This window comes from Lynx canadensis, chromosome D1 (assembly GCF_007474595.2).
Source record: "Lynx canadensis isolate LIC74 chromosome D1, mLynCan4.pri.v2, whole genome shotgun sequence".
Lineage (NCBI taxonomy): Eukaryota > Metazoa > Chordata > Mammalia > Carnivora > Felidae > Lynx > Lynx canadensis.
The window spans coordinates 64,909,457-64,981,162 of NC_044312.2; the positions used below are offsets into that span (position 1 = coordinate 64,909,457).

The 71,706-nt window shown below is 42.2% G+C and overlaps 4 protein-coding genes and 1 pseudogene across 4 annotated transcripts; 2 read left to right on the plus strand and 3 right to left on the minus strand.

The window, feature by feature from the left end:
* Positions 1-4,899: 4,899 nt before the first annotated feature.
* On the minus strand, positions 4,900-5,859 carry LOC115526175 (olfactory receptor 10A3-like). The gene has a single exon (XM_030333655.1). The coding sequence runs from the start codon at positions 5,842-5,844 to the stop codon at positions 4,900-4,902; it is 945 nt and encodes a 314-aa protein (XP_030189515.1). The 5' UTR covers positions 5,845-5,859.
* A 12,445-nt stretch (positions 5,860-18,304) lies between these two features.
* On the minus strand, positions 18,305-19,249 carry LOC115526135 (olfactory receptor 10A3). Its single transcript, XM_030333619.1, has one exon. The coding sequence runs from the start codon at positions 19,247-19,249 to the stop codon at positions 18,305-18,307; it is 945 nt and encodes a 314-aa protein (XP_030189479.1).
* A 14,133-nt stretch (positions 19,250-33,382) lies between these two features.
* Positions 33,383-36,943, minus strand: NLRP10 (NLR family pyrin domain containing 10). Its single transcript, XM_030331834.1, has 2 exons — positions 36,661-36,943; positions 33,383-35,019 (listed from the first exon to the last, which is right to left on the minus strand). Exons 1-2 carry the CDS (start codon positions 36,941-36,943, stop codon positions 33,383-33,385), a joined length of 1,920 nt encoding a protein of 639 aa, XP_030187694.1.
* Positions 36,944-45,360: 8,417 nt separating this feature from the next.
* LOC115524990 lies at positions 45,361-45,797 on the plus strand (annotated as a pseudogene).
* An 8,716-nt stretch (positions 45,798-54,513) lies between these two features.
* On the plus strand, positions 54,514-62,456 carry EIF3F (eukaryotic translation initiation factor 3 subunit F). The gene is made up of 8 exons (XM_030331835.1): positions 54,514-54,941; positions 58,182-58,252; positions 58,724-58,803; positions 59,208-59,345; positions 60,511-60,602; positions 61,270-61,406; positions 61,542-61,655; positions 62,230-62,456. Exons 1-8 carry the CDS (start codon positions 54,542-54,544, stop codon positions 62,305-62,307), a joined length of 1,110 nt encoding a protein of 369 aa, XP_030187695.1. The 5' UTR covers positions 54,514-54,541; the 3' UTR covers positions 62,308-62,456.
* The last annotated feature ends 9,250 nt before the right edge of the window (positions 62,457-71,706 follow it).

The following is a 71,706-nucleotide window of genomic DNA, read 5'->3' on the forward strand; positions in this document are numbered from 1 at the left end:
TCAGTGTTATTATAGAAAGATATGGGTTTAGAGTCATTGTGATGTCCATAAGTTTCATGCTTGTAGCGATGTCTCTGGTACTTTGTCTCACAGGATCCCCCTTAGGATCTCTTGTAGGGCTGGTTTAGTGGTGACGAATTCCTTCAGTTTTTATTTGTTTGGGAAGACCTTTATCTCCCCTTCTATTCTAAATGACAGACTTGCTGGATAAAGGATTCTCGGCTGCATATTTTTTCTGTTCATCACATTGAAGATCTCCTGCCATTCCTTTCTGGCCTGCCAAGTTTCAGTAGAGAGATCGGTCACGTGTCTTATAGGTCTCCCTTTATATGTTAGAGCACGTTTATCCCTAGCTGCTTTCAGAATTTTCTCTTTATCCTTGTGTTTTGCCAGTTTCACTATGATATGTCGTGCAGAAGATCGATTCAAGTTACGTCCGAAGGGAGCTCTCTGTGCCTCTTGGATTTCAATGCCTTTTTCCTTCCCCAGTTCAGGGAAGTTCTCAGCTATGATTTCTTCAAGTACCCCTTCAGCACCTTTCCCTTTCTCTTCCTCCTCTGGAATACCAATTACATGTAGATTATTTCTCTTTAGTGCATCACTTAGTTCTCTAATTTTCCCCTCATACTCCTGGATTTTTTTAATCTTTTTCTCAGCTTCTTCTTTTTCCATAATTTTATCTTCTAGTTCACCTAATCTCTCCTCTGCCTCTTCAATCCGAGCTGTAGTTGTCTCCATTTTATTTTGCAGTTCATTGATAGCATTTTTTAGCTCCTCCTGGCTGTTCCTTAGTCCCTTGATCTCTGTAGCAATAGATTCTCTGCTGTCCTCTATACTGTTTTCAAGCCCAGCGATTAATTTTATGACTATTATTCTAAATTCACTCTCTGTTATATTATTTAAATCCTTTTTGATCAGCTGTTGTTATTTCCTGGAGATTCTTTTGAGGGGAATTCTTCCATTTGGTCATGTTGGATAGTCCCTGGAGTGGTGCGGACCTGCAGGGCACTTCCCCTGTGCTGTGGTGTATAACTGGAGTTGGTGGGCGGGGCCGCAGTCAGACCTGATGTCTGCTCCCAGCCCACCGCTGGGGCCACAGTCAGACTGGTGTGTGCCTTCTCTTCCCCTCTCCTAGGGGTGGGATTCACTGTGGGGTGGCGTGGCCTGTCTGGGCTACTTGCACATTGCCAGGCTTCTGGTGCTGGGGATCTGGCGTGTTAGCTGGGGTGGATCGGCAAGGTGCACCGGGGCGGGCAGGGCAGGCTCAGCTCGCTTTTCCTTTGGAGATCCGATTTGGGAGGGGCCCTGCAGCAGTGGGAGGGAGTCAGACCTGCCACCAGAGGGATGGATCCGCAGAAGCACAGCTTTGGGTGTTTGCACGGTGCAAGCAAGTTCCCTGACAAGAACCAGTTCCCTTTGGGATTTTGGCTGGGGATGGGCGAGGGAGATGGCGCTGGTAAGCGCCTTTGTTCCCGGCCAAGCTGAGCTCTGTCATCAAGGGCTCAACAACTCTCCCTCCCGTTGTCCTCCAGCCCTCCCACTCTCCGAGTAGATCCTTTAACTTATAACCTTCCAGATGTTAAGTCCTGCTTGCTGTTGGAACACACTCCGTCCAGCCCCTCCGCTTTTGCAAGCCAGACTCGGGGGCTCTGCTTGGCCGGTGGGCTGCTCTGGCTCCTTCCTGCCAGTCCATGTAGCGTGCACCTCCTCGCCGCCCTTCCTACCCTCTTCCATGGGCCTCTCATCTGCGCTTGGCTCCGGAGACTCTGTTCTGCTCATCTTCTGGCGATTTTCTGGGTTATTTAGGCAGGTGTGGGTGGAATCTAAGTGACCCACAGGACACGGTGAGCTCAGCGTCCTCCTCCGCTGCCATCTTCTCCGGAAGCCAATACTAGCTATTTTTAAAATGCAAGTTTGATTTTGTTTCTCCCCCTGTAACATCTTTCAGTGACTCTTCCATACCTTTCAACACCGAGTTCAAACTCCTTTGTTTAGCTCATGAAGTCATTTATAGTCAGAATCCGTTTTCTTTCATGCCTCAAGTATTCTGTGCCGCTGTCACATAACTCCACTCAAGATCTTAAAATCTATCATGCTTTTTAAGACCAGCTTTTCTCTATATGTAGAATCTTCTTTCTTGTTTTTTGCCGTATAACTAACTCTTAATAGTCTTTACAAATTATGACCAAAATCATCTCCTCCAGGAAGCCTTCCCTGACTCTTAGTCTTAAGAGTCTTATCCAGTGAAGTCTCACAGCACGAATGTTAGCCACAATTATGACATCACCACACAGTGGGGTTAAGTTTATTTGTTTGCTTCAATCACTCAAAGTAATCTAGAAGTTGTGCCTAATATCTAGCACAGCAACTGGCACATGGTAGGTACCCAATAATCAATTTTGAATTTATGAATGGATATTGAAATGAGATTGCAGACGTAACCCACTTGTGTGAATATATAATGTGTGGGATGTGAGATCATGATTATGGTGATGGTGAAGATGGTGGTGGTGATGGCGGTGGTCATGGCAGCGGTGGCAAAAGAGATAGGAAAAGGAGAGAAGAACTGGGATGTCCCTCAGCCCTTCTGCTCCTAAGCCTAACAAAAAGATACATCTATACCTGTAAGGACATGAAACCTGCCACTGCATTTGTCCAAATTCTTTGATCCCAGAGCTGATGTGATTGATTCTCTTACTTTCTATGAGTTCATCAGAGATGGTATTAGTGAATCCTGAACAGTTTAGCTCCCTAAGCTTTCAGCAGTGAGGTTGTAACAATTATATGCTTGAGCCACTAGATGGCACTGAGACTTTATTCTATCTTTGGGCGTAGTTCACTAAATCCCTCCTGGAGCTTTCATCCATGTAAGGCTTGAAGGAACCATCCTGAAGCATCTTTCCAGATCCACTTCCTTTACTCCTGATACCCTTCCTGTAGTCTCCTAAAATCAGCTCCTTGGTCCCTGGAACCCCTACAGCTGCACAGTTCTGTCTTCCTCTCTCTGTGATCCATGCAACACTTTATTCATTTGTATATATCTCTTCCTCAGGTAGAAACATTTCAGTATCAGGCCTGAGACACACTGAATTCCTACTTCTTCTCTTTTGGATTCTTTCCACGGAACTTCAAACATTCTGGAGTCTCCCCACCTTGAGAAGACCCTCCTTGAATCATGTATCCCTCTCTAGGTATTGCCCTGTACCCATCTTCCCCTAATTCAGAACCTCTGTTCTGAGCTTGACCTATATATCCCAACTATCTACTTGACTTTGACTTCACACTGGTATCTAAACTTTACTCATCCAAACTTGGATTTCATCCCCAAAACTCTTCCTTTCCAGTGTTCCCCATCTCAGCAAATGGAAACTCCATCCACTCTCTGCTCCAACTAGAAATATGTGTTCATTCTTCACCTCTCTCTTCTACCCACACCCATTCCCCATACAATCCATTACCAAGTCCTGGCCATTTGACTTCTTAAGTATGGGTAGAACCATCCACACTGCTCCAATTCACTGCCACCACCTCAGCCCAAGCACATCACTCTCACTTGGGTTATAACAATTGCCTTCCCTGCCTATTTCCACTCTGGAACTGCTTCCATCAATTATAAGCCAGAAAGACATTTTAAAAGTATGAACATATCCATGTCACTGCTTTGCTTAACAACTCACAGCCCACCTGTCATTGGTAGGTAAGTTCAGAGTTCTTGCACTGACAAGATTTTATTTGGTCTGGCTTCTGCCCACCTCTTCATATCATCCCTCCCTCACTCTACAGTCTCCTTCCTTTACTGGAATGACATCAAGTTCCTTCCCATCCAAACCTTCAAACCCATCCTTCTTGGACGACTCCATCCCCTTCCCCCTCACCCTGGAGTTGAGCCTGGATAACTCCTACCTGCCTATAAGGCTCAGTTTCAATGCTGCTTTCTCAGGGAGGCCTTCCTGGTCTTTCCAGTGACCCTGCTCTCCCTGCACACCCTCCAGGTAAGATAAGGTCTTCCTGTGATGATCTCAGGGTGTATTGTGCAGTTTCTGTTTAATAGTTATCACAACTATCACAACTATAGTTATATTTTAGTGTGTGTATTTAATATTTGCCTCACATTAGATTATCTCACTAATCTTTGTGATCTCAGGACCTGACACAGTCCTTGGTTCATATAAGTCATTCAACAAATGTTGTCAAGTAAATAAATGACCTTCAGAAGCAATCCCATGCTGCTTTCTAGTCACACAGTAAATGAATACATTCTAAGACAACCTGAAGAAAGCAAGATGTGGTCTATAACTTCTATAGGTCCCAGAATGGAGGGAGTGTGATCTCCCTTCGTAAGGAACTGCACTTTTCAACTCCTACATGGCAAAGATCTTCTCTCCAGAGAATAAAAGACCATCTCTTTATTTGTCGTTTTCTTGGAGCTCAATCCAGTCAGTAGGACAGAATGGGTTTTCAAAGCAAAAATGAATTACATTTTTAAAAAGTGATTAGGTGATATTTATAAAAGTTTGCAAATTTATAGCTGTTTTGGCCCATCAAATCCACATTGTAAAACCTACTGTGCAGGAATTAAAAGCACAATATTTATATTTGTATAAAACTAGTTTCTTTATTTAACATACTTCAAGGGACAAAAAACTAACAAACACTAGTATGGCCACCAATAAACAAATTTAAAGAAATGTTTACACCCAATATTAACAAATATTATACATCTATGAAAAAGAATAAAACATTATATATGACGATAGCCCTAATATATTATCAAATATGTAGAAATTAAGAGGTAAAGCATAGTCAATACCAAGAAATGCAAACTGTTGCCACCATTTGTTATTTTTAAACAGAGTTTAGTCGGGCAGCGACCAAATAGCGCATAGCTTCTCAGCACAGTCAGAATATATGTGAATCCACCTTTCTTCGCCACAATTTCATCAAAGCTCTTTTCATCTCACTGTTTCTCAAGCTGTAGATCAGTGGATTCAACAGAGGTGTAAGAAGTGAGTAGGACAATGACATCACCTTCTTGGTTTCTGGGGAATAGCCAGATTTGGGTTGTAAATAAGTCATACTTGCTGTGCCATAGAAGAGGGTCACAGATGTGAGATGGGAGGCACAGGTGGAAAAGGCCTTTTGCCTCCCAGTGGCCGATGGCATCTTCAGGATGGCAAAGAGAATCCGAACATAAGACAAGAGGATCAACACGAAAGGAACCATGATAATCAAAACAGTGCCAGTGAACGCATAGATTTCAAACAGAAAGGTGTCTGCGCATGCAAGTTCTAGCACTGCTGGGGTTTCACAAGAGATGTGATTGATTTCATTGGGGCCACAGAAGGGAAAACTGAAAACCCATGTGGTCTGCACAGTACCTAACATAAAACCTAAGAGCCATGAAATTATAAGTAATTTCATGAAAACCCTTTTGTTCATAATCATTGGGTAGCTCAGAGGATGGCAGATTGCAGCAAATCGGTCATAAGCCATCGCCCCCAGGAGAAAACATTCAGTCCCACCAAAAAAAAGAATAAAATACATCTGTGCAAAACATTCTGCAAAAGTAATTAACGTTTTTTCAGTGGAGAGGACCACCAGCATTTCAGGCATAATGACTGCACTGAAACTCACATCCACCACAGACAGGTTCTGCAGGAACAGGTACATGGGAACGTGGAGGCTCTGTTCCAGGGAGATGGTGACTATAATGATGGCATTTCCCATCAGAGTCCCTAGGTAAACAACCAAGAAAACCCCAAAGAGCTGCTCTTGGAGTTCAGGAAAGTTAGAAAAGCCCAAGAGGATGAATTCAACCACAGAGCTTTGATTTTGCCTTTTCATTTCAGTGGTGGAGAGTATATTATTTTGATGGACATTGCATAAAAATTATGAAGTCATGGTCCAAAAGCTAAGAATCTGTGTCTGAAATTCACCCCAGATACTCTTGACAGAAGACATAAAAAGGAACACATCCTGACTAAATTCAGTTTGGCAATTTTGGAAATGGCCAATTACTTGGATTAATAAGCTTTTAAAATAAAAAGGAGGAAGTGAAGAGTACTGGCTCACAAGTCTTGTCTGAAAAGCAAAACATAATATCAAAATGTTTTTGCAACGTAATATAATTTGATTTTAAACATAGCCTTAAAACAAACATAGATATTTTATAACCGAGGTTCCATTCCCATCACATTGCTATCACTATCACCTCTTGTTCTCAATTTTATATAAATAGGTATTTTTAAAACTACAAAAAATAAAGTATTAAAAAGTATACAAAGGGGAAAGTTACACAACAAATTTTAAAACAGCCTAATGAATCAGTGTTATAGCACAGTTGATTAACATTTATTATAAATATTCATCATGTTCAAAATACCTGTATGAAACTTGGTTAAATATGAAAACTCTGCAGGAACCTACAAATGGGTTTCTAGTTAGATGTATCTATCTTAGATGATCTGTAAATAGGGTGTATTGCCTTCAGGCTTATTGATTTTTGTAAAGGCTGTCATGGCCAATTACATTGAGATTGGCCTACATGGGAAATTTTAAGGGCCAGTTCTCTATGGCTAATCCTTGTGACCATGATAGTGAAGAATCATCCAATTTTGATCATTCTAAATCTGTGATTTGAACATTTACTCTCTGTCTCTCTCTGTCTTTCCTCTCTCTCCTTTTATCCTTCTCACGAGTTAATGTAATCATTAATTATTCAACAAACACTGATTGAGCACCTACCGTTTTCTAGGTTAGGAATCTCAAGGATACAATGGATTCCTCGTCTCAATAGAGAGCTGGAAACGCTATATAAAATAGCATTCCACTGTTACGTCGGTACTCCAATATTATGTCTTGTTCTGTGTTTCTCCATTATCATTATCTCCATTTCTCCATTATCATTACCAGCAGACATTGTATCTATATATTAATGGGGCAGATATGATTTACATGTATACACAAGTATAAATTACATATTTATAATATTTATAGATTATACATGTGTAAAATCTAACTCCATCTCTAAAATCTAAACTCCAGGAATACAAAACTTTGGTTTTTTTCTATGCTATTTTCCCAATGTCTACAACAGCCCATACCCAATAAATGATACTAAACCAACATTTTATGAATAATGGAATTAAAAAATGAGGAAATCCAATATATATGTAAGGAATCCAATGTTGAAAAGAGTGAAACCAAAAACAACACAGTTAGGAAGCAGAGGTAAAAACAAGGGGGCTATTAGACATTTCTGTGAGGGATCCAACTCTTCTGAATGGAGAAAGGGGGTGAACAACTACAACCATAGCATGTCACCAGTAGAAGGTACAGTAGGTAGAAGAAGGAAGGCATAAGGAGGAGGGAGGACTCATTCAAGTCAAGAGTATTGGATGACATCCTAGCATTACAATGGAGGCCTACTGGCCTTTGTGTGATGTTTTGAAAACCAGGAGATATACACTGTGGGAGATGAAGAACCCAGGAGAACAGAAGGATGCAGCAAGCTAAAGACATTTCATGGAGTCTTGAGAAAAGACCAGTAGGATATTAAGAGTAGGATATTCGTGGAAAGCAAGTTGATTTATTTATGAATTTGGCAATATCATTCATTAAAATCACATGTCCATATTAACTATGCTGATTATAGTTTGCATTTTGAAAAGTCACCAGAAATTAGTAAAATATGGTCACAGGATCAAACACTTAAAACCCATTTCTAATGAGAAAAACAGTAATGTGTATTAAGGTCCAAATATTTAAAGTGGTAGGTTTTGAAAATTGGAAAACTTAAAGCATAATGTAAATAAAATAGAAAAACTTTGTAGGACTGATTGTAAGCATCTGATGAGGGCAAAAAATGTTCACAACTGGTAACAGACCACTGACTACAGTGGCTGCACCTTTTCTCTGTAACTTAGAGACCCTGATGCTGTCTTGGAGAATTCCTGAAAAGAAATATTTAGCCAGAGCACTGCCTAAATAGGCTTCAAACTTTCAGATGAAAAGGTAGGAGTTGCACTTATTTACCAAGTTCCCTTCCAGTTGCAAAATTCTAACATCTGATGATTAGTGTGTGCAAAGTCTTTATACCCCTAATTATTGCCCAAACTTTTCTCTGCAAAGAGGGAAAGAGAAATCAACCAGCTACAAAACCAAGGAGTCCATGGAGTCAAATGTGTCAGCTCTGTCTAGTGACCCCTGAGCACAGAGACATCACTTCAACAGCATCTCCAATGATCCGCTGGAGAGGAAGTATACATGGGAAACCCACAAACACATACACACAGCCGGATCCTCCCTTTCTTACCTACTGACTCTGTCTCTTTAAATTTCTAAATACTTTATCTGAAGTTTAAACTCCACTCAAAAGCCACCTTCTGAATACAGTTCAGTGCTTCAGGGCACTGATTCTAGAACTATATATGACATTGAATCATATGCCCTGTAGAATCCTTCCCTGGAGAACTTGGAATCACTTCATAAACACTTTCTCATATTTTGGCATGATGACTAAAGAGGCTGGACCTTGGCCCCACAGGTGAGAAACCTCAAGAGCACACACCTGGAGAACCACTCCTTTCTAGTCATAGCGCTTGTGTCACACATGCTCTGTTTCTTGATGTCAGTGGCGATAATACAGGTGATATGCGGTTTGGGAGAGGTCAAGATGTAGAGTCAGGATTTGTGCACTTCCTACATGTAGATTAGATGTCAATGAAATGTGTACAAGTATGTCAGATACATGCAAAAAGAGATAAAAAGGAAGTAATATTAATGTCAAACTATAATTTTATAGCCAATAGTACTAAATAGAAGAACAACCAAAATGTAGAGAAATTAACACACCATCCTCAAAGATTGGCAGACAAAATAGACCATACAGACATAAAAATGAGAAGGTTATAATTTAACAGATGGCAATGAGAGAGTAAATATAAGAGAGAAACAACATTTTTTATGTTGCTAACTTTGTTTTCCTCCCAAAATATGTATATGATATTTACAAAGAGTCATCATATACCTGTCAGAATGAAAATATAAATAAATACAAAATAGTTGGCATTTGTACACATGACATACTCATACACCAAAACAGCAGAACAACAGCCAAATGTAGAAAAGAAAACTAAAGCCTTGGAAATTTCAAAACACCCTGAAAGTATCTCTTTAGCTAACAGGATGTTGGAAATGAAATTCAGGCCACTAAGATAGCATTTGCAAATGAACTTATCACATTTTCATTCATCGGTGTGTCCAGAACTATACTCCTGGTCTTCCCCTAAACCTGCTCCACACTCAGCATTCCTCATCTCAGGGAACGGCAGCTCAAAGCTTCTAGTTCCACAGGCTGAAAATCAAGGAGTCATTTGTCCTCCAAACCCATGTCAACGCCATAACCTATCTGTGGCTCTGTCTTCAAAACACAGCATATCCATTGTGAGCATTTTCTCTTACTTTGAGCTAATACCCTGGTCCAAGCTACTTTTGCCTCTCAATCGGATAAGAGCCATGGCCTTTCAACTTCTCCTTCCTGCCTTGCCTCTGCTCAAAACCCTCCAACAGCACTCTGTCCCCTTTGGTTAGAAGCCAAACCCATGGATTAACGATCTCCTCCCCCATTATTCTGTGAGCCAGCTCCATTGCATCCCCTTGTCCCCTCTCACTCAGCCATTCTAGACTGCTTGCTGGTCCTCGATTCCAACAGCTATGTTCTCATCTCATAGCTATTGCCTTTGCTTTGCCCTGCACACGGACTCTGACTCACCAAAAGACTAACTCCCTTATGCCTCTTTGCTCCAGGGACAGCTTCTCCAGGACATCTTCCTAAGTCAACATATGCAACAATCAACTCCAGCCCCACCCTACTGTCCTGATTCATTTTTCTCCACAGCATTCCTCAGCACAGATACATCTACATCAGAAGGACACGGGAAGGTTAAGAACAAAAAGTTGGAGAAAGATCTTCCAAAATGCTAACCAAGAGAAATTTAGATAACTACATCATTATCAGAGCGAGAAACATTACTAGGGATGAAGAGAGTCACACTTCGTAACGAGAAAATGTTCAACCCCCCAAGAAGATAGAACAATTCTAAATCTGTGATAAACAATAATATGGCTGCAAACATAACAAGCAAATATGGACAGATACACAAGGGAACCTAAAGCACTATCACTCATAGCAGGAGACTGCAGCATGCCTCTTTACGTAATTGATAGAAGAAATAAATAAAAATCCATAAGGACAAAGAAAATATTCACCATACAACTTACTCTAGCACACATAGAGAACTGGGTATCCAACACTGGGAAGAAAGCACATCGTCTTCAATCACATGCAGGACATGTTCAAATACCTGACAATAAACTGGGCCACAAAGAAATTATCCACAACTGTTAAAGGATTTGCACCATACAGGATGTTGTGCGACCACAATGCTATTGCCAGGGCGTCTATAATTGAACATAACTGGGAAATAGCAACCTGTTTAAACTTGAGGATTACTTTTGTAAATAACATCTGAAACACAATGAATAGGCAAGAAAATTAGAAAGTATTCTGCAGAAAATAATAGTGAAGCACAGAAGGCATCCACTGCACAAAAGTAGGCATGAAAAATGATGAATTAAGTGTGCACTTCCAGGTGTTAGATAAAAACAACAAAACATAGGAAAGAGATAGTGAAGATCATTCATGAAGAAGCATCTCTTAGTGAAATGGAAAGTCAGCACACATAGAGAGAGGATCAAAAAAGCCAAGCCAAACACAGTTCAAAGTCCAGTAAATCATAAACCTGTGGTTGGATTAATAAAAGATAGAAAAGAAATATAACCATCATCAGAAACTTTAAAACTGGGCATCACCACTGAACGTGCACACATTATGAAAAATATTGTGCCATATATTTGAAGGTTAGATCCTACGAATGCTCAGAGATATAGAACTTACCAAATTGCAACTAGAACAGAAAATTTACGTCCAAAAACTATTCAAGATATGAAATTGGTAATTAAAACCTTACAGAACAGGAAACCCCATGCTTAATAAATGTGTTCATAAATGTTACCAAACATTGAAGGAAGAAATAAACTCAATCCTCCATAAATCTATCAGAAAATTAAAAAGCGGGTAAAGTTCCCAACTACTTTTGGAGGTAGCATAACTGCAATATCAAAACAGAACAAGGACAGTGCACAACTGGAAAATTTGCAGGCGAATCTTCATAAGTGTGGATACAGAAATCCTAAAAGAGAATTAGTGGAATGTATATTAAAAAGGTAATACATTGTGACCAAGTTCATTTAGTCCCAGAAATGCAAAGTTGGTTAAATATAGGAAAACCAATCAACTAATTCACCACATTAATGGATAAATGGAGAAAAGTCTCCTAATCATTATGATTGATACAGAAAAGTTATTGAAAAACTGAACATTTTTCTCCACATCCTCTCCAACACTTACTATATCTTACCTTTTTGATACTAACCATTCTCACAGTTGTGAGATGATATCTCATTGTGGTTTTCATTTGCATTTCCCTAATGATGAGTGATGTTGAGCATCTTTTCATGTGTCTGTTGGCCATCTGTACATCTTCTTTGGAAAAATGTCTATGTCTTCTGCCCATTTTTAATTGGATTCTTATTATTTTTTTGGTGTTGAGTGAGTTGTATACGTTCTTTAAATATTTTATATACTAACCGTTTATTGGATATGTCATTTGCAAATATCTTCTCGCATTTAGTAGGTTGCCTTTTAGTTTTGTTGATTGTTGGCTGTGCAGACACTTGTTATTTTTATATAGTTCCAATAGTTTATTTTTGCTTTTGTTTCCCTTGCCTCAGGAGACATATCTAGACAAATGTTGCTACAGCCAATGTCAGAGTAATTACTGCCTGTGTTCTCTTGTAAAATTTTTAAGGTTTCAGGGCTCACATTTAGGTCTTTAATCCATTTTCAGTTTACTTTTTTGAATGGTGTAAAAAGTGGTCCAATTTGATTCTTTTGCATGTAGCTGACCAGTTTTCCCAACACCATTTGAAGAAACTGTCTTTTCCTTATTGCATACTTTTTGCCTCCTTTGTAAAAAATTGATTGACCATATAATCATGGGTTTATTTCTGGGTTCTCTACTCTGTTCAATGGATCTGTGTATCTGTTTTCATGCCAATACCATACTCTTTTGTTTACTACAACTTTGTGGTATATCTTGAAATCTGGGATTGTGATGCCCCAGCTTTTTTCCTCTTTTTAAGATTGCTTTGTCGGGGCGCCTGGGTGGCGCAGTCGGTTAAGCGTCCGACTTCAGCCAGGTCACGATCTCGCGGTCCGTGAGTTCGAGCCCCGCGTCGGGCTCTGGGCTGATGGCTCAGAGCCTGGAGCCTGTTTCCGATTCTGTGTCTCCCTCTCTCTCTGCCCCTCCCCCGTTCATGCTCTGTCTCTCTCTGTCCCAAAAATAAATTAAAAACGTTGAAAAAAAATTAAAAAAAAAAAAAGATTGCTTTGTCTATTTGGGGTCTTTTGTGGTTTCTAATTTTAGGGATTAATTATTAAAATTAGTCCCTAATTTTAGGAATCCTAATTTTAGGATTATTTGTTCTAGTTCTGTGAAAAATGCTGCTGGTATTTTTGTAGGCATTGCATTAAATGTGTAGACTGCTTTGGGTAGTATAGACCTTTTAACAATATTTGTTCTTCCAATCCATGAGCATAGAACGTCTTTCCATTTCTTTGTGTCCTCTTCCATTTCTTTCATCAGTGTTTTATAGTTTTCAGAGTGCAGGCCTTTCGTCTCCTTGGTTAACTTTATTCCTAAGCATTTAATCATTTTTGGTGCAATTGTAAATGGGATTGTTTTCTTAGTTTCTCTTTCTACTACTTCACTACTAGTGCATAAGAATGTAACAGATTTCTGTATTTTGGTTTTGTATCCTGCAACCTTACTGTATTTATTTATCAGTTCTAGTAGTAGATCTAAAAGACTAGTGAAGAAATCATTCAAGGGGCTCCTGTGTGGTTCAGTCAGTTAAGCATCTGACTTTGGCTCAGGTCATGATCTCACAGTTTGTGAGTTTGAGCCCCACTTTGGGATCTGTACTGACAGCTCAGAGCCTGGAGCCTGCTTCAGATTCTGTATCTCCCTCTCTCTCTGCCCCTCCCCCTCCCCCCTCTCTCTTCTCCCTTCTCTCTCTCTCTGTCAAAAATAAATAAACACTTAAAAATTTCAAAAAAATCATTCAAGGAGCACCTGGGTGGCTCAGTTGGTTAAGTGTCAGACTTTTTTTTTTTTTAATGTTTATTTACTCTTGAGAGAGAGAGAGGGACAGAGGCGCAAGAGGGGAAGGGCAGAGAGAGGGGGAGACACAGAATCTGAAGCAGGCTCCGAGCTGTCAGCACAGAGCCCAACATGGGGCTCGAACTCATGGACTGTGAGATCATGACCCGAGCTAAAGTCGGACACTCAACTGACTGAGCCACCCAGGTGGCCAAGTGTCAGACTCTTGATCTCAGCTCATGTTTGCTCTCAGTGTCATGAGTTCCTGGTTCCGTGCTGTCAGTGAAGCCTGAAAGGAAAGAAAGAACGAAAGAAAGAACGAAAGAACGAACGAACGAACGAACGAAAGAAAGAAAGAAAGGGAGAGAGAGAGAGAGAGAGAGGGAGGGAGGAAGGAAGGAAGAGAAAGAAAAGAGAAAGGGGGGGGGAGAGAAGAGAAGAGAGAAAAATCATTCAACGAACAGAGATGTGAATAGTATCTAGCTCATATAGTTGTTGTGAGTATTCAATGAGAGAAGAGTATCCGGCATTTGACACAATGCCTGACACACAAGACCTTCAGCTTGCGATCCTTTTGTTGTTGTCTTCTGTAACTACTATTACTGTTATTGTAGCTGATCCTCACAGTATCTCAAATGGTATTATTACTATCCTCATGCTTTTATGATGAAGAAGCTAATGTTCAGAAAGGAGAAGTAACTGGCAAAACATGGAAGATGGCAGAGCCAGTGTTTGAGACCAGGGTTTTGTTTTTGTTTTTTTTTAACGTTTATTTATTTTTGAGACAGAGAGAGACAGAGCATGAACGGGGGAGGGTCAGAGAGAGGGAGACACAGAATCTGAAACAGGCTCCAGGCTCTGAGCTGTCAGCACAGAGCCCGACGCGGGGCTTGAACTCACTGACCGCGAGATCATGACCTGAGCCAAAGTCGGCTGCTTAACCGACTGAGCCCCCCAGGCGCCCCCCAGGGTTTTTTTTTAACTCTTGCCGTGTGTTCCTGGTGTTTCCTCTTAAACCACGCTATCCCTTCAATCATATTCACACATACGTAATTAGCAAAGATGAGAAATGTATACTTAATCTATGTTTGTGTTTTCTAGCTCATTAAACATTCTATATCCTTCAAACATGCTTTTTACAAGCATATAACAGCGGTATAGGTTCTTTTGTTTTATCTGCTTTTGTTGCCAGCCAAATCCATAGTAAGTAATATCTATTTCCACATGGTTTTGCCTTGGTATATCGCTGGAAATTTATACTTTCCCTCTTGCAATTTAAACTATACATCAAACGTTTAGACACATTGCAGCGGATATGGAAATGTGCTGCTCAGATCCCTCTCCAAGAATAGACTCACAGCCCAGGTGAATGCAGAGGTGGTGATTGACTGATACTTGCCCCTTCATGGTCAAACTCAGCTTCCAAGCCAAACCACACTCTTCTGGGAAAGGCCCCTGGTCAACAACTGAGCATGGGTCTTATTAATTCTGACCCACGCAGGATGCCTCTAATGGACAATCCAGAGCTCCCTGTTGGGTGTGCAGAAGACTTTTCCAGTCCTGGTTGGCAGCCAAAGGGCTTATCCGGCACAATCTTGTTTCAGCCCTTTATCTTTCCCAGGTACTTTCCTTCCCTGGGGAGACCCCACCTCAGTGTCTGCTTGTCAGAGAACCCAACCAGCGCAGATGGTACTTAAAGAGTCAGTGAAAGCAGACAGTAAAATAAGGTTTGGAGACTGGCTCTTTACCACCTGGCTGGACTATAGATCCCATCCTTTCTGTTATGTGGAGTGTAGACATCTCCCAGCACAACAGGAAATTCAGTGATAAAAACTTTCAGAAATGATAACTTGGAATTATATAACTATGGAGGGAAATGTACTGGCTGGTGCAATGATTGAGGCACTGAAATGTAGGAGGGGATGGGAGATAATACATCAAAAGACAACAGAATTTTATAGTTGTTATAAAATTTCTTTGACCCCCACAGGTAGATTACAAAAAAGCTGAGTGTGGTGAACAAACCATTGAAAACTAAGTGGGAGAGCTTTAGGGAAGGCGGGCAGGTGGAACTCTTCAGAGGTCATCAAGATGGCCTGATCAGTTTGAATGAAAAAGCACACATCAGATTTTATGCTATGAAGATGAACTTCTTTGAGTTGTTGTCTTGCACTTTATCTTGCTAAGCTAAGGACATCTCTACATCCCCACCATGTGTCACTTTACAAACATTTCTGTTTAGCTTAGAAACTGGGTGCAAGTTCCTACTAGGAATAAAAAAAAAAAATCCCACTCTGCTGCATAAAAGAAAATTTAGATAAAAGGCCATGAAGAAAGGACAGGGTTTTCAGAGGGAGAAAAAAATTAAGGACAGTTGGGACATGGGAGAAGTAAGGAAGGCCACCATAAGGAAAGGGAGGTCTGCAGGAAGATTAAGAATTAGTTGAAAAGTGGAGTGAGAAACGTATCAGATGGAGACAAAGGCATGTTTCGACAATTTCAGCTCAGAGTGGGATCGTGACACCAAAAAATGGAAAGCAGACCTTGCACCAGGAATGTAGGTGAGTGAATGAGTGTGGAAAAGGCAGAGTGCAGCATGAATGAGTAGAAAGCATAGGCAGAAAGTACCTGGGTGGCTCAACTGGTTAAGTGGCTGACTCCTGATATCTGCTCAGGTCATGATCCCACAGTTTGTGAGATTGAATCCTGTGTCAGGCTCTGTGCTGACAGCTCAGGGCCTGCTTAGGATTCTCTCTCTGCATGCCCCCTGCTTGTGCTGTCTCTGTCTCTCAGTCTCTCTGTCTCTCTCTCAAAATAAATTAATAAACTTTAAAAAAAGAAAAAAGAAAGAAAGCATAGGCAGGCCCAGTTAAGCTGGGCTCCACACACCACACTAAAGGCTTTTTTATCCTGAATACATAGAAACACATTGAAACGTTTTCAACAAGGAGAGACATCATAAGATTTACACTTTATTTTTTTAATGTTTATTTATTTTTGAGAGAGAGAGCTTGTGTGTGAGATAGTGGAGGAGACACAGAGAGAGAGGGAGACAGAGTATCTGAAGCTATGTCTGAGCTGTCAGCACAGAGCCTGATGTGGGACTCGAATTCAAAAACCATGAGATCATGACCTGAGCCAAAGTCGAGTGCTTAACTGACTGAGCCACCCAGGCACCCCAAGATTTTTATTTTAAAGTTCCACTTTTTTCCTATTCATGTTGATTGTGGTTGACACCAGGAAAGCATGATTTCAAGGGTCAGTCCTACCAGCTGCCATGAGATTGAAGCTGGTACTGCCGAAGCGACTGCCATTTGGAGTAGAGTTGCAACAAGGTCCTTTTGGACTGGCTATTTTTGTCAAAGTTAAAACCAAATAGAGAATTGGCTCGACTCTGAGACATCATCATATTATTCAATCAAACCTTGACCTTGCCAGTTCAACTTCTGTTTTTCACCTGGGATGAAGACATAAGCGTGGTGTGGCTTTCACGATATCTCAGAGTCAGTGATCTTCCAATAAGCTGTGAACTCCTTCAGAGCAGAGACCGTATAAACTCAGGGCAGCCCCATAAATGGTCACCTCTAACAAAAACTTATTGAATGAATGAATGAATGAATGAACAAAGGAAACAACAAAAAGTAAAAAGTGAGTATTTGGCTTAGGAATTAGGCTTCCAGAGACTTTTTTTTTTTTTTTTTTTTCCTGAATGGCCTTATTTAGTCGCTCCCCCTCAGGACTATGAGAAGGAAATTTCAGGACAAACTCTAATGAAAAAATTTCCAAGTGCATGTTTAGTGCTCTACTGAAAAGATTATAAACATTCAAATAGCATTCAAACTGCTTTCAACCATTTGATGGTTGAAATTTCTTTTTTGTGAAAATCCAATCTGTTTTGCATCTCTACTTCTTATTTCTGACAGAGGCAATATTTACTAAAAATTTGCTTTTCCCACAGCTGAATGGCAATGGGAATAGTGTTTTCCCCTTTATTACCATCCCTCAAACAGAAACTAACGCAATAGGAGCTGATATAGAAGTGATATCGTTTCAATAAAGGGGTCCCTCTATTTATGACTAACATTAGAATAGCAAGTAACTGTCAAATGTTACAAGATGAGAAATTGTTCTGGGGAAGATCAAACAGTTAGTGATTTGACTCACAACCATAGAAAATATGCCAAATAGTTTATCATTTAGTTTCCCACAATAAAAGAAATGAATCATCCTATGTCTATAAACAAAGTGTCTGGGGCACTTTGGGCCAACCAAAGGAAATTTAACAAAAGTCTCTAAAAACAGTAGTCTGTAAGTGAAAAAAGATACTCAAGTATCAAGTGAGACTTTAAGGAAGTTTCTCGTGTAGTTCTTTGCTCCCCACCATTGGGTGAATATCTAGAAATATACCAAGGGAAATCCTGTTTTGAACAATAATCTGTGTGAGTCCATGACGTGGAACCAGTTTGATCACCCCAAAATAAATGTATCTTTTCTTACTCATTCACAGAACAGGTTTTCACTCCAGGAATAAAAATCTCATCTAGTCAGTTTCGTGAAGCCCTACAGTGCTTAGTGCAACAGAGTGGGCCTTCAGGTCAGTCTGAAAAGTTACAATGACTTTGAAAAGTACTTCTGCTTTTAATAGCTAGTAAAACTTATAAGCACACATGCTCTTTATTACATCAGACCCACTTTGAAGAATCTGTCAGAAATAAAATATCAGTATGATTATATGGATGTATGGAATGAGATGTTTATTGAAGTTTTGTCTTAATGACAACAATCCGGTAATGACATAGATGATCGTAACAGAGGAACAGATTAACTGTTGTATTATATATTATATTAAAAAATGAATGACAATAATACACTACCAATATAGGGATCCCTAATATATTATTGACCTTGGAAAAATAACAAATTAAGCATGTTAATACTGAGGTATATAGAATGGCCATTTATTATATTTAAACAGAGTTTAGTCGAGCAGCGGCCAAACAGCACATAGCTTCTCAACACAATCAGAATATGTGTGAATCCACCTTTCTTCGCCACAATTTCATCAAAGCTCTTTTCATCTCACTGTTTCTCAAGCTGTAGATCAGTGGATTCAACAGAGGTGTAAGAAGTGAGTAAGACAATGACATCACCTTCTTGGTTTCTGGGGAGTAGCCAGATTTGGGTTGGATATAAGTCATATTGGCTGTGCCATAGAAGAGGGTCACAGACGTGAGATGGGAGGCACAGGTGGAAAAGGCCTTTTGCCTCCCGGTGGCCGATGGCATCTTCAGGATGGCAAAGAGAATCCGAATATAAGACAAGAGAATCAATACAAAGGGGACCATGACAATCAAAATGGTGCCAGTGAATGCATAGATTTCAAAGAGAAAGGTGTCTGCGCATGCAAGTTCTAGCACAGGGGGAGTCTCACAGAAGAGATGATTGATTTCATTGGGGCCACAGAAAGGAAAACTGAAAACCCATGTGGTCTGTACGGTAGCCACCATGATCCCTGAGACCCATGAGAACATTACTAATTTCATGAAAACCCTTTTGTTCATAATCATTGGGTAGCTCAGGGGATGGCAGATTGCAGCAAATCGGTCATAAGCCATCGCCCCCAGGAGAAAACATTCAGTCCCACCAAAAAAAAGAATAAAATACATCTGTGCAAAACATTCTGCAAAAGTAATTAACGTTTTTTCAGTGGAGAGGACCACCAGCATTTCAGGCATAATGACTGCACTGAAACTCACATCCACCACAGACAGGTTCTGCAGGAACAGGTACATGGGAACGTGGAGGCTCTGTTCCAGGGAGATGATGACTATAATGATGGCATTTCCCATCAAAGTCCCAAGGTAAACAACCAAGAAAACCCCAAAGAGCTGCTCTTGGAGTTCAGGAAAGTTAGAAAAACCCAAGAGGATGAATTCAACCACAGAGCTTTGATTTTGCCTTTTCATTTCAGTGGTGGAGAGTATATTATTTTTGTGGACATATGTATATATTATGAAGTCACGGTCCAAAAGCTGAGAGTTTTAGTCTGAAATTATTGGCAGAAGATGTAATCGTGAGTTCATTTTGACAGATCTTCAAGTTGGCAAATCTTGAGAATAGCCAATATATTAGAATAGTGAATCTTTCAAATACAAATGAAATGAGGAATTTTGTCTCAGAAATATTCCTTTCAGTTTATGAAAAACAAGTGTTCTCTGGCAGCTTTTTTGTTAGGTTGAAAATAAATCCCATTCTTAAAACATGTAATCCATTGTCCATGATATTCATGTATGCATTTCTGTTCTTTCCAATTGTATATTTACATGTGATTTTTCCAATAAAGTGTTTGAAATAAATAACAAAAAAAGACACAAGTTTATAACTATTAATTGAAAATTAAAACAAATTTTGATGAATATTTATTACAAATGCCAAAATTCAAAATACATTTCTTGGGGCGCCTGGGTGGCGCAGTCGGTTAAGCGTCCGACTTCAGCCAGGTCACGATCTCGCGGTCCGTGAGTTCGAGCCCCGCGTCGGGCTCTGGGCTGATGGCTCAGAGCCTGGAGCCTGTTTCAGATTCTGTGTCTCCCTCTCTCTCTGCCCCTCCCCCGTTCATGCTCTGTCCCTCTCTGTCCCAAAAATAAAAAAAAAAACGTTGAAAAAAAAAAAAAACAAAATACATTTCTCTTGCCTTGTTAAAAATGAAATACATGAGGGGCACCTGGGTGGCTCAGTCAGTTGAGTGTCTGACCCTTGATTTTGGCTCAGGTCATGATCTCACAGTTCATGGGATTGAGCCCTGGGTCAGCCTCCACGCTGACAACATGAAGCCTGCTTGGTAGTCTCTCTCTCCCTCTCTCTCTTCTCTCTGCCCTTTCTCTGCTCAAGCTCATTCTCTCTCTCTCTCTCTCTCTCTCTCTCTCTCTCTCAGGAATAAACTTTAAAATTAAAAAATGAAATACATGAATAATATACCCAAACAAGCAGAGAAACACTCAAAAGGGATTGAATTTTAGATGCACTTATCTCAACTGAACATAAGTAAATTGTTTCAAGCATATTGATTTCTGGTTAGAATGGGACTAATTATATTGAAATACGTCTAAATGGGAAACTTTAGAGGTCACTTCCCCACCGTCCATCCTTGTGACCATAAAGTGGCTTTGGGGGCTATATAAAATTCCATTTTTAGTTATTCTGATCCTGTGATTTAACCTCTCTTTCTCTCTCTTTCTCTTTCTCTCCCCCTCCCTCTCCCTCTTTCTCTCCCTCTCCCCCCACCACACACACACTATTAGCAAGTTCATTTAACCATTAACAATTTAATAAACACTGATTGCATATCTATCATGTGGGAGCCTGTGTACCCTCAAAGATACATTTGTGACATAAATTCAACAGAGAGGTCTTTCCTGGCTACACAACACAAAATAGCAGCCCCTATCCCCTACTCCAGCACCCTGTGACTCCCATCTCCCTGGTTTATATTTTGCCATAACACTCATCACCAGCTGAAATAACACACAGTATTTGGGCTTTTGCTTATTATCTAACTCCCCCTTCTGGCATGTAAGCTCCAGAAAGACAGAAACTTTGTTTTGTTCTATTCTTTCCTGTGTTCTCAGTGCCCGGAACAGATATAATGATATAATAAATGCAACACCAACATTTGTTGAATATATCAAAGAATAAATATTAAAATTTAGAAACCTGGACTCTGCCTTCAAGGAATATAGTGTCTGAAGGAAAAATAAGTCAAGGGAATAGAGAGACCCTGCAGACCCTATAGGGGTCCTAACTCTGCTACTACCTCCAAGATGAGTCTTTGACTCTTCCTGTACTCAGGTTCACTCATGTGGTTTGCAGCAGGAAGGTAGCTCTGGACCTGACATGAGTGTTTCTCTGATTTGTTCACAGAAAACTGCATGCTTCTCCTCCATTCAGATGAGGACAGAGCTGAAGGGAAGGTAGAAAAGTGGGTGGGCACCTAGAAGGCATATATGCTGCCTGAGTCCTTTGGGCCCACCAGTCCCAGGCCCAGCTGACCATCTTCCTCCCAGGAAGCACCTCACTTCTCCCCCTTGTCCTGGGGCAGGAGAAGTGAGCTCCTCTTGGCAGAGAAGGAACACCTCACTTCTCCCCTTTGTCCTCCCCAGTCACCCAGACCAATGTCCCCAGCATCCTATTTATTGTCAAGCCTACAGTGAGGTCTTTAAAATCTGGAGTCCCTCTGGCCTCAGCAAGTTCATTCCCCCCCGCCCCAACACTGCTTCCATTCATGGCCTCTTTTCTTTGCCTGCCCCTCTCCACCCTACCCCCCATCATTAAATAGTCTCCTAACTGGCTTCCCCACATTTTGTGACTTCTCTTCCAGTCTATCCCTCATACCTCTGACAAAATAATATCATCCTCCCTTCCAGTACCTTCAGAGTCTCCTCTCATTGGTAAAATAAAATGCTCACTTCTCAAGCTGGCATTTAAGGGAAACTAGATGGAAACAAGTGCTCTAGAAATTTTAAAAGGGAAAAAGTACTTTGGAATGGCAAGAGGAAGTAAACAACCATAATCACAGGATGTCATGGGTGGAAGGGCCAGGAAGTGGAAGGAGGAAGGCAGAAAGAGGCAGGCTGACTTGCTCGAATCAAAGGTACTCAATGACATCTCAGTACTAGAAGGAGGGCCTCCTGGCCTTGAAGGGGGTGCGTTGAAAACGAGCAGAATTTCACTGTGGGACAAGATGAAGCCAGAAGGATAGAAGGACAAGCAAGCTGAGGATATGTACTGTTTTCTTGACCTCATATCATTAAAACATTAACAGATAGTAGAAGGCAAGTTGATTTACAGAGTTTAACTCTGTATTGATAAATCGAATACCATATGTATTAACCTCAATAATTACATATTGGATATCAAAAAATCTCCTAAAATTAGTAGACTTTGCAGAAAAAGACCATATAAGTACCTTTTCTAGTAGATAAAAAATACATATATTAAGCACCGAGTATATAAAACCAATAAGTTTTAAAATATGAAAATTTAGAGAATCTTGAAAGAAAAAGAAAGAAAGAAGAAAGAGAGAAGGAAGGAAGGAAGGAAGGAAGGAAGGAAGGAAGGAAAAGGGAGGAAAGAAAGGGAGGAAAGAAAGAAAAAAGAAAAAGAAAGAGAAAAAGAAAAGAAAAAAAGGAGAGGAAAAAGGAAAAAAGGAACAAATGAACAAATGAACCTGAATTCTCCCTCCATCTTTTCCCCTTCACAAGAGTTACCCTAATGCTAACCTGACTGATATAATGACATGTCCTTTCAACTCCACTGTTAACTTTCTGTATGACCCTGGGCAAAGCACTCCTTTCTCAGGATTTCATCTTTGTGCATGACTGGCCTTATTTCTGACCACCTCCAACCCCAGCTACATAGCTCTATGAATTGATGATTAGTGCAATAAAACTACTTAAAGCTCTAATTATTGCCCAAAGTTTTATGTGACTATGAAAGGCAGAGTAGTTGACATTCTCACCTGAGCACTGGTAAGCATCTCCAATTATCAGTGAGAAGAACTATAAATGGCAAACCCACTAACAAGTGCATAAACAGAATCTTCAGTTCCTTTCCTATGGACTGGTCTGACTTTCATCCCATTTAATCAGATGTTTCACCTCTTCAGTTAAAAAAAAAAAAAAACCTCTCCCATAAATACAACTCAGTGATTGAATGCACTGATTTTGTAATATTATATGGGCATTAAATGTTTGCCCTTTGAGAGCCCTTCTCTGGAGAACTTATACTCAATTTACATAGACTTTCCCCTATGGACATAAAAAGCTCAGCTATATAAACTTGAAACAACACTCCTTCAGAGCCCTATAGGGAAAAACATCTCTTCACTCCAGAGACCCAATTCCACCAGGACCTCCCCACCACCCCATTAAAGAATGAAAGCAGAGGCTGAGTGAATGTTAGTAAACAGATTGAGGAAGAGAGGAAGGGATGGAGCTATGAACAAAGGCAGGGTTATCTAGACTGATTGCATAGGATGGACAATATCTGCAGTGATCGGAAAACACGTTAAGACAAGTAGGTTGAAGTTACTGTGTGGAAAGCCTGGATATCATTACCAAAATTTTAAATATATTTTCCAGTAGAAGTATGAAAACACTGAAATTGGGGGGTGGGGGGATAGTCATTCAGGTTACTTTATAGTTGGTGCTTTTTAACTTGAAGAGAAAACATCTAGACTAGCTGTATGACTGAGAAAATATGTAACTTCTCTAGCCCTATTACTTTTCTGCTGAAATTAAGATACTGTTATTAATCTCACAAGGTATATATAAGAACCTAGGGACTCAGAGTTCAGCCTACAGCAATGAGACCATTGGCTCAGTCTCAGCAAAATGTAGGGATGAATGAATCCTCAGGCTTGACTTTATCCTACACTCAGATGAGGCGAACAGACTCTGGGTTCCCTTTCTCTGTTTCTCATCTCTGCTTTCCTAGGATAGGTTCCATTCTCAAGGAAGCTCTCCCTTCTGAGAGACAACAAGGCTGCCAATACAGAGATACATCCTCTCCAATCTGTGTCCCATGGGAAACATACCAGTTATTCTGTGGGGAAAGGCTTTCATTCACAAAAACCAATCCAAGAACCCCCCACCCCATATCATTCACTATAGTAGGATTACATGAGAGACCATGAACCAGACAATGTGACTAATGAGGGTGGAAAATGCTGCCAAATATGCACTTTATGGTCCCTACCCCATAGCTGAGGATAGCATCTACCCCAAGTGTGCACACCTGAAAAAGTTTAATGAAAAAATTCCCCAGGAGAAATAAAGGTATTGTTGGTAGAGGAAGGAGGCCAATGAGTAATGGTGAGCCAACACTCAAATGCCCCTATACATATGCAAAAACACACTGTCTCATTGCAATTTTTGCATGAATACAAAGAAACCCAATAAATTCCATTTGTTGTTGGGGTTGTGTGTGTGTGTGTGTGTGTGTGTGCATGCACACACGTGTTTTGCAAGACAGTCTGGAAGGAAGTATAAATAGGATGGAATGGATGAGTAAAACAAGAAATATTGCAGAGGATGAATTGAGTGTCCTGAAGGACATGGATGTTGTGGGTAAAGAAGACAAGATTTCAAATCTTGATGAAGGGAGGATAGAAAATAACTAGAAACAGGGCAAGAGAAGTCTATAAATGAATCACTTCAAAGAGTTCACACATTTTGTGGTCTAGTTCCCAAGTCTAGGAGTGAAGGGGAAAAGATTATTAAAAAAAAAGTCAAAGGGTGAATAGTTACACATCCTACTAATGAAGGCGCCTTCTTGAGATTAACCATCCTCTCTCTCAGTGGGCTGAGTCTGACAGTATGGATGCCCCAGTCACCTTCTCCATGGTAAAGAAAATCTACTGTGCTGCACCAGTTTGCATTCCTACCAATAGTGAGTGCAAAATGCCACTCTGGGAAAAAGTATGGAGGTTTCTCAAAAAATTAAAAATTAAAAATAGAACTACTCTATGGCCCAGCAATTGTACCACTAGGTATTTATCCAAAAAATACAAAAGTGCTGATTCAAAGAGGCACATGCACCCCAATGTTTATAGCAGCACTATAAACAATAGATAAATTATGGAAAGAGCCCAAATTCCCATCAACTGATGGATGGATTAAGAAGATGTAGTATACATATATAATAGAATACTACTAGGCAATAAAAAAGAATGAAATCTTGCCATTTGCAACAATGTAGATGGAACTGGAAGGTATTATGTTAAGCAAAATAAGTTAGAGAAAGATATCATATGATTTCACTCATATGTGGAATTTGAGAAACTCAACAGATGAATATAGGGAAAGGGAAGGAAAAATAAGATAAAAACAAAGAGGGAGGCAAACCAGAAAAGACTCTTAAATACAGAGAACAATATACAGCCAAGAATCTTTTATCCAGCAAGGCTGTCATTCTGAATACAAGGAGAGATAAAGACTCCCAGACAAACAAAAACTGAAGAAGTTCTTGACCACTAAACCAGTCCTGCAATAGATCCTAAGGGGGACTCTGTGAGTGGAATGCTGCAAAGACTACAAAGGATCAGAGACATCACCTACAGCATGAAACCTACAGATAACACAATTACACTAAATCCATATCTTTCAAAAATAATTCTGAATGTAAATGGACTAAATGCCCCAATCAAAAGACATAGGGTATCAGAATGGATTAAAAAAAAGACCCATCTGTATGCTGTCTACAAAAGACTCATTTTATTAAAAAAATTTTTTTAATGTTTATTTATTTTTGAAAGAGAGCACAAGCATAGGGGCAGAGAGAGGGGATCTGAAGCAGGTTTCAGGCTCCAAGCTATCAGCATAGAGCCCGACATGGGGCTCAAACTCATGAGCCACAAGATCATGACCTGAGCCAAAGTTGGATGTTCAACCAACTGAGACACCCAGGCACCCCAAAAGATTCATTTTAGACCTGAGAATGCCTTCAGATTGAAAGTGAGGGGTTGGAGAACCATCTATCATGCCACTGGAAGTCAAAAGAAAGCTAGAGTAGCCATACTTATATGAGACAAACTCGATTTTAAACTAAAGACCATAACAAGAGATGAAGAAGGGCATTATATCATAATTATGGGGTCTATACATCAAGAAGAGCTAACAATTGTAAATGTTTATGCCCCCAACTTGAAACAACCCAAATATAGAAATCATTTAGTCACAAACATAAGCAATCTTACTGATAAGAATACGGTAATTGCAGGGGACTTTAATACTCCACTTATAACAATGGACAGATCATCTAGGCAGAAAATCAATAAAGAAACAAAGGCCTTGAATATTACACTGGACTGGATGGACTTGACAGATATATTCAGAACTTTTCATCCTAAAGTGGCAGAATACACATTCTTCTCAAGTGCACATGGAACATTCTCCAAGATAGATCATGTACTGTGTCACAAAACAGCCCTCTATAAATATAAAAGAATTGAAATCATACCATTCATATTTTCAGGTCACAACGATATGAAACTTGAAATCAACCACAAGAAAAAATTTGGCAAGCCTCCAAAGGCATGGAAGATAAAGAACATCCTACTAAAGAATGAATGGGTCAACCAGTCAATTAAAGAATAAATTTTAAAAATATATAAATGGAAGCAAATGAAAATGAAAACATGACAGTCCAAACCCTTGGGATGCAGCAAAGGTCGTCCTAAGAAGCAAATACATTGCAATCCAGGCCTATCTCAAGAAACAAGAAAAATCCCAAATACAAAACCTGACCTCACACCTAAAGGAACTAGAAGCAGAGCAGCAAAGAAACCCCAAAGCCAGCAGAAGAGAACTAATAAAGATTAGAACAGAAATTAGCAATATAGAATCCAAAAACAAAACAAAAAACAAAACAAAACAAAACAAAACAAAAACCAGTAGAACAGATCAATGAATCTAAGAGCTGATTTTTGAAAGAATAAACAAAATTAATAACCCCCTAGCCAGACTTCTCAAAAAGAAAAGAGAGAGAATCTAAATAGATAAAATTACAAATGAAAGAGGAGAGCTCACAACCAACACCACAGGAATACAAACAATTATTAGAGAATAATGAAACTATGAAAAATTATGTGCCAACAATCTGGACAACCTGGAAGAAATGGAAAAATTTCTAGACACCCGTGCACTATCAAAACTCAAATGGAAAGAAATGGAACGTTTGAACAGACCCATACCCAGCGAAGAAATGGAATCAGTTACCAAACATCTCCCAACAAATAAGAGTCCTGGAGCAAATGGCTTCCCAGGGGAGTTCTACCAGACATTTAAAGCAGAATTAATACCTATCCTTCTCAAGCTGTTCCAAAAAATAGAAATGAAAGGAAAGCTTCTGGACTCTATAAAGCCAGCATTACCTTCATTCCCAAATCAGACAGAGATCCCACTAAAAAGAATTACAGGCCAATATCCCTGATGAAAATGGACGCAAAAATTCTCAACAACATACTAGAAAATTGAATTCAACAGTATATTAAAAGAATTATTCACCATGATCAAGTGGGATTCATTCCTGGGCTGCAGGGCTGGTTCAGTATTCACAAATCAATCAATGTGATACATCACATTAATAGAAGAAAGGATAAGAACCACATGATCTTGTCAATAGATACAGAAAAAAACATTTGACAAAATATAGCATCTTTCTTAAAAAAAACCCTCAAGAAAGTCAGCATAGAAGGAACATACTTTAACATCATAAAAACCATATATGAAAAGCCTACAGCTAATATCATCCTCAATGGCAAAAACTGAGAGCTTTCTCCCTGAGATCAAGAACAGGACAGGAATGTCCACTCTCACCACTGTTGTTTAACATAGTGTTGGAAGTCCTAGCCTCAGCAATCAGACAACAAAATGAAATAAAAGGCATCCAAATTGGCAAAGAAAAAGTCAAACTTTCACTCTTCACAGATGACATGATACTCTACATGGAAAACCCGAAAGACTCCACCAAAAAGCTGCTAGAACTGATACATGAATTCAGCAAAGTTTCAGGATAAAAAATCAATGTACAGAAATTGGTTGCATTTCTATACACCAATATGAAGCAACAGAAAGAGAAAGCAAGAAATTGATCCCATTTACAATTGCAACAAGAACCATAAAAAACCGAGGAATAAACCTAACCAAAGAGGTAAAAGATCTGTATGCTGAAAACTATAGAAAACCTATGAAAGAAGTTGAAGAAGACACAAAGAAATGGAAAAACATTCCACTCTAATGGATTGGAAGAACAAATATTGTTAAAATGTCAATTCTACCCAAAGCAATCTACACATTCAATGCAATCCCAATCAAAATGGCACTGGCATTTTTCTCAGAGCTAGAACAAACAATCCTAAAATTTGTATGGAACCACCAAAGACCCTGAATAGCCAAAGTAGTGTTGAAAAAGAAAACCAAAGTGGGAGGCATCACAATCCCAGACTTTCGTCTTCACTATAAAGCTGTAATCAAGACAATGTGGTATTGGCACAAAAACAGACACATAGACCAAAGGAATAGAATAGAGAACCCAGAATTGGACCCACAAAAGTATGGCCAACTAACCTTTGACAAAGCCGGAAAGAATATCCAATGGGAAAAAAGACATACTCTTTAGCAAATGGTGCTGGGAGAACTGGACAACAACATGCAGAAGAATGAACCTGGACCACTTTCTTACACAATACACAAAAATAAATTCAAAATGGATAAGAGACCTAAATGTGAGACAGGAAACCATCAAAACCCTGGAGGAAAAAACAGGCAACCACCTCTTTGACCTCAGCTGCAGCAACTTATTACTTAACACGTCTCTGAAGGCAAGAGAAATAAAAGCAAAGGTGAACTATTGGGACCTCATCCAGATAAAAAGCTTCTGCACAGCAAAGGAAACAATCAACAAAACTAAAAGGCAACCAACAGAATGGGAAAAGATATGTGCAAATGACGTATCAGATAAAAAGTATTCAAAATATATTTAAAAAACTTACTAAACACTCTAAAAATAAATAATCCAGTGAAGAAATGGGCAGAAGACATTAATAGACACTTTTCCAAAGAAAACACCCAGATTGCCAACAGACACATGAAAAGATGCTCAACATCGCTCATCATCAGGGAAATACAAATCAAAACCGCATTGAGATACCACCTCACAGGTCAGAGTGGCTAACGATAACAACTCAGGAAACAACAGATGTTGGTGAGGATGTGGAGAAAGGGGAACCCTCTTGCATTATTAGTGGGAATGCAAACTGGTGCAGCCACTCTGGAGAACAGTGTGGAGGTTCCTCAAAAAATTAAAAATAGAACTACCCTACAACCCAGCAATAGCGCTACTAGGAATTTATCCAAAGGATATAGGAGTGCTGATTCATAGGGGCACATATACCCCAATGTTTATAGCAGCACTTTCAATAATAGCCAAATTAGAGAAAGAGCCCAAATGTCCATAACTGGTGAGTGAATAAAGAAGACGTGGTTTAGATATACAATTGAATACTACTTGGCAATAAGAATGAAATCTTGCCATTTGCAACAGCATGGGCAGAACTGAAGAGTACTATGCTAAGTGAAATAAGTCAGCCAGAGCAATACAGGTATCATATGTTTTCACTCATATGGAACTTGAGAAACTTAACAGAAGACCATGGGGGGAGGGAAGGGGAAAAATAGTTTGAAACAGAGGGAAGCAAACCATAAGACTCTTGAATATGGAGAACAAACTGAGGGTTGATGGGGGCATGAGGGAGAGGGAAAAATGGGTGATGGGCATTAAGGAGAGCACTTGTTGGGATGAGCACTGGTGTTAAATTTAAACAATGAATCATGGGAATCTACTCCTGAAGCCAAGAGCACCCTGTATACACTATATGTTAACTAACTTGACAATAAATTATATTTTAAAAAAATCAACATTGAATACAAGCAAATCAGAAGAGGGAAACAATAAAATTAAATTTAAAATAAATTTATCTTTAACCACCTTTACTGGGGCACATGGGTGGCTCAGTCAGTTGAGCATCTGCTCAGGTCATGATCTCAGGGTGTGGGATGGAGCCCTGCATCAGTCTCCACACCGAGTGTGGAACCTGCTTGGGATTCTCTCTCCCTCTCTCTCTGCCCCCACCACTTGCACATGCTCTCTCTAAAATAAATTTAAAAAAAATACAGAGAACAAACTGAGGGTTGATGGGAGGGGAGGTTAAATGGGTGACAGGCATTAAGGAGGGCACTTACATGTCATATGTAAGTGTCATATGTAAGTGCCCAGGGTGTGATATGTAAGTGATCAATCACTGGGTGATTACACCGTATGTTAACTAAATTGGAAAAAAAAATCCATTGGGGGCTAAAAGTGGGGAATGGGCAGTGTGAAACATAAAGATTATCATCTTTCTGAGTCTGTTATGAACTCAGAAGTGTGTTTTGCTTTGTTTTGTTGTTTTGATTTGTTGTTTTGTGTGGTGTTTGGGGGGGTTGTTTGCGGGGTAGATTATTTTGGTTTGTTTGTTTTGTGTGTCTGTGTGTGTGTGTGTGTGTGTGTGGAGGGAGTTGCATTTCTGCCAATGTTCCAAAAAGGGAAAAGGAAATTCTAACTTGTCTAAGAAGGCATAGTCAATGACAACAGTGACAAAAATGGATTTGCACATTGATCCAATCTCAAAATTGCCACATATTTGCTAAAATAAATTCAGTCTTTCCCTGGCAAATGTTCTCCAAATATTCCCAAGAATATTCACATTTTTAACTTGCTATAGGAACCCCACCAGTTTGTGGGTTCTACAAAAAAAATGTGGGTTTCATTTTAAGAATCCCAGAGATGGGGAGAAATATGGTAAAATTTTCAAGACTATTTGGAGCTATAGCAGCTGATATATTACTTCATGTGGCTTATGGCTGCTGCCTGCTCCCCCACCACCCTCCTCCACTAAGGGTTGCCAGATTGAGCAAATAAAAATATATAATGCTCAGTTAAGTTTGAATTTCAGATAAACAAGTAAACTTTTAGTATAAGTGTGTCCCACGCAAAAAATACATATATATAGTTTATCTGAAATTCAAATGTAACTGGGCATCTTGTATTTTGTCTCACTACCTTCCTCCTCCTGCCACTCTTGAACCCCACCCCTTCAGAGGGGGTCCCCATGGCTGTTCCCTAGGGACAGAGCTCTTCCCTTTGACCACAGCCTTCTCTTTCCCATGGTTGGCACCTCCCACTCCCCAGAGGGAGGCTAAGTAAGCACCAGGTAAGGCCAGCCCCTCTCTGTACCTGGAATCACTCCTCCCTTTGACCATCAAGTCCTGAAGCCCAGTGGACCCTTTCTTCCAGACTTCTATGCACAGGGATTTCATTGCATCTCCCTCTTACACAGCCCCCTCTGGGAATCCCAGACCATCAGACACACTTGTATTTGTGTAAAGTCTGTGTGACATATTGTTCTGTCTGTTCAGAATCCTTTCCTTTGGGGAGCTACTCTCCCATTCCTGCATTTCAGGAAGTGCTGATCCTTTCTTACTTAGCCATGGGGGTGTGGCCTAGACCATGAGACTTAGGGCTATCCAGTCAGAGAAATGCATCTTCCAGACCACAGTGATTGTTCAAGGCTTGGTACATATCTAGAGTCAGGTCAGAAACCTCTTCCAACTTCTCTGCTAGACCTGTTGGTAAAGACGATTCTGTTCCTTTAGGGTCATTGACTGTAAGGATGGTTTAAGCAGACCATAAGAGAAATGGCTCTTATGGCCATTTTCTCTGACACGTAAGAGCCACTCTCTGAAATAAGAAGAAAGGATGACTATAAAAAGAGCAACAGACAAGAGAGAGAGTGAAATCTTGATCTCATTGTTTAAAAAGAGCATGACATGCCTAAAACTAGAAATCATTACTATTTAAAAAGTAAATACAGTGGGTCATTTAATTTTTGCTTAAGCTAGTTTGGATTGAACGTGAATCCTAATATGTTTAAACCTCAGTGGTTTTTAGATCCATGTTTTTTGAAGCAGGCCTCCTTGGCCCCATGAAAATCCAGCAGTGTAGCTAAGCACCTGTTTCATTGTGCCCAAATTCTGTATGACGTTCGGGAGTTGGTCTCTGTGAACATCTAAGCTCTGTAGGGGACAACACAGCCTTTCTCACTGGATGCCAACCAGCCTCTGTAGGAACGTAGTACAAATTACTCTTCAAATAAGTACATGCACACGCATAAGGTTTGTCACACGTACTCTGAATCTAGGTGTTCAATATGCAATCTATCTAATTATCAAATGTGGAGCCACCAACCTTCCTGTGTGAAAAAGAATTAATAAGAATTAGTGTTATGATGTCCCAATTGACCATCCAAGGCTGAGTTCCCTTGGATTCAGACGTCTGGGCAGATTACTGGAATTGGTACACATGGAATCAATTTGTGAGGAGTCATGACAGTAATAAAAATGTGTAAAAAGCAAAACGAGGGATATCTATAACCTTTCTGTGGGGCACTGAGGGTCCAAAGCAGCACCGACATTCTCAGCTGTGCTGACACCAGCAGCAACAGCTGGGGTGGGGGTAGGTTTGCAGTGCTTAGGCACAAGGTCCTCAGGGGCCTCTACACTGTTGACTGAGGTATGGGAACTAAGAGATGTCTCTGAGGAACCCCAGAAATTGACAGGGCCCCTAACTGAACTTTAATTTCCTCATCTAAGAAATGAGTCACGAACTACATCTGGAATTCCTTTGATTCTTCTTCTTTTCTATACAGAGGGAGCCAAAGAAGAAAAAGAGATTATGAGTTACTCCTTAATCTGGTCTTTACAAAGACTGGTCTTTACAAAAATAAAAGGGAGGTAGTGGCACCAATGAGGACAAGTGACATGGTATTAGTACAAAGCTAAGTCAAGTCACAGTAGACCTTCCAAGACCAAAGATCTGTAACAAGATATGGCTTATTTCCAACATGGAAACTCTAGAAGTTTCTAGAAAGATGGGGAGCTACTATTTAAGCAGTAATTGATCACAAATACAAAGTCAAAGGGATATTCCAGTATGACACAGTACACTATTTCCTTTAAATATTGATATGATATGTTTCACATTATCCCATTTTATAGAATAAGCACAACCCATAGTTTATTATATTTAGAAGTTTATTTTATACAAAAAGTCAAATCACATGTTTGGTGACTGACATTGACACATAAGAGGGGTTACTGAAACTCTACGGTATAGGAGGTTATAAACAGCCTCTAGGAGGAGGGGATTTTAAATAACAGATTTTGAGCCATTGATGGTAAATGTGGTTGTTCCTGGGAACTCATTCCACATGGACTTTCCCCACATCTTATGCTCCAAGTTTTCTGATCCCCTATTATCCAATGTTATTTTCGATTTGTTCCTCTGCTTTTCCACTCCTAGTACCCATTAGTGTAATCTCTCATCTGTCCACTCCTTTTTACACCCTGTCTTCCCCTATCCTCCGGTCCCTACCCCCACCACCTTCCCAACCCTTCAGTTCTATCTGCTTCCCAGATAAATGCTGCTCCTACCCTCCACGTCGTTCATTCCTCTGCCTCTCTGCCTTTTCCATTAGAAGACTTCTCTTGAGCCTTTGCTATATTATTGTCACAAGGACATTTTTGCTTTTCTTTCCATCCATTGCTCAAGCTGGTTTTGACAGAAAATGAGTTCTTGCCATGGGATTTCTTTTTATTTGAATGTTCCATCTTAAACGATACATCGCTCATCTGAACGCCCTTTACCAGATTCTTTATTTTAGACTTATACAGAGATAATTCCAAATCCCAGGCCCTGTTACATTTTATAGATTCCATTTTTTCTTTAAAATGCTTCAGATCCTGCTGTACCGAGGGAGAAATTTTGAGGGAGAACTTTAGCTCAAAGTTCGAGGAGGTCTCTTTTCTCGATATGTCCAATAAAAACCGTGTACTGAGGGTCATCTCCTCGTTCCCTGCCTGCCCCTCTTCATCCAGAAGGCTGTTTACTTTTCTGTGGGACTCTTTTCCCAGCTGACTCTGGTCCTCTTTCACCAGGTAGGACATGGCATAAAAAAATTCCTGGAAGCTAATGTGGCGGAAGGTATAGAACTTCTTGATGTCAAATCCCTCTTGGTAATCCATGCTGCTCAGGAAAGCAGCAAGCCTGGTCCCATCTAAATTGTGCTTCCTGAGGTCAGCTTCTTCAAACATGAACCTCTGGTGCTGGATCCCCTCAGCTGCTAAGGAGCACAGACCCCTCAGGACCCTGTGCCGGGTAAGCTCAGAGCCGCCTTCGTTGTCACTGGGCGGCAGGAAGGTAGAGACATAGGCCATGAAGATGTCTGTGCCATTACTGGGAGTCTCTGAGATCTCCCTGCCCTTCTCCATCTGCCCCTTCAACCAGGAGCAGACCACCCAACAGATGCCTGGAATCTGACATGATTTGTAGAGAACATCATTCCCTTGTACAATGTCAAAGGCATTTTTGGCTTGCTCCTCATCCGTGAAATAGGAGCTGAAATACCTCCTCCTCTCATCCTCAGAAAAGCCTAGGATGTGAATATGATGCGACTGTTTCAGCAAGGGCTTCAGATTCGGCAAAGCCAGGGGCCGGGTGGTGATAAGAAGTGAAGACGTGGAAAGCACCTCTCTCCTAATTAGAGAGTGCAGGATTTCCCCCATGGGGCTCGGACTCAGCCTCTTCAAGCCCTTTGCAAAGGGCCTCTGCAGCTCATCAAAGCCGTCCAGGATGAACAGCAGCCGCTCTGGCTCCCTCAACATCTCGTCCACAGGTGCCTGGTTGTCCCCACAACACCAGAAGAGGAGCTGGTGCAGTCTGCCCTCCTGCAACAGGACCACTTCTCTGCAGCTGACATAAAAGACATAATCAAACCGGCCTTGGTAAAGGGTGCCAGTGGCCCAGTCCAGCACCATTTTTCTGGCCAGTGTTGTCTTTCCAGTGCCAGCAGACCCCTGTAGTACCACTGTGGGCAGGGCTTGGTAAGGCCTTTCTCCTGGATCAAACAGAGCCTGCAGCGACACAGAGTCCAGCTCTTGCTCCAGAACGGGGAGGGCAGACGATTCTGGGCTCTCTGGGCTAGGCCTGGCCACGAGGAGCAGCTGGCTGTGGCTGCCGCAGGGTCCCCCCTCTTGCCTCTCCTCCAGGCCACGCACATGCTCTCGGTATATTTCTCTGTAATCTGAGCCAGACACATGGGGTGTTAGCGGGTGACATGGAGATAAAGAAGGACCAAGAGGGCCGTTCACACTCTAGATCCTGATCTCTAGTTTCATTTTGTATGCTAACCTCTATCTTCCTGAAGTTTATACTTCCAGCCACAAGGAGAGTGACTGCTACAGATGTGTATGTGTGTGTACCTGCACACATTTACATGCCTGGTGTGCATGTGTACACCCATATGAGTGTGCAAGGGTGTGTTTTGTGTGTGTGGGTATCTGGGGGTATGAGTGACTGTATCCACACATGCCCATGAGAGTACGCCTATGAAAGCTTATGTATTTTTTTAATGTTTACTTATTTTTGAGAGAGAGACAGAGCACGAGCAGGGTAGGGGCAGAGAGAGAGGGAGACACAGAATCTGAAGCAGGCTCCAGGCTCTGAGCCCGATGTGGGGCTTGAACCCACGAACTGTGAGATCATAACCTGAGCTGAAGTTGGATGCATAACTGACTGAGCCAGCCAGGCACCCCAAAAGCTTGTGTATTTTTGTGTGAGGAAGGCATATCAGTGTGCATCAGCAAGTAGGTGTTTGTAAGAATATGTATATGTGTAAAAGTCTCTGTGTATGTGACTGAGTGTTCCAATGAAACATCCTCATTTCAAATGGTGAAGACAGGGCCGCCTGGGTGGCTCAGTTTGTTAAGCATCTGACTCTTGACTTGGCTCAGGTCATGATCTCATGATTTGTGGGATTGAGCCCCTGTGTGGGCTCTGTGCTGACAGTGCGGAGCCTGCTTGGGGTTCTCTGCCTCCCCTTGTTCGTTCTCTCTCTCTCTCTCTCTCTCTCTCTCTCTCTCAAAATAAATAAATAAACTTTAAAAAAACAATTAAAAACTTTTTTAAAATTGAAATGATAAGGACAGAGAGGGGAGAAAGGGAAGGGAAGCTGGAGGATAGTGAAGTAATAGAAACCTATTTTTGGTAATCAAACCAGGTGCTCAAGATAAACCAGCTTGTGAGCAGAAGCCATGACTTTGTGCCAGAAGAGGTCTCAGGTGTGAAAGGGGTCTATGGATGGAGCACAGGCACCACCCCCCCAGCACCCCATGAGAAGGGACAGGAGACCTTCTGGGCTCCATGCCCATCCTGCACTCTAGGGCGGCATCAATCCATCAGTTCCTTGAGAGAGAAGGACGCAGAAGCAGACTGTCCTCTGTGGGAAATAGCCTGAGCTGCCTGCTAGGACAGCAGCTAAGGCAAGGTCAGACCCCCACCACCTGATGCCATTTCTGCTGCTTAGTGGAATCCCCTTCACCAACATCTTCCCCAATCTCTAAGTCCTTCTCCTCTCCTCTTCTTTTCTGTGGCACTACGACTGGAGGCAGGAGGTGGGGGCATTATGGCCACAAGATAATAGTAATCTTTCTGTAAATAAATCCCCACCTTCGGCTCGGGCTGTCAGAGCCTTGGGCTGGAGACCACCAGGACCCTGGGCACTGGTGCTCCTAGGCATGGACAGAGGGCAAGAGTAAGAGACAGCATAAATCACAGGCTGTGGGAGTCTCTGGAAATGTCATGGGGGTATCATTCCCATGATACATTGCTTACATACATAGTCCTGGGGCTACCCTGACCTCCTGTCATCCCCTCCTGCACTCACCATTCAGACAGATGTGGCTGAGCTGGTCCACTAGTTCCAACAGGTTCATGACTTTCAGGATCCTGAGCACCACCTTTGCGGCCTCCTGTGCTCCATACAGGGAAATCAGCAAAGAAGCCAGGTCCACCCGGCTCAGGTCCTCCAGCTCCCCCCGAGCCAGCTGCGGCTGCCTCTCAAGCAGGCTTCTGTCCCGTAAGTGGAACTTGAATAGCTTGAAGCTTTTCTCCTCAAGGTCACTCAAAACCCAGAGCAATGCCTCTCGGGGGCTGTGGGCCAGGGCCATGGTGTTGGGGTGAAGGGTCGAGTTGAGACCAGTGACCTGGAGAAGCAAGGGAGAGGGGAAGAGAGGTGAGCACTGAGGAAAAGCAGCCTGCAGGCACCTCAGCCACTCTCCTTTCTGGGTGTTTAGCAAGCTGCTGAGCCCAGGCCAAGGAGAGAGGAGAGAGAGACGTGTTCAAAATTCCAAGAAAAGCGAGTAGGTGGGACAGCAGGGAATTTTCTTACTCATTCCCGGCTGTGCCTCTTTGTCAGCTGACGTGTGTCTGTGCCAGCAAATAGGAAGGAAGGGATGTGGGTGTATAGGTTCTATCTCTCCATCTCTCCTTCCGCCCCCGTTCTCCCTCTCACACACACTATCAGGCCCTAAATGCCTACTTAAGACAGTTGGGTTAAAAATATATACTTCTTTAAGTTTTCAAAGTGAGCCCTTCCCTGACTTTGTGAACCTATCCAGAGTTGAAGCATACTGGCTAGGACTGCTGAGGAGTCCTGGCAAGAAGGTAGAAACTCTATATCATCAACCCATTGGCTTCGCAATCAGCCTCATGGACTCAAGCACACACAGGATTTCAAAGCTGGAAGTTTTCTAATTCAGATAAGGAGACAAGTTCAAATAATAAAAGAACAGTCACTTTGAGGGCTCACTTTGTGCCCCATGATTTCTTTTCTTTTTTTAAAATTTATTGTCAAGTTAGCTAACATATAGTGTATACAGTGTGCCCTTGGTCTTGGGGGTAGATTCCCATGATACATTGCTTACATACAACACCCAGTGCTCATCCCAACAAGTGCCCTCCTCAATGCCCATCATCCATTTCCCCCTCCCCCACCCCCCCACCAACCCTCAGTTTGTTATCCATATTCAAGAGTCTCTTATGGTTTGCCTCCCTCTTTGTTTGAAACTATTTTTCCCCTTCCCTTCTCCCATGGTCCTCCGTTAAGTTGCTCAAGTTCCACATATGAGTGAAAACATATGATATCTGGTTTTCTTTTATTTATTTCACTTAGCATAATACCCTTCAGTTCCATCCACATTGTTGCAAATGGCAAGATTTCATTCTTCCTCATTGCCAAGTAGTATTCCATTGTATATATAAACCACATCTTCTTTATCTATTCATCAGTTGATGGACACTTGGGCTCTTTCTATAATTTGGCTATTGTTGAAAGTGCTGCCATAAACATTGGGGTACATGTGCCCCTATGAATCAGCACTCCCGTATCCTTTGGATAAATTCCTAGTATCACTATTGCTGGGTCATAAGGTAGTTCTATTTTTAATTTTTTGAGAAACCTCCACACTATTTTCCAGAGTGGCTGTACCAGTTTGCATTCCCACCAACAGTGCAAGAGGGATCCTATTTCTCCACATCCTCACCAACATCTTTTGTTTTCTGAGTTGTTAATGTTAGCCACTCTGACCCATGTGAGGTGGTATCCCAATGTGGTTTTGATTTATATTTCCCTGATGATGAGTGATGTTGAGCATCTTTTCATGTGTCTGTTGGCCATCTGGGTGTCTTCTTTGGGAAAGTGTCTATTCATGTCTTTTGCCCATTTCTTCACTGGGTTATTTTTCCCTATGATTTCTAAGTATTATCTCTCTTGATCATCACAGAAACTATCTTAGGGGTTACTCCAGATAAGAAATTTGAGAGAAAAGTGGTTTTCCAGAATTTCCCAGAGCCGGACCAGTGGGCAAAGAGGCAGGATTTAAATCATTGTCTATGACCTGGGTAAATAGGAACAGAAAGATGTGAAAAGAAAAACCATAGAAGACAGATGCAGAAACCATGTCGTTAGACTAACTGCTATCCCCCACTAGAGAGAACAGGATCTTGAATTGTGTTTAAAATATAGAGCTAATATGTTGACAGGGTGACAGTCTTCAGAAGAAGAGAAGCAACAATTAGCAGAAGACTTCAGAGTCCAGAACTACCCCTCTGATCTATAACCAATGGGAAATCCATCTCAGTAGCAAAATGTCTGAGAGCTAGAAAAAGGTATTTGGGAATGGGGAAAGCCACTGAGATTCAAATGCCAGCATTTTAACTATGCACCAAAAAGTGAGAAAAAAATTTTCAGAGTATGTTAGGATACAAGGGACTTTGGGTGCAAGTCTTGGGGTAGTTTGGAAAAGCAAGCCTATTGACACAGGAGTGATTTACAATAAACTCTCAGGCTCCCCTGAAAATCTCTGATGTTGGCAGAGCTAATTCAGGAGACAGCAAGAAAAGATAGCACTAGAGGGTGCCAAGGAGATGGGCTATCTAGGCTTCAGGCCATTTGGACTCAAAGAGCTGGAGGTGAGTTAGGGATGACTCACCTCCCTTAAGCGGGAGCCCAACAAGCCAGGTCCTGGGCACTGAGGGAAACAGATCTTCTTTTCTAGTCAGACCCCAGCCAAGCCTGGGTCCACTTAGCCCAAACCCACTAGTTCACTTCTTCTTGGTGGTGCTGGGATTAAAAGGGTGGGTGGGACAATCCCATCACCTCCCCTTTCATACCTAATAGGCCCTGGCCCATCTGGGGCTGGGAGAGATGAAGCACCCCGGGGCCTCAGAGCAGCAGAAACACCCACACATTCCATCTAACATTCAGTAGATAAGCGCTGCTCATCAGAAGAAAACTTGACTTCCTTCCTGCACATAGTAAATTGAAAAACAAGGGAATGGCCAAAGGGATGACCTATTCTGTCACCAAGAAAAAAAAAAAGAGTCCAGCAGCCCTTTCCTCTCCCTCTCTGAAACCCCAGCACTCTCCTACAACTTGACACAGGGCCAGGCTGGGGCAGTCTGACTCGCGAGGCAAAGGAATTGAGGCACTGTCACCACCATGTCCTCAGCCATGCATTGCACCATTTCTTCACATTGTTTAAACCACTGGAGGATGTGCTCCACCAAAGTGAAAAGGGAGAAAGACAGGAGCTCCATGAAACAGGAATCCAAACAAGGAGGAAAACAAAGCACCCTTCCCACTCTGCCCAGGGCACCTGGTCAGAGAGCCTAGAGTGGGGACAGGACAGAAGCCCTGACCGAGGAGAATAGGGCTCTCAGATCATCTCCAGGGGGAAAAAAGAATTGACAGAATAACAGATGCTTCTAGGCCCTCTGGAAGATCCTACTGAGAGGCTACTAGAAGGTATGGAGAAACTAACATTCAATACCAAGAAAACTAAACAAATAACTAGAATATAGAAATTCTAGCTCTAGGAAAAACAAAAAATAAGAAAGAATTTTACATAATAATAAACTACAACACTCCATTGTAAATAATGTTTGCATAGAAATAATAATGGAACCGCTGAATATTGATCTAACTAAAATGTATAATATAACCATATTGAAAGGACAGTGGTGGATATTATGGCATAGGAAGTCAAGAGATAGTGCATAAAATTGATGAGACAAAAGGTAGCAGTAGACATTTAATTATTTAAAAGTGCAGAGATGAGAGGCACCTGGGTAGCTCAGTTGGTTAAGCATCTGACTTCAGCTCAGGTCATGTTCTCACAGTTTGTGGGTTCGAGCACCACATCAGGCTCTGTGCTGACAGCTCAGAGCCTGGAGCCTGCTTCGGATTCTGTGTCTCCTTCTCTCTCTGCCCCTCCCCTACTTGTGCTCTGTCTCTCTACGTCTCTCAAAAATAAATAAATGTAAATATAGTAAAATAAAAAAATAAAAGTGCAGAGATGCAAGAGGAAACAATTTAAATATAAAAGCAGTTGCCTCAGGAAAGAGAGAATGGAGGTAGTGGAGTAGGGAGGGGGTTGGAGAAGTGGACCAGGAAAGTACTGGATTTGGAGCATAAGCTTTTTGATGTTAATTGATCTTTTAAACTATGAGCATATATGTTATAAAATAAAAATTAGCAAAGTAAGAACAGGAGGTAGAAGTAGAGATAGTAATACTGTATTGCATATTTGGAAGTTAGTAAGAGTAAATCTTGAAAGTTCTCATCACACAAAAAAATCTGGAACTATGTATGATGATGGATGTTAGCTAGATTTGTTGTGATGATCAGTTCACAATATAAACATATATTGAATCATAATGTTGTATATCTGAAATAAATATAATGATGTATGTCAACTAAACCTCAGTACAAAAGAAAGTACATTAACTAATGTATATAGACATATCTTTCAGGAAGCTTGACAACAAAAGGAATTGAGAGGTCCTGAGAAGATGTGGGGGATGTGGGGCCAAAAGAAGGTCTTGTTTGTTTTAATGTGAGAGAGTATGGAAGGATTTAGATGCTGATAAAAAATCATCTGACACAGGAATCAGGTTAGAAATACAGGCAAGAGAGAGAAGTACCAGAGGAGAGAATTGAGCTGTGGATTGAGGCAGGATTCAAAGCAAAAGCAAAAGATTGGCCTTTGACAGGAGAATGGAGGGAACATCTTCCATCCATGCCTGAGGAAAGTGACAGGGTCATTTGGCAGAGCAAAGCGGGTCTGTGAGTTTTGTGGTCAGGTGAGGGTACTCATGTCTGGTGGTCCCTGGATTCTCTTTGAATGATGAGTAAGAGCATCTCCTAAGGGTGGGAGGGCTGCTGGTGAAGAGGGGAGAAGCCATAACGGAGCAGCTTGGAGCCTCTTTTGTGCACCTTTCCCCCTATCTCCCCAAGGCCTCTCGTGCCCAGTGCTCAGTGAGTTCTGCCAGAATCCAGGAGAACAGGAAGGAATGGGAATTGGTCTCTCCCAGAGACTTAACCAAGCTGAGGCTAGAGACCAAAGCAAGACAGCAAAGAATCAAGCCCAAGAGATAAAATGGGAAAATGTAATGAGACATAGCCACATACATAGCATGACACAAAAAACTGAGTCCACTAACTGAGAAGACTCTCAGACTGGCCTTCCCTAGAAGGATCCAAGTATGGAGATGATGGGTCAGGGATTGAAAGTCACACTGGAAGGAATAGAAATGAGATGTAAAAAGACTGGTTTTAATTGAAGGGTGGAGACAGGACATGAAATGAGGCAACCCTGGCTTGGCTGTGGGCAGAACTGAAACTGCAGCAATGGAATCTGAAAGGGAAGGGGTGGAGACAAAGAGACAGAGGCCAAGGGTGGAAACAGTCAGAAAAGAGATACAAAAGACAGAAGAGAGAAATAAGCGGATGAAACAGAAAGCTCTCTCTCTCTCTCTCTCTCTCTGTCTCTCTCTGTCTCTCACACACACACACACACACACACACACATTTATACACTTATTCTGTAAAGAGGGTTTTTCTTAACAGCAAACTCTCAAGAAACAAGAGTAACTAGAAATATGTGTGGAGGGATTGAAGTCTCTGAGTCGAGCTACCAGAATTCCGTGCCTGCATTATAATCTTTCCTCACCCACGGAGGCAAATGCCAAGGCAAAGTTCAGTATACATCATTACCCCCTTGCTTCCAGGCCTGCCTAATAGAGGTAGGGGCTCCAACTCCAGACCATCCCTTCCATGCAAAGGCCCCTTGAAAAGGTGCCTTCTGGCCCCTATGGTGGTCACCATATTCTCTTTTATATTTTGGTCAGTTCTAACAAAGTTAGCATATGGGGTTGGTAAGTTTAAATGTCCTCTTGAGATCGACTCCATATAGCCATTTGGAAGTATCCATCTCTGCTATGAGAGGCTGCCTTTGTTCAACAGTACTCCCACATGGCCTTGGAGGAGAAGGAGAACTGCATTGTCCCCAGTGACTTGGCAACTGCTAGCAAGATGGCGGTCAGAAAAACAGGCAGGCTGGCAAAGTACATGCACAAATCAGAATGGGAAATATCAGAGCTAGAACATTTCAAAGTCCTCATATCATTGGTACAGCTATTTAAACTCAAAACAAATGAGTTAAAATGCATGGTAACTTTGGCACCTGTGTGCTGCTGGAACACCACCACTCCGTCAGTCAGGGAGTTGATGTTGAGGAGAATAACTATAATGGCTTCCAGTGCTTTGACAAAACTTCAGATGTATACCCTTCTGGCCAAGCCTCTGCAATTCCATACTGTTAGAGCATTCATTGTATCCCTTTGGGGTTCCACTCTTTTTTAAGTTTGTTGTGCCTGAACCACAAAAAGAAGCATATATGGATTTCTACAGAAATTTTGATTCCATGAAAGATTTTGAGATGAAGAAGGCAGGTGTCTTTCAGAGTGCAAAATGATATTGGAATATAAAGGTTTTATTTGGATTGAGTTCCATAGAAGTTTGTCACTGACCTGTAATCCTTAACTATGAAATATGAATATTGTACACTAAGGAATCACTTCCCTTGATAAGTAATTAACAAATAAGAAAAGAAAATGCATGGCAAAATCAAAAATAATAATTAAAATGCTAAAATTAGAATGTGTTTCTTAACTAGCAGAAGAACCTTAAGAAAACACAATCAGACAAATAACCACATTATAAGGCCAAATAGAAGTTAAAAAAAGAAAATGGAAAGTGTAACAAAAATAAACAATAAAACGTTAGAGGGGAGCCTGCGTGGTTCAGTCAGTTAAGCGCCTGTTGAAGCCCCATGTCAGGCTCTATGAGGACAGTTCAGAGCCTGGAGCCTACTTCAGATTCTGTGTCTCCCTTTGTCTATGACCTCCTCCGCTTGTGCTCTGTATGTCTGTCTCTCTCTCAAAAATAAACATCAAAAAATTAAAAATATAATAAAATGTTAGAAATTAACCCAAATAATAGACTAGGTATGGGAATCCAAAGAATTCAAATGTGGGCGGTTGGATTTTTTAAATATTTAGGTATATGCTATTTACAAGAGATCCTCCTAAAACATAAAGATATGGAATTCTTGAAATCAAAAGAATGGAAAAAAGATATATAAGAATACACTTATCAAGGGAAATCTGGTATAGCTATATTTATGGAATTCAAAAACTAGAAGAATTAAAGAGTATATTACTTAGTCAACCCATATATATTTGAAATAAACCATAATTTTTTTTTTAGGATACTCAGTATACATTTTTTATTTTTTTTTCAATATATGAAATTTATTGTCAAATTGGTTTCCATACAACACCCAGTGCTCATCCCAAAAGGTGCCCTCCTCAATACCCATCACCCACCCTCCCCTCCCCTCCCTCCCACCCCCCATCAACCCTCAGTTTGTTCTCAGTTGTTTTTTTTTGTTTGTTTGTTTGTTTTTTCAACGTTTTATTTATTTTTGGGACAGAGAGAGACAGAGCATGAACGGGGGAGGGGCAGAGAGAGAGGGAAGAGCATGGAACCGGGGGAGGGGCGAGAGAGAGGGAGACACAGAATCGGAAACAGGCTCCAGGCTCTGAGCCATCAGCCCAGAGCCCGACGCGGGGCTCGAACTCACGGACCGCGAGATCGTGACCTGGCTGAAGTCAGACGCTTAACCGACTGCGCCACCCAGGCGCCCCTGTTCTCAGTTTTTAAGAGTCTCTTATGCTTTGGCTCTCTCCCACTCTCTCTTTTTTTTTTTTTTCCTTCCCCTCCTCCATGGGTTTCTGTTAAGTTTCTCAGGATCCACATAAGAGTGAAAACATATGGTATCTGTCTTTCTCTGTATGGCTTATTTCACTTAGCATCACACTCTCCAGTTCTATCCACGTTGCTACAAAGGGCCATATTTCGTTCTTTCTCATTGCCATGTAGTACTCCATTGTGTATATAAACCACAATTTCTTTATCCATTCATCAGTTGGTGGACATTTAGGCTCTTTCCATAACTTGGCTATTGTTGAGAGTGCTGCTATAAACATTGGGGTACAAGTGCCCCAATGCATCAGTACTCCTGTATCCCTTCGGTAAATTCCTAGCAGTGCTATTGCTGGGTCATAGGGTAGGTCTATTTTCAATTTTCTGAGGAACCTCCACACTGCTTTCCAGAGTGGCTGCACCATAAATAAACCATAATTTTTAAGCAAATGATGTTACACACAAATTCAGGTGAATAGTCACTTATCAGGGTGGGGCGGGAAGGCAATGAGATCTTGGGCATGAGCAATAGGTATATGTAAAGCAGCAGTGCTGGATCCAACCCATACCAGCTCTTGAAAGCCAGTTGGCAAATTTTCAGGAATTTTGAGAGCCAGTAGCTTGAAATCAACCATGATAGGAATATCTATACTATGGAAATTGATAACAAAACTAGGGTCACTTTTTTTAAGGGAGCTGGTTGTTAAACATTTACTAGCATACCACTGAATGATAATATGCTAATACTCATGATAATATTACCTATTATAATGTTCTAATTTTCATAGTAATAAATTCTATTGTATATAATTCTATTTTAATAAATTCATATTCTAATATATTAATTCATAATACTACTGTTGATAATGTTCTAATCCTTGGTTTGGGTTGTAGGTTCTGTTCATCATTTTAAAAAATCAATGAATGTTCTAGTTCTTGGTTTGGATAATAAGTCCCGTTCATTACATTATTTAAAAAATAATGAGTGCCTCTTCCGGGGACGGCGTCTGTAGGCATTCAGAATGGTCCAGCGTTTGACATACCGTCGTAGGCTGTCCTACAACACAGCCTCTAACAAAACGAGGCTGTCCTGAACCCCGGATAATAGAATCGTTTACCTTTATACCAAGAAGGTTGGGAAAGCACCAAAATCTGCATGTGGCGTGTGCCCAGGCCGACTTCGATGAGTTTGTGCTGTGAGACCTAAAGTTCTTAAGAGGCTGTCCAAAATGAAAAAACATGTCATCAGGGCCTACGGTGGTTCCATGTGTGCTGAGTGTGTTCGTGACAGGATCAAACATGCATTCCTTATTGAGGAGAAGAAAATCGTTGTGAAAGTGTTGAAGGCACAAGCACAGAGTCAGAAAGCTAAATAAAGAAATGAAGCTTTTTTGAGTAATAAAACCATCAAAGGCAAAAAATAATAAAAAAATAAAAAATAATGAGTGAATGAATGAATGGAACTAAAAAAGCAGTTCATGAATGAACCCAAGTGTCATGAACCAAAGAGTATGATTATTACAATTCTGTATACCTGCGATAGAAAAAAGAGCACTAAGTTTCTGGAGGACATCAAGTATCAAAAGAACCTCCACTAATGAGTGTGGTCCATGGACACCTGAAAAGAACCACCTCACTTTCAAAGCAACACACCAGATGCAAGAATGAGAAGATGGGCACATCTAGCCCAATGGAGGTGATTCTTCTTGGCTCCTTCACTGAGAGAGCCTCTCAAAGGTCAGCTCTGGGCTACAACACTGGCTCAGGCAGGGTAGACTTATGTCTCCTGTGATATTCACAGAAAGATCTGGGCCCACCCTAAAGTCTCCTTTCCTGAAGTTATAAGCAACAGCCATATGGTCATGGTTCTTGGGCCAGGCAAGACCCAGCCCCTAAGCGTAGCTTAGGCAAGAAGGGCAGAAAAGACCCACAGCTAATATCATCCTCAATGGGGAAAAACTGAGAGTTTTCCCCCTAAGGTCAGGGACACAACAGGGATGTCCACTCTCACCACTGTTGTTCAACACAGTGTTGGAAGTCCTAGGCTCAGCAATCAGACAACAAAAAGAAATAAAAGTCATCCAAATTGGCAAGGAAGAAGTCAAACTTTCATTCTTCACCAATGACATGATACTCTATGTGAAAAATCCAAAGGACTCCACCAAAAAACTGCTAGAACTGGTCCATGAATTCAGCAAAGTCACAGGATATAAAAATCAACATACAAAAATTGGTTGCATTTCTATACACCAAGAATGAAGCAACAGAAAGAGAAATCAAAGAATCAATCCCATTTACAATGCACCACAAACCATAAGATACCTAGGAATAAACATAACCAAAGAGGTAAAAGATCTGTGCTCTGAAAACTATAGAATTCTTATGAAATAAGTTGAAGACGACACAAAGAAATGGAAAAACATGCTATGCTCGTGGATCAGAAGAACAAACATTGTTAAAATATCAATACTACCCAAAGCAATCTACACATTCAATGCAATTCCTGTCAAAATAACACCAGAATTCTTCACAGAGCTGAAACAATTCTAAAATTTGTATGGAACCAGAAAAGATCCCAAATAGCTAAAGCAATCCTGAAAAAGAAAACCAAAGCTGGAGGCATCACAGTTCCGGTCTTCAAGCTGTATTACAAAGTTTGAATCATCAAGACAGTATGGTACTGGCACAAAACCACATAGATGAAAGGAACAGAATAGAGAACCCAGAAATGGACCCACAAATGTATGGCCAACTAATCTTTGACAAAGTGGGAAAGAGTATCCAATGGAATAAAGACAGTCTCTTCAGCAAGTGGTGATGGGAAAACTGGACAGTGACATGCAGAAGAATGAACCTGGACCACTTTCTTACACCATACACAAAAATAAACTCAAAATGGATGAAAGACCTAAATGTAGGACAGGAAGCCATCAAAATCCTAGAGGAGAAAACAGGCAGCAACATTTTTTACCTCAGCTGTAGCAACTTCTTACTAGACATGTCTCCAGAGACAAGGGAAACAAAAGCAAAAATGAACTATTGGGACTTCATCAAGATACAAATCATCTGCATAGCGAAGGAAATGATCAACAAAACTAAAAAGCAACCAACAGAATGGGAGAAGATATTTGCAAATGACATATCAGATAAAGGGTTAGTATCCAAAATCTATAAAGAACTTATCAAACTCAGGGCACCTGGGTGGCTCAGTCAGTTAAGCGTCTGACTTCACCTCAGGTCATGATCTCAAGGTTTGTGAATTCCAGCCCATCAGGCTCACTGCTGTCAGCTCAGAGCCCGCTTTGGATCCTCTGTCCCCCTCTCTCTGCCCCTCCCCTGCTCTCTCTCTCTCTCTGTCTCTCTCTCTCAAAAATAGATTAACATTTTTTTAAAAAAAAGAACTTATCAAACTCAACACCAAAAAACCAAATAATCCAGTGAAGAAATGAGCAAAAGACATGAACACTTTTCCAAAGAAGACATCCAGATGGCTAAGAGACACATGAAAGAATGCTCAACATCACTCATCATCAGGGAAATACAAATTAAAACCACAATGAGATACCACCTTACACCTGTCAGAGTGGCTAAAATTAACAACTCAGGAAACAACAGATGTTGGTGAGGATGCAGAGAAAGGGAAACGCTTTTGCAGTGCTGGTAGGAATGCAAACTGGTGCAGCCACTCTGGAAAACAGTATGGCGGTCCCTCAAAAAGTTAAAAATAGAACTACCCTATGACCTGACAATTGCACTACTAGGAATTTATCCAAAGATACAAAAATGCTGATTTGAAGAGGTACATGTCCCCCAGTGTTTATAGCAGCACTATCAGCAATAGACAAATTATGGAAACAGACCAAATGTTCATCAACTGATGAATGGATAAAGAAGAAGTGAAACACACACACACACACACACACACACACACACACAAGGAATTATTACTCAGCGATCAAAAAGAATGAAATCTTGCCATTTGCAATGACGTGGATGGAACTAAAATGTATTATGCTAAGCGAAATAAGTCCGTCAGAGAAAGATAAATATGATTTCACCCATATGTGGAATTTAAGAAACAAAACAGATAAACATAGGGGAAGGGAAGGAAAACTAAGATAAAAACAGAGAGGGAGGCAAACCACAAGAGACTCTTAAGTACAGAGAACAAACTGAGGGTTGCTGGAGGGGTGTTGGGTGGGGGAATGGGTTTAAATGCATGATAAGCATTCAGGAGGGCACTTGTTGGGATGAACACTAAGTGTCATATGTAAGTTATGAATCACTAAATTCTACTCCTGAAACCATTATTACACTATAATTTAAATAAAATTTAAATAAGATTTTTTAAAGGGCAGAAACCACGAGCAACTCTCTGTGATTTCCTGCCCCCCACCTTGGCATGAAGTCAAGGGGGTTGGCCAGGCCCGCTGCGACTAGAATCTGAAGAATCTGGAGAGGCAGAAATTAAGGATGAGCTGAGAATAGCAAGCCAGAGAAAGAAGCTCTAGTGACCAAAACCAGGTGGAGGGAGGGAAGGCCAGAAGCAAGTGCAGAAATTAAGATATGGATATCAGAAAATCAGAGAACTAAGAAAATAGCATGCCTAGCCAAGTAGTCAAGAATGAACTGGAGACAGGCAAATCTCACGTGTGACGAGTTGCCTGATCAGGCTGGCTTTTGACAGGGTGGGTAACCAGTTGGTGGGGCCAGGTTCCCTCCAGAACAGAGAACATTTGCCATGCAGGGAGGCAGGTATGAGGCTTGAGGTCTGTGACACTGTTGCTTTCAAACTGTGGCCACTGCTCCTCACCACCTCAGTCTGAAAGTGCATCCAGGCAGAGAGCCTTAACTTGTAGAAGTCTAGCATAGCAAAGGAGCATCCTGGCACTAGTGGGTGGAGCCTGCGTAAGGTGCACAACTTCCTGAAACCTGCTGGCAGTGAGCAGAGACAAACTGTGGGAGGCAGCCTACCAGCCTGCCTGTGCCAGGCCCAGTCTGCAGAAGGACAGGTGGTCGGCCACCAAGGTATGGTTCCTGCACTGCCCTGCCTCAATAAGTCCCAAGTCATACCTGCAGTGCTGAGCAAGCTTCAGGCTCCCCCTTGCGGCCTTCCCATAGTTGGAGCTGTAGTCAGACCTCCCTTCACTCCAGGCAGTCATTGAAGAGGTGGAATGGGTTTATCAAGCTACAGTCCCCAATTTTAACATGAGCCTGTAGCTATGACCTTCTTTTCAGGAAGGACTATCAAGCATATTCCTCAAGATGACCAGGATCCCAGGTGTGATGGTTAATTTTATGTGTCATTTTGACTAGGGCACAGGATCTCCAGATATTTGGTCAAACATTACTGTAGGTGTGTCTTTTCGATAGGTTTAACATTTAAATTGATAGGCTGAATTAAACAGAATGTGATCCCTAATGTTGCTGGACCTTGTCCAATCAGTGAAAGGCCTGCATAGAACAAAGAGCTGATCCCCACCTGGAGTAAGAGGGAACTTCATCTGCCTGAAGTCTTGAGCAGGACATTGGTCTTTTCTAGCCTTCAGATTCAAGCTGAAACATAGGCTCTGCTTGGGTCTTGAGTCGGCCTGCTTTTGGACTAGAACTACATATTGGCTCTCTTGGGTCTCCAGCTTGTTAAGTAAATATGTTAGGACTTCCTAGCCTCTATAATCACATGAGCCAATCCCTTATTTAAATATATGTATATATTTAGGGATACCTTGGTGGCTCAGTTGGTTAACTGTCCGACTTTGGCTCAGGTCATGATCTCATGGTTAGCGGGTTCGGGCCCCATGACAGGCTCTGTGCTAACAGCTCAGAGCCTGGAGCCTGCTTCGGATTCTGTGTCTCCTTCTCTCTCTGCACCTTCCCCACTCACACTCTGTCTCTCTCTCTCAAAAATAAAACAAACATTAAAAAAATTATATATATATATAATTTTAACATATACATTTATTTATATTTATACATATTTAAAATATATTATATATACATATATATACATCGTATATATGTATATTATATATGTATGGCATGCCTGGGAGGCTCAGTTAGTTAAGTGTCCAACTTCTGCTCAGATCATGATCTCACAGTACATGAGTTCGAGCCCCACATTGGGCTCCCTGCTGTCAGTGCAGAGCCCACTTCAGATCCTCTGTCCCTCTCTGTCTCTACCCCTCACCCATTCACTCTCTCTCTCTCTCTCAAAAATAAAAAAATAAAATAAACATTACATATATATATATGTATATATATCTTGACCAGTACGCTATGTGCACAACACAATTCCCATATTCAAGGGGACAGCTCATTTTTCTCTCTCCCCATGCCTTCTGCCCTTTCATAATGAACCTAGGCCTCAGAGTTTCTATTCATAGGGTTCAGCCTGCCTGGATCCCTCAGTCAGTGATTGAAAAGTCAGCATCCTGGATGTATGTACTTCCTTATCCTAGCTGGTCAGCATTCCTAGGAAGGCCATGCCAATGATCTCTCCCTGCCTGCCTCTTAGCCATGTGGCTGGAGAAAAATACAAAAGCTAACCAGATCCTTGAGATCTCCAGGCTTAGCTGGGCTCTCTCATAATTGATCAATGCCTTTAATGACTCACTCTTGGCCCCTCTTCCACTGCCCAAAGACTGAGTCCCACCCTTGCACTTCCATTCTCAACAGATCACCATGGCTTCACTTCCCTGAGAAAACTGTCACTTGACAGGAGGTCCTGCAACTTCCCTTCATTCCTCAATTCAAAGTGTCTGATTCTTTTTTAAAAAAATTTTAATGTTTACTTATTTTTGAGAGAGAGAGAAAGAGCATGTGTAAGGCAAGGGAGGGGTAGAGACAGAGGAAGACACAGGATCCGAGGCAGGCTCTACACTGACAGCAGACAGCCCAATGCGGGGCTTGAACTCATGAACAATGAGATCATGACCTGAGCTGAAGTTCGACGCTCAACCAACTGAGCCACCCAGGTGCCCCATGTCTGATTCTTCACCCACCCCTTTCTCTTTTCCTTCCAGAGAGAAAGGTCTTCAGGACATTGACATCAAGGTAAAGTTCTTGGTGATGAAGTATCCACAACCAACTCAAGTAAGTGGATAGAGGTCCCAAGGGTCAGTTCGGAGCAACAACACCTCTTCATCACAGGTGATTCTCTCCTCTGGCCTTTTCCCATGGGATGATCTCAGGGGATCAGCCCTTGCTAAGGCAGATCCACTAGCATCCATAAGGGAGGCCACAGCCTGAGGCAGCCTCTCTTGCATGTCCCTCACTCTATGCAAGAACATCTCTTTCATCTAGACTTCTCCATTCAGGTCCTCTTTCCTCCCTTCTTTCATTAGATGGTTCTTCTCACATGTGTATTCAATCTTTCTCTTTCCTCTAGATCTTCACCCTTAGTTTAAAGTACACTTAAAACTCTTCCAGTCCAGGGGACTGAGAAGTGTCCCCTTCTCAGTCCTATTGTTCCCCTCTGCTACTGCCTTAAATGTCTCCTCTCCTTTCCACCAATTCTCTTGAGAGAGCAGCCAGCACTCACTGCCATCAGTTCCCACTGACCATTCTCTCCCACCTGAATTCTGATTTCCATGCCCACCCCACCATCAATTCCTCGAATACTGTTCTGCTAGAGTTGTTAAAGATCCCAGTTACAAAATCCAAGCCTCGAGGCGCCTGGGTGGCTCAGTCAGTTAAGCGTCTGACTTCAGCTCAGGTCATGATCTCACAGTCGGTGAGTTCAAGCCCCGCATCGGGCTCTGTGCTCACAGCTCAGCCTGGAGCCTGCTTCAGATTCTGTGTCTCCCTCTCTCTCTGCCCCTCCCCCACTCATGCTCTGTCTCTCTCTGTCTCAAAAATAAATAAAGCATTAAAAAAAATCCAAGTCTCTTTTCAATCCTCCTCTGATAGGCTGTTCACCTGTGTTTAGGGGAATTAAAAGAAAGAACATATGTCTGCCCAGAATATTGACAGGGGAGCTGGATCATATAAATTCTAATTACGGAACATAGTTCCAAGAGAAAGCAGCTCTTGGACATGAGAGTAAGGGCTGGGAAGTCCAACCTCACCCACCCACCTTGCCAACTAGCTGCCAGGACTTGACCTAATTAAGGGAGTTGATTGGTTTCCTAACAGGCAGATATTATCATTCCCATGGTACTGAGAAGGAAACGAAGACTCAGAAAACATTATAAATTGCCCAAAGTTACATAGTACAATAGAATCAGAGCTCCTCCCATTACATAGCAGTGATAATAGCTACCACTTAATAATAATAACTGCTGGGGGTGCCTGGGTGGCTCAGTCGGTTAAGCGTCTGACTTCGGTTCAGATCATGATCTCATGGTTCATGAGTTCGAGCCCCACATCAGGCTCCCTGCTGTCAGTGCAGAGCCTGGTTCTGATCCTCTGCCACCATCCCCCGCCCCTCCCCCATTTGTGTTCTGTCTCTCTCAAAATAAATAAACTTTAAAATAATAATAATAATAATAATGATAATAATAACTGCTGTATATCAGGCATATGCTGAGAGATTTACAGAGGGTTACTCATTTAACCCTCTCCCAAGTATCTCCACCTGATCACACGACAGTTCTGCTTGGATGTCTAATAAACAACTCAAGGATGACACCTCCCAAATTGAACTTGGGATCTTTTCCAAAAAAACTGCTCCACTTGTAGCTTTTACTATCCCAACTGGTGACAACTCCTTCATACTAGTTGTTCAGCACACACACAAAAATGGAGTCATCCTTGACTCTTCTCTTTCATACCTCACATACAATTCCTCAGAAAATCCTGTTGTCTCTATCCTCAAAATATGTCCCTAGTCTACCAACCTGTCACCACTTCCACTGCTACTGGCCTGGTTCCCACCACCGTCACCTCTCACTTAGGCTACCTGCTAATCTCCTAAAAAGTCTTCTTGCTCTTTCTCTCTCACCCTCCTCTCCTCAACAACCACCTCTCCCTGGCCCACTCTATTCTTCTCAAAACATCCAGAATGATCCTTTTAAAACTAAGACTGATCATGACCTTCCCCTGCTCCAAACCCTGCAATGGCTCCCCTCCTCTCTCAGAGTAAAAGTCAAAATCCTTATCATGGCTTAGTACGTCCTTAATGATCTGCTCCCCAACTCCTATTCAAGGGTCCATCTCTGCTATTCCCCATCATGATCTGAACACACCAACCACCAAATAGTCTTCTCACATACTCCAGGCCTGCTCCTGTCTTTAAAGCCTTTGCATTGCTGTTCCTTCGACCTGAAGGCTCTTCTCCCCAATTATAGCCACCCCCTTCACCTCCTTCAATCAACTCAAACCTTGCATTCTCATTGTGACCTACCCTAGCTTCTGATTCCCCCTTACTCCCCGCTAATTTTTCCTTTTTCATAGTTCTCATTATCTTCTAACATATTATATAATGTACTTATTTGTCTCCCTCCACTAGATGGTGAATTTTGGGAGAACAACAATCCTTGTTTCATTCATTGATATATCCCAAGGGACTAAAACAGCATCTGGCACATATTCAAACGGCTGAATAGAATAAGCCACCGCATTGTCTTCTTATGACTCTGTCAAGAAGTGCCGTTAAAGGCACTTTACCATTCACTATCCTGGGGTGCTGGGTGGCTAAGTCAGTTGAGTTTCCAATTTCCACTTAGGTCGTGATCTCACGGTTGAAGAATTCGACCGCCTCCGCTCTGCGCTGACAGCTCAGAGCCTGGAGCCTGTTTGGATTCTGTGTCTCCCTCTCTCCCTCTCCCCTGCTCCAACTCTCTCTCTCTCTCTCAACAATGAATAAACATTAAAAAAATTTTTTTTAATTCACTGCCTTTTTGAAGTCTGAAAACAGGAATTACAACCCATTCTCCGCTCTCTGGGTCCATCTGGCTGCAGCTGTGCAGACTGAGCTGTTTCCCTTTCTCAGCAGGGGTCCCAAGTTTGCTCGGAACTATTTAGCTCGCCTCTCACTGAGTGCTCATGGGACAGAAATTAAAGAGCACAAACTCAGCAGGAAATTGTAGTGCCGTGAGAAACATCATCAGTGACCAATAGACACAAAGATCTGGTTCACGTGGTGCATATTCAGCCTATCGTGCCCCTAATATTCTTCAACTCACTCCCTTCCGTTCCTGGTTTCTTCTTTCTCGACAAGATGGCCACACCGGCAGCACCGGCGAGTGCGTCTGCCGCCACTCCAGCTCCAGCCGCAGCTCCAGCCGCGGCCCCACCCTCGGTCCCAGTTCCGTCCCCAACCCCAGCCTCAGCGCCAGCCCCGTCTCCGGCTCCAGCGCCGGTTCCGGCTCCAACGCCGGCTCCAGCCTCATCCTCAGACGCGGCGGCTGCAGCGGCTACGACCACGGCTCCGGGCCCGACCTCGGCCTCAGCGCCGGCCCCAGCGCAGACCCCTGCGCAGTCACTGCCCGGTCCTGCTCTTCCAGGCCCCTTCCCCGGCGGCCGTGTGGTCCGGCTGCACCCGGTCATTTTGGCCTCCATCGTGGACAGCTACGAGCGACGCAACGAGGGCGCTGCCCGAGTTATCGGCACCCTGCTAGGTGAGTGGTCAGACACAATCGTCTGAATCTTCTTCCTCCCATCTCCTTCTTCTCTTGTTCCCCTCCCTTCCCATCCCCATTGACCTCTTACCTATTCTTCCATGCCACCTTCCTGCCGCGACTTACCTCCTTAAGGAACTTGAACTTCCCTGCCACATTTCTGTCACTTCGGGTGGCATAAAATACGTAAGCAGTAGTTAGTTATTGAAGAAAAACCGTATGCGGAATGATTTACATTTTTTTAATCTGCCCAATAGCATTTCAGGCCAAGTGTGACCAAAAATGAGTTCAGATGCTGAGTAGGAAGTCAGAAACATTTGACTCCCTAAACCCAATGACCACGTTTTCCCCCCTTTCCTACGGACTAAATTTCTTTATTTTCTAGGTGTTTACAAAGACATTTTTAACCACTTGAGAAAGGAGTGGGGAGATCTGTAAAAAGACATCCCTTTGAACAAGTAAACCGGTTTGTCAGAAACTTGTTTAGGGCTTCAATAATCCTCTCTTTTCCTAAACGTTTAAGCCTGATCTTTTTAATTTATTTGTTTATTTTTATTTATCTTTTTAATTTACATCCAAGTTAGCATATAGTGCAACAATGATTACAGGAGTAGATTCCTTAATGCCCCTTACCCATTTAGCTCATCCTCCCTCCCGCAACCCCTCCAGTAACCCTCTGTTTGTCTGCCATATTTAAGAGTCTCATATGTTTTGTTTCCCTCCCTGATGTTATATTATTTTTGCTTCCCTTCATTTATGTTCATCTCTTTTGTATCTTAAAGTCCTGATATGAGTGAAGTCATGTGATATTTGTCTTCCTCTGACTAATTTCACTTAGCATAATACCCTCCAGTTCCATCCATGTACTTGCAAATGGTAAGATTTGATTCTTTTTGATTGCTGGGTAATACTCCATTGTACGTATATAGGGGTGTGTGTGTGTGTATACATCTTCTTTATCCATTCATCCATCGATGGACATTTGGGCTGTTTCCATACTTTGGCTATTGTTGATAGTGCTGCTATAAACATTGGGGTACATGTGCCCCTTTGAAAGAGCACACCTGTATCCTTTGGATAAATACCTAGTAGCACAGTTGCTGGGTCATAGGGTAGTTTTTAACTTTTTGAGGAACCTCCATACTATTTTCCAGAGCTAAGGCTGATCTTCTGTCCAGTAGTCTCCCTAATATGTTAAAGTAATTTGTAAAATGGAGAAGCACTAGAGAGAGATTACTGATAATATGCCTCTTTCTCTGGGTACTGCTGATCCCATCAAATTCATTTTCATTCCATCTTTGTCCCCAATTTTAGATACTTTTGTGACATGTAATAGTTCTTCCACCATAGAAGACAATTGGTGTATTGCAAAGAAGACAAGATTGTAGGTAGATTGCACCAAATATTAACCATGTGCCTTGGAACAAATTACCTAAAGTCTAGTTCTGTCCGGGGCAGGGCGGGGGGACAAATTACCTAAAGTCTAGTTCTGTCCGGAGCATCTAACTGCTGGGACACATGAGCTACAAAACAGCCATTAGTTGCCATCCTCCACATCAGGGCTCTACCCCTGCAACACACAAACATAGTCTCCCTTTACTTATTTTTGAAGGTTTAGCATTTTACAGGAACTTCAATTGATCCATTATCTTCCAAACATTGCCAAAGTTTTTCTGAAACCAAGACTTTGTATTCTCTTTGCCACAAGTGCCTTCCCTGATCTCCCTCATTTGTTCCAAGTTCCTCTCATCTTCCAGGTTCCCAGGAAAAGTGTTAATTAAGTATCAGTCCTTCATCCCATACCGCCACCCTCACCCCCACTCCTAACTTCCCAAAGTATAATAGCTTTCTGTAACTATGTCCTGCTTTGAGCTTCTGTAACAAATGATTTTTGCAACATTAACTTGGCACTTGACAAAGACTACTCTTTCAGCTGCACTGCCAAATTTTCCAAACTCACATGCATGAGCTATTTAACTAAAGAAACAGTTCTCCACTGAGGAAGAGTATTAAGTACCCCAGATACTATAGTGACCTTATTTAGTGACCTGTAATCTACATCTTAAGATTCTCTTCTGGACTGGGACCATGGTACAATGCTAGGTGTTACAGGGATAGTACTTACTGAAAAATGAAACAGACTCTTCTTACTAGGAGCTTATATATTTTCTCAGACATTAATTCATGAAACATTTAATTTGGCTGAAAGAAGTCAGTGGTATCTTTTAAGTACCATAAAATTGTTTTAAATATTTGTAATTCAAAGTTTGATAAAACAACATCTACTCTAACCTTCAATTCAAGATGAAGATCTACTCATTCAAATAATTAGAATACAATATGATAAATGCTCTAATAGAAGGTTATCATAGCAGCATGGAAATATAGAAGACTCAAAACTGCTTCAGAAGTCTGAAATGGTCGAGTCTGTTGAATGCTGATGAGAGGTCAAATAAGAGAAAAAGTATTTACCCACTGGGTTTGCGGACATAGTTTCACCTAAGGGAGCAAAAACCATAGTGAAGTGGAATTAAACAGACATAGGTGTGGACAGCATTGTGGTCACTAGTATAGAGGGCAGGGCTTGAAGCCTGGTATGGACAGTGCCAGTAGATTAGAAAAAAATGGAGAACCCAAGGGACCAGCAGTCTTAGGTCAAGAAACAAACGTAATGGGAGTAAGGGTATCAAAACTAGAATAGGAGTTTGTGGTAAAAGACTGATACTGATGTTTAAGGTTCACAGGTAGAAGGTTTCTGGATGGTGATGGGGCTAAGGTTATGACCATGGGACTAGATGACTGAAGGGAGGTACAGGTGAAGCTCCCTAACACTGTGCTTTGGGACTAGGCTACTGTATGGGTGCCCTGTGTAGACATTATTAGAATTTTCCAGGTAGTTCTGCAGATTGAATTATAGGGAGAAAATCTAGAGGCTGAAAATGAAGGTCATAGAAAAAAGACCTGGAGTAGGACTGGTAGCAGGATGGAACAGATAAGCAGAAGAAGACCTTGTGAAGGAAGAATAGACCCCATATGTTGATGGCTAAAGCAAAGAGAGCTCGCTTCAGAGCTTCAGCTCTCTGGAGAATCCTGGTCCCACTGATGCATATGGCTAACTTAGAATTTACGAATTCAATTTGTTCATTGACTTTGAGGAGGCCTCTGAAAGCATTTGGAAAGTGGTCGGAGGCTGCCGAGTGCCCTAGGGTCTTGTAACATGTGGACAATTCTCTCTCACAGGCACCGTTGACAAGCATTCAGTGGAGGTCACTAACTGCTTTTCAGTGCCACACAACGAGTCAGAAGATGAGGTGAGTGGGAGCTTGAGCTGCCACTGTGTGGTCTATAACTGTTCGTTTGCTAGGCTCTCCTTAAGGCTTCTCCTGCACAATACGTTGTGCTTCTATAACTAAAAGTTCAACAAAGAACCTTCTTAAATTTTTTTTTTTTTTTAACGTTTATTTATTTTTGAGACAGAGACAGAGCATGAACGGGGGAGGGGCAGAGAGAGAGGGAGACACAGAATCGGAAACAGGCTCCAGGCTCTGAGCCATCAGCCCAGAGCCTGACGCGGGGCTCGAACTCACGGACCGCGAGATCGTGACCTGGCTGAAGTCGGACGCTTAACCGACTGCGCCACCCAGGCGCCCCCAAAGAACCTTCTTTCTATGGGTATATACTTCCTGGGCCTCTTGTCTGCTGGGGTGGGCTCTGGTCCTTTTCATCCATTTTTTTCTATGGGCTTCTAGCTTCTTAGCTTCCTTTTCTGCTTTTCTTCTAAGGTGGCTGTTGACATGGAATTCGCTAAGAACATGTATGAATTACACAAGAAAGTCTCTCCAAATGAGCTCATTCTGGGCTGGTAAGTTGCATTTGGGGGAATGGAAAGTGTTGGTGATTGCCAAGGTTTTTTGCTACCAGGCTAGTTATTCTACTCCCTTTTGGAGACAGAGTATTGAAAGTGTATTACTTCAGGGATCTGTGAATTTAATGTGTCTTGCTGGCAGTTCTAATCTCATGAGGCCAAGAATATTTACTTTGAATTGTAGCTTTTACTGAGCCAAGTATTTTTGCCTTGCTGATGACTTGTAATGTTTCAAGAGCTCTGAGTCAGCCTTTGATTTGAGTTAATACAGTTTTCAGTGTAGTCTTTTTGCATTTAGGTTGCACTGGAGGTAACGCTACCTAGAGACACCCATTTTACCCTTGCGTTTGCTATTAATGTTACATGTAGACTTGAATCCACAACTATGTTTCATTTTCCAGGTATGCTACAGGCCATGACATTACAGAGCATTCTGTGCTGATCCATGAGTACTATAGCCGGGAAGCCCCCAACCCCATTCACCTCACCGTGGACACGAGCCTCCAGAATGGCCGCATGAGCATCAAGGCCTATGTCAGGTGACCGGTGTCTTGGGGCACAAGGCCATAAAAGGCTGTCTGGTTCCTACCATGCCTGGATGACACCCACCTCCACCCCAAGCAGGTTTAATCCTTCAGTATATAACTCATTGCCTCATAAGGAAATCCATCCCTCCCTCTCAACAGTTATCGTTAGAAGGGTTTTACTCTGAAACAAAATTTGTCCCTCAAGTATCCACTTGCTGATACCAGTTGTACCCCAGATTTCTACTTATTTCTCTTAACCAATTTCAGATGACAGACCTTTAGGTATTTGAGCAAACTGTCATGTTTTTCCCGTCATCGTTTCTATAAGCTAACTCTTCACGGTTCCTATAGCTGATCCTCACTGCTTTTGGTCATGTTCACTGCTTTTCTGAGTAACCCTTTGTTAATCATTATTCCTGGATACACAGGACTCAGAGTCATACAGATTAAAGGATGGCTGTCCTTTGTGACTACATCTATTACCCCAGGGTCGAGTACAGTTTTGGTGACAGTAACATTATAGCATTGACACGTTGAGCTTGCAGGCAGTTAAAATTCCTGTTGACAGGGGAGGCATGCTGAAGAAGGGGCTGCTGGGAGAGTTGGAAGGATTATCTTTTCTGGTTAGAATGAAGGCATTTCTTAGTGTATCTCTTACGCTGTTTGATTTGGTGCACTTTCTGTGTGTGACATAATGTAACAGACTTTGGTCCAGGTGAAAATACATAGTTGACATAGTAAAGGCAGTCACCTTTAGTGAGATTTCTTAAAGCACCTAATCTAGTCTTGGTGGGCTGGAGTCAATTTGCTTTTTTCAGTGCTAATGAAGGGCACAGTCTCATAGAAGACCTATGGGTGGATATCTGGGCAGCCAGCTCCACAGGGAAATGCAGCATCCTGTTTCATCACTGATATTGCAGTGAGTGAAACATTCATCTGAAGGGACCAAGTCAGATCTGCAGGCTGAGTCCCCTCTCGCAGGCCAGGCTTCATTGTGTGTGAAGTGAGCTGAAGGAAAAATGTGACTTGCTCCCATGAGACCTCAGGTTCAGGTGGTTTCAGCCTTGTCTCAGAACCTTGGAACCCATAACCTTGGTATGACTGCTTTCCCAGCCTGGACTAGACATGGAAGCCCTCTCCCAAGGCTATTTACTTACCTTGACTTCTCTCTCCCCAGCACTTTAATGGGTGTCCCTGGGAGGACCATGGGGGTGATGTTCACACCTCTGACCGTGAAATACGCGTATTATGACACTGAACGCATTGGAGGTGAGTAACCTTCCCATACCCTCTTTTGAGGTCTGACACTTTTCAGGGCACAGGGTAGCTGCTCTCTAACAAGAATGGAGGGCTTTGGGGGGCGCCTGGGTGGCGCAGTCGGTTAAGCGTCCGACTTCAGCCAGGTCACGATCTCGCGGTCCGTGAGTTCGAGCCCCGCGTCAGGCTCTGGGCTGATGGCTCAGAGCCTGGAGCCTGTTTCCGATTCTGTGTCTCCCTCTCTCTCTGCCCCTCCCCCGTTCATGCTCTGTTTCTCTCTGTCCCAAAAATAAATAAACGTTGAAAAAAAAAAATTTAAAAAAAAAAAAAAAGAATGGAGGGCTTTGGGTAGGTTGAAGAGGAACCGTTGATCTAAAGTCTGTGATGATTAAAGTCACAATCGTTCTCCATTATAAACGAACTTCCAGGAATTATTTGTGCAATTAGAATGGGAAATTATCAGCACCAGAGGCTACATGGCCATTCATATAAGACCAAAACCAGTGATTAAGCTCTAGCAGGAGGAAGAGAAGCAGCTAAGAGCAGAGCAGGGTTTCAGAGAAGTTGGCTGTATCCAGAGGGAAGTGGGAAAGTTAGCAGAATGATTAGAGATAGTCTCTTCCTTGATGGAATGACTGAAATGTCTGTGCCTCTTCTATCCCCCAACCTGTTCCCACAGTTGACCTGATCATGAAGACCTGTTTTAGCCCCAACCGGGTGATCGGACTTTCAAGTGACTTGCAGCAAGTAGGAGGGGCATCGGCTCGCATCCAGGATGCCCTGAGCACAGTGTTGCAGTATGCAGAGGATGTGCTGGTGAGGAGGGGGAAGGCGAGAAAGGAGGAGGGCATAGATCTCCACTCTGAGATCTCTGAGAGGTGTACTGGTGAAGTGACAGTCCCTGGTGGTGAGAATTAACTGTGCCTCACTGAATCTTTGTTTGGTGCTTAGTCTGGAAAGGTGTCCGCTGACAATACTGTGGGCCGCTTCTTGATGAGTCTGGTTAACCAAGTACCCAAGATTGTTCCTGATGACTTTGAGACCATGCTCAATAGCAACATCAATGTAAGTGCCATCCCTGGGCTTCTGGGAGCTTGTGTCTTCCCCCACCTCAGCTCATGCACACAAATGTGAAGGGAGATGACCTAGAGGGGAACAGAGGAGAAAGGGCTTTGCCGTTGGCCCCTTGCAGTCCAGGTTGGGAGGAAGGAAGAGGTGGTACATGTGTTTGGGGAGGTCTTCTGCCTTCTCTTCTTTGATTCCATTGTCTCAGGAACTGCTGATACTACTGTGACTTGCTATCTAGATTCATGGTCAAAAGAAATGCTAAATTCAGAGGTTAACGAAAATGCAATTTCTTATTTTCCCCATCTGGGTTCACAGACTTCCCGCCCCCCATATCTTACCCCAGATCTTGGCTAAAGCACCCCACTTTTATAAGTGTATCAGTAAAGAAGAGAAAGCGTTCTCAAACATTTCATTCTTATCTTCCACCTTTGAGTCTTGTTCAACCTCTTCTGAGCTGTTATGTGTCCAGGACTGCCCTCTACCCAGTGTTCACCATGGAGCTGGCCAACCCCAGACTTTCTTCTCCCTTTCTGCCCAACCCCTCTCTTACTGTGGCTTCTTCCTCTTCCAGGACCTGCTGATGGTGACCTACCTGGCCAATCTCACGCAGTCACAGATTGCCCTCAATGAGAAACTTGTAAACCTGTGAATGGGCCCCAAGCAGCACTCCTGCCAATCTGGGCCACCCCAGGACTCAGAATGGAGTGTTGTAGGATGGTTTCCTTGTGGTTTGAGTCACACTGAGTCAGTCAACTGCTTGTGACTCTAAATAAACATAGCCTACCTTTTGTAAATGAATCCATCTTATATGAGTTTACTGCTGGGTGGAGGGAGAGCTCATGCAAAAACCAGGAAGTGAATACTTGGGTAGAAGTTGGTTGTGTGTTGGTGACTCGCCATCAGTAGTTGCACCCATAACCCAAGTCCAAGCCACTTTTGACCTGCCCCCAGACCAGACAGCCTTTGCACAGTGGTTTCACAGAGGTACTTTCTTCCCGCTCTTTTGCCTATGATTAGAGCAAACTGGACCTTCAAAAAAACATTTTTGTCACTTCTCTTCCATAGTGCCTCACATGAATGACAGTACAAAGTGTTGCCCTATGCACAATTAGGAGGACCTAGAGCATGTGTTGGTGGGTGAGTGGAGAGGAACAAAGGAGTGGGTACAAATCTCAGTCCTGGGACCCATGAGTACATGCTGGTGGGAAGAAAGTCTTCTGAGGATTAACTGCATTTTACCAAATTTTTCTTTTGGCTTTCAGTCTGGAAAGGTGTCCACTGGCAATACTCTGAACCATTTTTTGATGGATCATGTGGGGTTTCCACAGGAAGTGAAAAGGAGAATCCATGCAGGGAAAATAATTAAGAGAATTGAATGCTTGATCTGAACTGAAAGAGTAAAGAGTGTGGTCAGGGTCATAAACTACTTGAATAGTAGAATGGAGCTATTTGCCACTATGGTTCGGGGAGGCAAGTTTAGGATCTATAGCTTAAATTTAAAGAGATGTCCCCCAAACCGCAAACTGCTTCGGTACTATGTGTGACTTGAGAGCACCATCGGGCTGTGTTGGGCTCTGCCAATGGCTGAATCTAAGCAAAGACTAGATGATATTTCCCAGGGATTTTGTAGACTTCAAACAGCCCTTTCATCTGATTGCTGGAGTGTTCTGCCTGGCCACTGCGAAATACCTTAGGTTGAGAAGAAATGGGTCATTATTCAGGGACTTAGGGTTATGTTACATGTTGGAGTGGAAAGGTAAATGAAAGCAAGTGGGTATCAAAAAGGCCCAGATTGTAATTCTGTTTCTGAGACATGTGACAAGTTCTGGGGGTCATAAGCTATGAATAGTAATGATACATTTTTACACGTAGGCATGAAATGACAATAGTTAGGCCAAATTGTGAGGTTAAAAATAGCATGCACAATGGGAAGAGGGTTGATCAGAGTTCAGAGTGTTTGTGTTCTATTTTTGGGGTGGGTGGTTAATACCAACTTCAGTTTTTTTAAATATGCATGATAAAATTCCAGGGTTACTCACTGGAAATAATCTCCAAATGAAAATGATGGGAAATAATAGAATAAGAAAAAGGAAAGAGTTTTTTTTAATTGAGAAAGCATGGGAAAACTGGGTAAAGCAAGTAAAGATGGCAGATATACATCCAAATATAGTAACCACACTAAATGTAAAAAGGGTTAAACTAATGAGAGGAAAAAAAGATTGAATTTTAAAACAAATCCCACCTATATTTTATGTGTGAGATACACCTGAAATATGGACACAGAAAATTGTCATGCAGCTGTAAGCAGGACATCTTAAAACATTGAATGAAAAAGACTAGTCTCAGAAGACAGTGCATACTATAGGGTCAGAATGCAGAATCTAATCCTTCCTCTTTCCTTCGAGGCTGCCCAGAGCCTGGTAGCTTTGACCCTCCTGAGAAGTAGAGGACAGGGGACAAAAGAAATACCATCTCTCAGGAGGCATGCGGTCTTCAAGCCAAGGGCAGCCAAAAGCATCCCTCGTGGAATTGAGAGTATAAACTGCTGCAGAAGCCCAGAAGAGTCACTGGAGAAGATTTTCACCGACGAGGTAAACCTAGAACCCTGGAATGGAGCTTAAAGGATGACCACAGCTGTCCCTGGGGTGAGAATAAGCTGAACGAGGCAGAGATAGACTGGCCTGGACACAGTGAAGAGACATGGTGTGGCGGGTCTGTGCAAAGGGCAGCTAGCAAGAGATGGTTGGTGAGGGCTTGTCACCACCAGAATAGCTAAGGGAGACTGCAAAAAAGTTTCTGAAAGAAGCAGGAGTGCCTTTCAGGATGATGCCATCGGTCATCAGAAAGGTAGCTGGAGTGGTCCAAGTGAGAACTGCAAGTAACCTGAATTAGAACCATAAGAGGCCCAGGAAATGAAGCAGAACGCATGGGAGACCATGGCCTGACATGCCTTGGTTCAGCGCACACGGAGGATTTTTTTACCACCTGCCCCCCTCACATTACCATTCCATACTGAGTGGGGAGTGGGAGCAGTGATTCCCAGCAGTTCTGAGGATCCCATGACTGGGAGAAGCAGCAACAAGCCATGGGGAACAGTGAAGAAGTTACGGCTAAGATGGGACTTGTACAGTCTAAGCAAAAATGGAACAAGCCTACACCAGTGAAGATAATGCTCTGCAACTGGCGAGTTACCCACCCCACCCCACCCGGCCATCCTATCACAAGAGGTTCCCTGTTCAGCGCTCTTCAACAATCTTTAGCAGAAGTCTCCCTTCCCCTACTCCTCAAACAACTTTCCAAAGAACCCCGCTAGCGAGTTCAAAACGTTTCCCAGACTGCAACCTTCAAATACTAATCCATCTTCTTTATCCCCCAAATCCTGTCCAAACATTCCACAGACCTTAGCCACCCAAACTGATTAGTCCTTCCAATCAATCCAACAAACTATGCAACCAACTAGCCCTACTAAAGTGATGGCCCCACCACCTCTCCATTTCTCACTTACTCCCTCTTCCCTGCAGAAGCTGGGCAACACCAGTTACCCAGTGTCCATGAGCTTCATTCTGATGGTTGGTTTGATAGCATTAGCTTCTTAGACATAAATGGCATATTCCTGTACCTCCCCTGATGGGCTTCAATGAACATCCTGACCTTTGGAGAGTCCTTATCAATGGATGGCCTAACCCTAAATAAAGTATCCTGAGCCCGGGGACATCTTGCTCTTAGGAACAGATAGATCCCACAGGAATGCATCCTCAGGCACACTGAGCCTCTGGAGCATCTAATCCAATGGGCAGACTGATGCCAAATGGCAATGAGTCTCTGAATGTATGTCGACACTGATAGTGGATAGTAACCCCGTGTACGCTAATACCATTTGCTCTATATTGTTTACTCAATTAAGCATTAAGTGTTTAGTATTTGCCAAATAGTGTGCTAGCACTAGGTCAGTAAGTGTGCACTCCATGCTACTGGCATTAAGGAGTTCACATTTTGATGGAGAAAACAGAAGAGTAAGTAGTTGCAAAATAGAAAATGAGTGTGGATCTAGCCCTCAATGAGCACCTGTTCTGTTTCGGTCAGTCTTCTCTTCATATCACAGAACAAGCTGGGGTTCAGAGAAGTGGAGTATGTTACTCGAGGTAGGCTACACAATTAGGAAGTGAAGAAATGGGATTTTAATTCAGGTCTGGATTTTTCTTTTTTTTCTCTGTAGCCCTCTGCTTCACAGTTTAGTGACTCATTAAGATAATATGGCAAAAATGAAACATTACAGGAGCATATTACAAAGGTTGACCAGGTCTGTCCTAGGGAGTCTGGGAAGATTCTACCCAGGACATAAATACCTGGGCTAGTCTTTTTTACGAGGAACTTGGGAAAGGAAAAACGGGGCAAAGGAAACACGCAAACACCTGTTCAAAAACCAAGGAGGCATATTCTGGGGGCAGACCATAAGAGCCCTCAAGACTATGGAGGTTGGACATTATCCTAGAATTTGGGGGAGGAGGAGGCTGCATAATTTAATCAGGCATTTCAGGAAGATCCCCTGCTAAGGGAGAGAAGCAGAAGACAGGAAGGTGAATCGGGGCCACTGTGACTGTTCAGAGGACACGACAGTGGCAACAAGGGTGGCGACAAGACTGTGATTGAAGAGGATGTTAAGAGGCAGACTCAGGAGGGCTTGGAGACTGGTTGAACTTGAATGGTGAGATATGGGAATCTAAGACGTTACCTGGTATTTTATAAAGATGATTGAAGGGATAGTATATGGAAAAGCTGGCTACTCCAGAGTGGTGGAAGCTTACAGCATGTGGAGATGTGTCCAGAATTAAGGTTAGAGGGATAGGTTGGGACCTGTTTTAAAAGCCCAAAGTGAAGTCATTTGCCCCCCCAAGATTTAATTAGTTTCAGCCTATCCCAGGAATGTCACCTTTTAACAGCCAACTATGAAATTTTCTGACCAACACTAGTGAGGTAGTCTGCATGATAAAAACCTTGCCAGTAACTTGCCCTCCCCCTTTCCTATGAGACCTTCCATTTTGTACAACTCCTGGGAGCATCTCTGCTTGGTAGATGGGATGTTGCCCAATTTATGAATTGTTTACCAAAGTTAATTAGATCTTCAGATTTGCTCAGGTGAATTTTGTTCTTTAGCAGACCAAATGGTGAGGTCTTAAATGTAACTAAGTAATTGTGACTTATTTGATCAACTATGGGGCTGCACCAAATCTTTTAAGGAAAGATTGAAGAATTTACTCAATGGAGTTAATGAAGTTACTCATTTATTCATATAATACCAAATGGCAGCGAGGTGCTAAGCAAGAATCCTGCTTAGAACCTTTTGGAGGGGCAGACAAGTAAAGAGATGATTGCATTGGGAGTCACGAGGCATTGGAGGTCATGGAAGTCTTCCATCTAGGAAGTAAGATCCAAGCTGGACTTGAAGAATGAAGAAGCAACAGACTGAAAAAGGAGAGGGAAATTGCACTGTAGGCACAGAAAACTGCCAAAGGCTCAAAGACCGTGTCAACCATGTGGCTCTTCCGTTGCTGACTCTTGGCTAGGGAGGTGTTTGTAGGGAAAGAAATACCCTATGCCTAGGTTGACAGAAAATGAATGATACTGGAACTCTTTTTTCCTTACAGCCTGTGCTAATGTGTGCACAAGTTTGTTTTTACTGTGAATGTGTGTTCACACATTCTCTTTGTGTGTGGTTGTGCATGTGCTAGAAACATTTCAGAAAGGGTCTCAGTGAGATCGGATGTGTCGCGTAAGTTCTAAGACACCACAGTTCTCTTATTTTCTCCTGTTCCCCTTTTCTGTGCTTCTGCTTCATCCTTCCTCCTCTGACCCTCCCTTAAGGTGTCATTCCCCAGGCTTCCATCCTGGGTCCTTCTCACAGTCTACACACTGTGCTGGGAAGGTCTCATAGAAGCCTTTGACTGCGATTATTGCCAGTTTGTTAAAGGTGCCCAGTCTTCAGCTCTAGCTCTGGCCCATATTCAGAGCTGATTGCAGACTAGGTAAATGAATACTAGATTTCCCCTGGGTGTCTCAGAAGCATCTTAAATTCAACATGTTCAATATTGAACTGATTGTCTCTTCCTCCTCCACAACACCTGAATTTCCCTTCTCAGGTGATGACACATCAGGTATTCTGTTGTCAAAACCAGAAACTTGGAGGAATCCTTGATTCTCCCCTCCATGCTTCAACTAGTTCATTACTATTCTGCCTTCAGTCTTGCCCTCTGTGATACTGTACCAAAAATACAGAAACACATATTTGGCTTTTCATCCAGGTTCCTGAAACACAGCTTTTAAACCCTTTGGAATTTGTTTAAGTGATGAGAGCTATAAATGGTGTAAAGAGTCTTTTGTTATTCCTAACCAGACCCTTTCAACCACACCGAGTTTATGTTAATGAAGTGATTTGAGTTTGGAATTTTCAGCTTGGGGGGAGAGGAGAGGGGCTGAAAGTCACCAATTGAATTAATCACCAATGGCCAATGATTTAATCAGTCATGGCTATGTAGTGGCGCTTCTGTCCAACAGAGTTTGGAGAGTTTCTGGGTTGGTGAATAAGAATGTATCTAGGAACAATTACATGCCAGGAAGGTAGTATACCCCCAGTCTTCAGAAACAGAAGCTCCTGTCCTTTAGACCCTTCCAGACCTCACCCTGTGTATATTTTCATCTGGCTGTTTCTTTCGAATCCTTTAATGTTTTTTAGTAAATCGGTAATGGTAAGTAAACTGTTTTCCTGAATTCTGTGAGGTGCTGCAGTAAATTGCTCAAACCCAAGAAGGAGGTCCAATTTATATCTGGTGTGTCAGAAGCACAGGTGACAACCTGGACTTGTGACGTGTATCTGAAGGGGCAGGGGAAGGCAGTCTTGTAGTACTGAGCCCCTAACCTTGGAATCTGATACTGTCTACAGGTATTTGTAGTGTTACTGCAGGATATTTTTTTACCACAATACCTGGGATTCATTGTCTTGCAGCTTCCAAGAATGAAGAGGTGGGCACAAAATGAGCAGCAGACAAGTTTATTAGCATATAAGATTAGAAAGGAAGAATAGTAGAAAAGCTCTCTTTACAGAGGGGACATTCACAAATAAATGCCCCAGGACTATAGGCAAGGGTCCTTGTTTTACAAGGTTCTGGTCAGCCCACCCCCATCCCTTCCCCCTTGTACCTTTTCAGGTTCTACCCTTATTGGCGTGATAGTTCCAGGTGCTGGGTTGTCCATTCCTGATTGGCTCCTTTCCACTGTGTGAGGGGTTATCTGTGACCATACTTAGGTCTTTTGTCAAATTCCAGAGGGGAAATCTGAGGCGGGGGCTTGGGGGGGGGGGGTCTGTTACATCCTTAAGAGGAACCTTAATGCCTCTTGAGGTCAGACACGCCCAGCATCATTCCAAAATAGGTGTTTTTCCCCCACCCAGGGACCTCAGGCCCTAATCTTACCCTCCCTGCCTACTGAATCCTATCTTCTATCATAGTGTCAGAATTGAGTTAAACTGTAGGACACTCAGTTGATATCTGGGAATTGCTTGGTGTGGGAAAATTACCTGCACATCTGGTTGCAGAATTGTTTGATGTGAGTAGTAAGTGTAGAGAAAAACAGTTCCTCTTCACTCTCTTTGATCTATTCCCCTCACAGCCCAGGATAAAGTTCACACTTCTTACTACAGCCTGTAAAGCTCATCATGGCCTTGACTGATCTTCCACCTCCATAGCTGGGAGGGTCTCATATGGAGTATCGTGCTTCCTCTGCATTTGCTCTGCCCTCTGCCTAAAATATATGCCCCTTTGGCTCACTTCTGCTCTTCCTTTAGGTTTTGGTCTAAACCGAAAACCTCCTCTTGGAAGGTGCTCCTGTACCATGATTACATCTTAGCATTCATCTTGCCATTTTGGACTTGTGTGTTTACTCTTGTTAAAAAGCAGAATTCAAAGGGATGCCTGGCTGGCTCAGTCAGAAGAGCATGCAACTCTTGATTTCGGGCTTGTGAGTTCAAGCCCCACGTTGGGTGTAGAGATTGCTAAAAATAAATAAAGTCAGGGATGGGAGAGGAAAAAAGTTTCAACTGAGTAAGTTTTAAAGATCTTGTTTGCTTTATTCGGTGATTCAGAAATTGGGCAGCATCCCATCTAGCAGATAGAAGGGAGCTCTGAGGGGCTGTACAAAATGAAAGACTTTTATAGGCAGAAGGAGGTGAGAACAACGAAGTTATATTAGCAAGCATTAGATTGGTTGTGGCAAGGTCACTTTCCTTTAGGAGATGGCAGGGATCTGTCGGATTACCTCACTAGTGCTGACCAGGTGCTTCAGTTTTGAAGTCTGTTTCCAGGAAAGGTGAAAACTATAACTGAGTCTTGGTTTGGTGACTAGCATATGCTAAATGGGCTTGTGTAAGAGACTCTATTTTGGCCCCCCTTTTTTTTTTTAATGTTTATTTTTGAGAGAAAGAGCATGAGTGGGGGAGGGTCAGAGAGAGAAGGAGACACAGAATCCGAAGCAAGCTCCAAGCGTTGAACTGTCAGCCTACAGCTGGACTCGGGGCGTGTATGGAGTATCGTGCTTCAAAGGATACAGCAGCCCAGAGGTAAAATAAGGTAGCAATAACAGCCACGAAACAGATTGTTGTCCTGCTCCTATGTACCTGCTTACAGGTCCTCCCAAAAGTCATGTGGGGTATCTTAGTTCTTTGAACCTACGGTCAACTTTGTGTTTTGAAAGTTTAACTGAATTTTATAAAATAATTTTTAAACATTGTAAAATAATGTCCATGTCATTAAATCTTCAAAAACCTTATTTTGAATAGGTTCATAAGTTTTTATTACGTAGCCAAACTTACTTTTTTAAACAATTTTTTAGTGTTGGACACGTGAGTTTCCAATTTTGTGCTAATACATCATTCCGTGGTGAACAGGTGTGTGTAGACACAAATGTCTACATTTCTATTTCTTTAGAATAATTTGCATCCCCTACTCTGTGTCACACATTCTCACCTGAGAAACCATCCAAACCACTGCATGGGAAGGAGGCCATTACGAAAGTACATCTCCAGCTTCTGCTTACCCTCTTTCTACTGTGGAGGGAGGGGGTAGGAAGCTGAGAGGGAACCAGAGAAAATCTGATCCTCTGCCTTCTGTGGGTCCATAAGTGCCACAGTCCTGTCTGCCTCCATCAGCCTAAACTAGAGCCCCTGTGAAAACTCTAAGTAGCTTTGGAGAGCAAAGGATTCTAGGGATGTTGAAACCTGAATGTGGTTCCCTTTAATCAACCCCAACCTATCTGCTCTCCTGAGCCTATAGGCTGCTTGGGTGCAAGAGAGGCCCTGGGCTCTGCTGGAGTCCTGAGAGAGGATTGCTTTAGGACTTTGGCTGTGGTGGGCCAGGGAAGTCTTGGGAGGCTGGTACAGAGGGGTCTCTAGCAAGGATCTGGCTCCTGCGGAGAACATGGTCCACTGAACTGTGGACCCTTGAGGGAAGCAGGTGTGGGCTCTTACTGGATACTTGCTCTGGACAAGAGTAGTTGAACAGGTAAACTGAGTCTTCCTGTTCCCCTGAGGCAGGGAGTATGAGACAAGGCCTTCAGCAGGGGATTGGCATCTTGCTTGGTTCTACCTGGCCCATCCTGGATGGCAAGACCATTTCACCTCCCAACACCCACAGAATTGCTAACAATAGCCAGACTTAACCCCAAAAAGCTTCACTCAGTCCTCCTTGAGGAATCAAGGGATCCATTCATACTCCAGTTGACTTCACAGCTTATTGCTGTGATACCAGGTTCTAGCATATCTGATGAAAAAAGTAGCATTTCTCCTACATACTAGCCATGGTCAGCATTTCCAAGAATGTTCAAACAGTGCCAAACTGCTGAAACTGCATTGCTTCTCATTGCAATGCCTAGGAATCCATGCATGATCAGTAATGCAATTCTTTACAGGGCTAACAAAATTCCAGTTGTCCCCGGCTACACCAGTGTGTCTCCCAGATGGGAAGATAATTGTTTGGTGGTGATCTAGGCTGTAATTAGGGCT

Bases quoted from the DNA above. Each gene is read 5' to 3' on its own strand.
- LOC115526175 (XM_030333655.1), bottom strand. From the start codon at position 5,844: ATGAAAAGGCAAAATCAAAGCTCTGTGGTTGAATTCATCCTCTTGGGC.
- LOC115526135 (XM_030333619.1), bottom strand. From the start codon at position 19,249: ATGAAAAGGCAAAATCAAAGCTCTGTGGTTGAATTCATCCTCTTGGGT.
- NLRP10 (XM_030331834.1), bottom strand. From the start codon at position 36,943: ATGGCCCTGGCCCACAGCCCCCGAGAGGCATTGCTCTGGGTTTTGAGT. The intron at 35,020-36,660 runs GTGAGTGCAGGA...TGTCTGGCTCAG, and splicing joins CAGCCACATCTGTCTGAATG to ATTACAGAGAAATATACCGA.
- EIF3F (XM_030331835.1), top strand. From the start codon at position 54,542: ATGGCCACACCGGCAGCACCGGCGAGTGCGTCTGCCGCCACTCCAGCT. The intron at 58,253-58,723 runs GTGAGTGGGAGC...TTTTCTTCTAAG, and splicing joins ACAACGAGTCAGAAGATGAG to GTGGCTGTTGACATGGAATT. The intron at 58,804-59,207 runs GTAAGTTGCATT...TTCATTTTCCAG, and splicing joins AATGAGCTCATTCTGGGCTG to GTATGCTACAGGCCATGACA.